The sequence below is a fragment of the Anolis sagrei genome, chromosome 8, assembly GCF_037176765.1.
Source record: "Anolis sagrei isolate rAnoSag1 chromosome 8, rAnoSag1.mat, whole genome shotgun sequence".
In the NCBI taxonomy this organism is placed as follows: Eukaryota; Metazoa; Chordata; class Lepidosauria; order Squamata; family Dactyloidae; genus Anolis; species Anolis sagrei.
Window position 1 is genome coordinate 23,670,342 of NC_090028.1, and position 72,089 is coordinate 23,742,430.

At 41.6% G+C, this 72,089-nt stretch overlaps 1 long non-coding RNA gene across 2 annotated transcripts; it reads right to left on the reverse strand.

The window, feature by feature from the left end:
* Nucleotides 1-6,134: 6,134 nt before the first annotated feature.
* On the reverse strand, nucleotides 6,135-50,531 carry LOC132783091 (uncharacterized). Of its 2 annotated transcripts, XR_010910270.1 has the most exons (5): nucleotides 50,207-50,531; nucleotides 27,792-27,881; nucleotides 23,453-23,507; nucleotides 23,196-23,320; nucleotides 6,135-7,063 (listed from the first exon to the last, which is right to left on the reverse strand). It is a non-coding gene; the product is annotated as an uncharacterized lncRNA (long non-coding RNA). The 2 variants fall into 2 exon arrangements; XR_009632126.2 differs by lacking the exon at nucleotides 23,453-23,507 and having other exon boundaries at nucleotides 50,207-50,520.
* Between the last annotated feature and the right edge of the window lie 21,558 nt (nucleotides 50,532-72,089).

Below are 72,089 nucleotides of genomic sequence, written 5' to 3' on the forward strand. Positions count from 1 at the left end.
TGCAATGAACTGCATCGGCTTCTTCCAATTGCCACCAAGATGTTTTATTATGTATTTGCTGCATTTCTCTCTCTCTTTTCTTTCAAGGGCTTCCAGGCAGCAAACATGCTTCTCTCTTGCCTCTTGGATCATAGGCTATCTTTCTGAGCAAAACCACCTCTGAGTATTCCTTGTTTACAAAACTCCCATGACATTCATGGGGTCATCATAAGAGGACTTGAAGGTAGACAGAATGAGTCATATATATTGGATAAGCTCCCCCCGCCTCCTTAGGCTTGTCCTTAGGATCCTACTCTCTACTTCTTCTGAGTCATCTTGTAAAACTTGATCTCGGAAGCAAAAGAGATGACACACACCAAGAAAGAAGAAAGTAAGAAAGAAAGACAGAGAGGGAGGGAGGGAGGGAGGGAGTTGTTTTTCCAGACCATTCTTCCCAGCCAGAAATGATCCAAAAACAGTGGTCACTGTCACACCATCAAAGGCCCTGCAGATGTGGCCGGGGAGGGGTCCCACACGCATCTCTCTCTCTCTCTCTATCGCTCTGACACCTCATTCCTGGACAAAGCCCATTGTGTGCTCTTGCCCTGCTTGCAAACGGCAAAGGACCACCTTCAATGCCTTGGCTGCGAGGAGAGACTTCCCGCCCAGGCCCATGCTCCAACACAGGGGGATATACATCTCCAAACTTGGCCCAGGCAACCGGTGCGCATGCTTTGTGGATTACATAAAGGGTGAACTTTGTCGGGGGATGGATTTTGACAGAAAGGCACCTATTGTTCTCGCCAGCCTGCTTAAGGAAGCTGATTGGCAGTAAAATGTCCTAAGCGACAGTCTTAACGCAAATATTGCCAGAGCCAAAGGCCCTCCGTCACTTTGATTATTTGCCATCAATCAATTTGTTCTTTGCCATCAAACAACGATAGATGCTGTTCTGTTCTCCTCACCCGGGAATAAAGCTGGGGCCTTAAATTGCCCCTAGAATCCTAATTGCTTAGGCAGAGGGATGAAAACTATGGGATGAATTATTATTATAATATTTATATATAAATATATCTCTCCCGCAAGAGACTCTATTATTATTTACTATTATATTTATACCCCACTTTATCTCTTCCACAAGATGCTCAAAGAGGATATTATTATTACTATTATATTTATACCCTGCTTTATCTTTCCAACAAGAAACTCAATTATTATTGGGTTGTTGTAGGTTTTTCCGGGCTATATGGCCATGTTCTAGAGGCATTTTTTTTCCTGATGTTTTGCCTGCATCTATAGCAAGCATCCTCAGACGTAGTGAGGTCTGTTGGAAGTAGGAAAATGGGTTTATATATCTGTGGAATGACCAGGGTGGGACAAAGGACTTTTGTCTGCTGGAGTGAGGTGTGAATGTTTCAACTGACCACCATTTCAACTGACCACAACTGATCAACATTCACACCTAGCTCCAGCAGACAAAAGTCCTTTATCCCACCCTGGTCTTCCGGGCTGTCTGGCCATATTCCAGAAGCATTCTCTCCTGACGTTTCAATCACATCTTGTATTGCAGGCATTCTCAGAGGTTGTGAGGTCTGAAACTTTTTTCATTGATTGCACAGTACTGAAACATTTTGCATTAATGGCACAGACCTAACAAATACCCCATCGAGTCTCAACCAATAATTTGTGTCAGCCACAGAAACAAACGTTTCTGGAGTAGAACAACTACTTTCAAAGTAAGGACTGCACAAATAAACAAGAAATAATACTTTCAAACCAGCAAAAGAAAAAAAAATCATTTTTTAACGTAGTGTAATGTTCAGAATATTGTACAACTTTGGCCCTCCCTCCAGGTGTTTTGGACTTCAACTCCCACAATTCCTAACAGCCTACCAGCTGTTAGGAATTGTGGGAATTGAAGTCCAAACACCTGGAGGGCCTATGTTTGCCCAGTGGAGATACTTAGCTCATCAATACTGCATGCAGAACAGACTTTGGGATGCTTTCCCAGAATGGTATATCAGATTATATTATTGAAGGGTGCATCTACACCAGGCATGGACCAACTTCAGCCCACCAAGTGTTTTGGACTTCTACGCCTACAATTCCTGGCCTCAAGCCCTTTTCTTTTCCCTGAGGCCAGGAATTGTGGGAGTTGAAGTCCAAAACACCTGGAGGGCCTATGTTTGCCCATGCCTGTCCTAGATTGACCAAGTTTTTGTCTCAATGCAAGTCTGTTCCCTTGTTGTTAGACTCCCATTTCTGTTCAAGATCTGAGGACTAACTCCTCTTTATGATGATGTCCACAACATTCATGGCATTCTTGGAGTGCAAAGGAAAAGTGAAGTTGGAGAAAGGGAGGGAGCATCAGAGTTTGGTCTTCCATGAAGTTGGGCACATTCCAGGACCACTGCTCCGCCAATGGCACGACATTGTTCCTTAAGCCGCTAACAAGTCCGTGGTTTGGTGTATTTGCTCATATGCAACGGATTTCACTTTTCCCAATTAACTGCGGCCGTACGCAGAGACTCCCTTCTCCTCTCTTTTGGTTAATTACGGCTATGATGGTAAAATCATTAGGGCCACCCACTGGAGCAACATTTGATATTCTTATTGGTTTGGCTCGAATCGGAACGAGAAATAACCAATAAGAGCAATCAAATAAGAACCTCCTAAAAATATCTCCTGCTTGGTGGTCTTGAAATAGCAGCAAAAATGTGGGGTTTTTGAAAGAAGTCATAAACCTTGGCAAAGATGGGCTTTGTTAGCCAACCCACACAACCAAAATGCCCATATTCAGGCCAGAATCAGAGCTTGGGAAAGTTACTTTTGGGGACTACAGCTCCCAAAATACCCACTGGATTTAAATATGTCCATCAGATTTTCAGAGGTTCCACAAAATAGCTGTATTTTTTAAAAATGGTAAAAATGTATGTCTGATCACTAAGGGTGCTTCCAAAAAGCATTCAATCATAGGTTTTAAACAAGGGCAAAAAATCCCGGGACTTCAGAAGAGGTCCACATACAAACCTGTTGGTCCGGGATTTCTTCCTCCGTTGTACAGACTTGATGCTTTGCTGAGAGATTTAGAGGCTCCCAAGATGGCTGCCATGGGACTTCATGCAGAGGTCCCGATATGTGGATCATTGCAAAAGTTGAATTCTTTGTCATGGCCAGAGAAACTGGGCCCTTCACATGTTTCATGAAGTTTCTGGCATACAAACAAAGTTTTTACCTTCTACTCGAGTGTCACCTTCTTTTTAGGAACCGACCAATCAGGAACAAACATCTAAAACCCTGGAACAAACGTAGATGAAAATTCTTGTGATTTCCGATTGCAGGGACATACAGACATTCAAAAATGTGGTTATTCACTTCAAAACCATAGAATCATAGAATCATAGAATCAAAGAGTTGGAAGAGATCTCATGGGCCATCCAGTCCAACCCCCTGTCAAGAAGCAGGAATATTGCATTCAAATCACCCCTGACAGATGGCCATCCAGCCTCTGTTTAAAAGCTTCCAACCACACTCCAGGGCAGAGAGTTCCACTGCTGAACGGCTCTCACAGTCAGGAAGTTCTTCCTCGTGTTCAGATGGAATCTCCTTTCTTGTAGTTTGAAGCCATTGTTTCATGTCCTAGTCTCCAGGGAAGCAGAAAACAAGCTTGCTCCCTCCTCCCTGTGGCTTCCTCTCACATATTTATACATGGTTTTCATGTCTCCCCTCCACTTTCTCTTCTGCAGTTAAACAAGCCCATTATTTAAGATGCTCCTCATAGGGATTATTCATTGATCCCAGACCTTTGATCCTTTGAGTCTTCTTCTTCCTCTGGACCCCTTTCAGCTTAGAGTCTTAAACTGTGATAACCAGAATTGGACACAGAGTGATGCCAGATGAAGAGCTCTGACCAAAGCAGAATAGAGGGGCATCAGGACTTCCCTCAATCTGAACACTTGACTCCTCTTGATGCAGCCCAGAATCCCATTGGCTTTTTGAGCTGCTGCCTCACACATTTGGCTCATGTTCAGCTTGTTCTCCACAAAGACTCCAAGATCTTTCTCAGATGGACAGTTGTGGAGCCAGGCATCACCTCTTGTGTATCTTTGCAGTTCATTTTTATGCCTAATTTATTTATTTATTTATTTATTTATTTACTGCATTTGTTGACTGCCGTTCTCAGCCCAAGGGCGACTCACGGCGGTGTACAACATATAAAAACAGTTTACAATAAGGGAATATCACAACAAAATATCAACATGACTATCAATAATACAATAATACAAATTACACTAAATCATCCGCGACGTCACAACGTAGAATCATAAACCAATCTCGTTATCCATATTCCGTTCCAATCATCATTGCCAATTGTTGTAGCACTTAGTCAAACGCCTTCTCAAATAACCATGTCTTTAGGCTCTTGTGGAATGACATAAGGGAGGGTACCTGTCTGATGTCTACAGGGAGGGTGTTCCACAGCCGGGGGGCCACCACCGAGAAGGCCCTATCTCTCGTCCCCGCCAAGCGTGCCTGTGAGGCAGGCGGGATCGAGAGAAGGGCCTCCCCAGACGATCTCAAGGTCCTCGTGGACTCATAGGCCGAGATGCGGTCAGAAAGGTAAGTGGGGTATCTTACATTTGTCCTTGTTGAACTTGATTTGTGTGTCTATAAATTAAGCTGCTGTCTTCAGGTGTGACAAAGGATGTGCTCATAAAAGCATCACCTGCCAATCCAATGCCATCCATTTCATTCTTTGCCTCCAACAACAAAATATCTTGAGCTGGTCTTAGAATCAATTCATCCATTCATTCATCCATTCATTCGTATTGTTGTTAGGTACTTCAAGTGGCTTCCAATTCAGGCTGACCCTATCATAAGGACTGAGAAAGTATGACTTGCCCAAGTTTATCAAGGCTGAAATAGAATTTGAACTCTAGTCTCCCGAATTGTAATCCAACACACAAGCTACTATGCTATAATGTGGGTGTATCAACAATATAGAATTAATGCATTTGACACCACTTTAGCTGCCATGGCTCAGGGTTATGTTATGGAATCCTGGGAATTGTGGTTTACAAGATGTATAGTCTTCTCTGCCAAAGGGTGCTAGTGCCTCACCAAACTACATCTTCCAGGACTCCATAGCATTGAGCTATGACAGTGGTCTGTACTACATCATAATAGATAGCATCAGGAATCAATAAGTGCTGGTACGAGATAAAGGTGCCAAATCTTGTCAAGACTTGGATGGGAGAGTGCCAATGAAGAGCAGACATGACAGGCTCTGTTTTAGAGGAAAGGATGTGCAAATCCTCATCTGAGTCTTATTTGCCTAAGAAAACCCTAGAAAATGCATGGGCTTACCATAAGACGACAGAGAACTCAAAGGCACACGCAGGCCAAGGAAAATGCCATTACCATTTTCAAGAGGGTAGGCAAACATATGAGGGGAACCTATTTCTGCCAAGACTGGCTTTGGGGGTATGTCCTCATGGCTAGGAAGTCCTTGGAGGGATGGGATGGGTCTCACAATAGTGACAATGACAACTTTTTTTTCCTCTTCTTCCCAGAAGTTTCACAACCTCACAAAACTGTAGCCACTTCACAAAGGGACAGTGACGTTTGTGAAGCATCCCGGCCTTAGAAGCAATGTAGCTTCTGGCTCACTCTTGAAGTTGCATTCCAAAAGTGATGTCACCAAACAGGAATGGAGCTTCTTTACTGCCACAATGAGTAACATTTTGTGGTTGTTTTCTTTAAGGAATTTATGGCATTCTTGGAAGCATTTGGGCAGGAATTTTCCAAGTTTTGAGCCATTATTTTGTTATTACATAAAAAATGTAATAGTAATGGAAATGCATCAAAGAGTGCAACAACTTGGTAATAGAAAGTAATGGAAATGCATCAAGAAGTACTACGAGTTGGTAATAGAAAGTAATGGTAATGTATCAAGGAGCACTACGAGTTGGTAATAGAAAGGAATGGAAATGCATCAAGGACTACTACGAGTTGGTAATAGAAAGGAATGGAAATGCATCAAGGAGTACTACAAGTTGGTAATAGAAAGTAATGGTAATGCATCAAGGAGTACTACAAGTTGGTAATAGAAAGGAATAGAAATGCATCAAGGACTACTACGAGTTGGTAATAGAAAGGAATGGAAATGCATCAAGGAGTACTACAAGTTGGTAATAGAAAGTAATGGTAATGCATCAAGGAGTACTATGAGTTGGTAATAGAAAGTAATGGTAATGCATCAAGGAGTACTACGAGTTGGTAATAGAAAGGAATGGAAATGTATCAAGGAGTACTACGAATTGGTAATAGAAAGTAATGGTAATGCATCAAGGAGTGCAATGACTTGGTAATAGAAAGTAATGGAAATGCATCAAGGGATAATACAATTTGATTTACAAACTTTGCAACATGATAATGGTTCACTTTGGCTGTAGTCCTGATGCACAATGTTATGCAGTGGATGCTCTATGTTGTGCAATGGACCATTGATTATCATTCCAACTCAACAGAATGCTTGTAAATAATGTCCATGAAGTATGTGTGTTATCATAAAACTGAACATTGTAACCTCTGTGGCAAAAGAATACCATGAAGACGTTTTGTGCCAAATCGGTCCCAAACTACAAAGACTTTCAATGAGACTAAAATGGCTCAATGTTCCTCTAGAACGGAATTGGTGAAGGACTGCATCCCAAGCAGGGAGGTCTAACGGATATAACTCAGGAGCAGCGGCATGAATTGAACACGAGAGTATCTTTTCAACTTCCTTTGCTGTTGCTTTCAGAGGTTTTCCATTCCACCTCTACTTGACCCACTTGAAGAGAAAAGGCAGGCAAGTGCGTAATACTACAGCTGGCTCGGAGGTGAAAGTTCAGAAGTCCAGGCACTCGCAGGCAGGCAAGCAGGCGCACACAATGAAGATATCAGACCTCCGCTTTGTTGAGATTTAAAAGGAATATGGTTTGGACTCATGTCTTTGGAATGCGAGGCTGACTTAATCGCTGTGGAGCGGGAGGGATGACAAAATGGAAGGTTTGCAAGAGGGCATCTCACGGCAGGCCATCTGAAAAACAAGACAAGGAGATGTCAGAAGAGAGAGAGGGAGGGAGGAACAGAGAGAACAGGAGGAAATTCTATCTTGGCAGCTCTGCAATGGGAGGAGTAGGCTCATGTAACATGCCAATATGGGTTCTGTTCCAGCTCCCACTGGTTTCAAGGGGAGATTTATGGGATTCAGCTGGAGTCTTGGCCATTATTGTCTCGCTCTTCTTCACAGCGCTTGCTCGCACACAATGATCTGTCGCTGGGAGGTTAAGGCCAGGACCCACCCAGCTGAATCAAAGATTGCAGCAGGTTATGGCTTCATGCAGAGATGGGCAGGCGAGGAGGACAGCCCACAGGGGTTGCCTTCTTCACCCCCAGCTTTACAGAGAAGCGCTGAAGGTGTCCAGGGGATATGGAAGATCAAACCAGGCATCCGAACTGACAAATATGCATCATGGCCCTGCAATAGGGTTAGCCTTAGGGTTGTTGTCATAAAAAAGAAATGAACTGAAGGCACTAGGGCTGGGCGGTTTCGTTCGTTAATTTCGTAATTCGTTATTAATTCGTTATTTTTTGATAACGAAGCGATATTGAACCATTCAGGAGCAACTAAAAATCGAAACGAATTTTTCAATTTGTTTCGTAATTGTTTCAAAATCGTTTCGAAATCGTTTTGAAATCGTTTCGTTATTATTTCCGCATGTCTGGTGCAAGTTTTATAGTTGTTGTTTGTTTTATCAGTGAAAAAAAATATATATAATTATCACACCAACAGTCAACAACAGAGGGAGAGGGAAGCTTCAGAAGTTCCCCCTGTCCCATTTGGAGGTTTTTTTAGCGTATTGCGCGGTCGCGTCCGCCATTAACGAATCGATTTGTAATTGTTTCGTAATTGTTTCGTAATTTCCGAAATTTCATAAATTTCAAACTTTTTTAAAGAAAAATTTCGGAATTCTTTAAAAAAATGAAATGCAAAAACCCCCTAAAAACGAATCGGGTTTAGAAACAAATTTTTCTGTGGTTGCCCAGCCCTAGAAGGCACACAAGAAGAAGTCATAACTGCCAATGAAAGTTGGGCATTGTATGTCCCACGGGCTTCATATGGCACTATGATTCCACTTTGGCTGCTTTGGCTGCATTCTATGGGATTTGGAAGTCATGGGCCCCATCAACTAGGATGTGCAAGCCATACAAACAAATGTTTTAAAACTGGGGCAAACTGGTGTTTTGTTTCTAAAGTCTTTCTAAAGCAGTGTTTCTCTACCTTCCTGAAGCCCTTAATACAGGTCCTCATGTTGTGGTGACCCCCAACCATAACATTATTTTCATGAATATTCCGGTCAATATGGATTTTTCCTTTGCAGCTCAAGAGTTCACTACAGCTACAATCAAAAGTAAGATGGGTCTTACTTTTGAATACACACATACATAGGTAAAGATTTTCCCTTGACATTAAGTGCAGTCATGTCCAACTCTGAGGGCTGTTGCTCAGCTCTATTCCAAGCTGAAGAGCCAGTGTTGTCCATTACTATTTCATAACAGTAATTTTGCTACTGTTCTGAATCGCAATGTAAATATTTGATATTTTCATTCACTGGACCAAATGTGGCACAAATACCTGATACCCTAATTTGAATACCAATGAGGTTGGGGGAGGATTGATTTTGTCATGTGGTAGTTGTAGTTGCTGGGATTTATCATCATCATCATCATCATCATCATCATCATCATCATCATCATCTTTAATTACTTATTAATCGCCCTCCATCCGAGATGCTCCAGGCGATTTACATAGCAGAAATTATACAGGATAAAACACATACATACAAATATTAAAATTAACATGGGTCAAATGCTCTAGTAAAAAGCCAGGTCTTAAGTGCTAAGAGAAAATGCCCTGAGTCATGCATGGCTCTCAAATAGGGAGGCAAGGAATTCCATAAGGCAGGGGCAGAAATAGAGAAGGCCCTGCGTCTGGTGCTTTCCAAGTGCACTTCCCTAGGACCCGGCATATAGAGCAAATCGCGTTGGGATGGTCATGGTGACCTCCGATGATGGGAGAAGGAGAGACGGTCTCTAAGATACAATGGACCCTGGCCATATAAAGTTTTAAAGGTCAGGACCAGCATCTTATACAAACCACAATACTCAATTGGGAGCCAGTGTAGATGCCGCAGCACTGGTGTTATATGGCACTGGTGTTATTTATGGTTCATTTACAAGGAAAGAGCATTCTGAACTCCACCAACGATGGAATTGAACCAAACTTGGCAAACAGAACTCCCATGACCAACAGAAAATACTGGAAGGGTCTAGTGAGCATTGACCTTAGGTTTGGGAATTGTAGTTCACTTTCATCCCGAGAGCACTGTGGACTCAAACAATGATGGATCTGGACCAAACTTGGTCGAGAAACCTTCAAGCCTTTCTTGTGGAGGAGAATGAGCACCACTATGCAACAACATCCAGAAAAGTGCATCCCATGTGATATGGGCGTTTTTCCCCTCAATGTGCCAGATAATAATGCCATATTTGTGTCCATTGCGCACAACAGCTTCTTGCTTTCCCAGAAACTTTCCAGACAACGGCAGCCAATGTCTTAGGGACAAGAACTGGTCCATGGGCCATTGCCTTTAGTAGCAATAACTTAGAGCCACAATTCCATACTTTAGCTTTCCAGTTGTTTGGGACTTTGTCTCCCAGAATCCCTAACTACTGGCTAGGCTGGCTTGAGTTTCTGGGTGGACCAAAGGATCACAACCACCATCTTTAGATGATATCATTGGGATGAAGAGGGAATAGATAGACCACTGGTGTGACTCAACATCATAAAGGCAACTTCATGTATTCATTGTGGTCACAGCTTTGGAAACAACCAAAATAAACAGATGCTAGCTCCCACCCGTGAAATGCCAGCTTGCTGGTTGCTAACCCTTTCAATCTCTTTGAAGGCCTGAAGTCCCAAGGAAGTTGTCAAACTGTGGTACAAACAGAGATATATGAATAGTCACAGGGGACAAGTGTTTAGATGTGGGCAATGCTGAAGAAGCTAATTCTTCTCCTTTTAGAAGACTCCCGGGCAATGTTCCCAGTCTTGAACAGTCCTTTTCCTTACACCATTTCGCGAGGTCTCTCCACACACCCGCCCTTTGTGGTTGCCCCATCTTGAAAGTTGTATCCCATTTGGGGAGGAAGCAACCCGTCCCCAAAGCCTGTTTGCCCTAGCTGGAGTCATGAGCCACAGGGGAACAATATCTCTTGGAATTAATAAAGTGTCTTGAGAGAAGGAACAGGCTCAAGAACAGAAGGCTTGGTTGTCCACCCTTGTCCACAGGAGACTATTAATCACAACTTTGGCAAGTATGAGTCTCACTGGCATCCTCGCTTCCCGATTGGGGCTGACCTAGAGGTGGGTGATTTCCGCAATTACTTTGGGCAACATCCCAATGTTTTTTATTAGGTTTTCATCCCAGCAATTGCATCAGCAATGAGGTCAACGTGGAAGGAGGTTCAGTTAGCAGGAGAGGAGGTGGGGGGCGGGTAGATCTCTTACTATAGGGGTGGTTGTCCTGTATAAGCACAGCAAGGATCAAGAAAGGTGCACCTATGGCCCAACCAGCAGAAGAGTAAAGCCATTCCAGGGTCAAACCCAAAGAGTCATGAAGAGCAGATACAAGGGTGAGACAACTTGGATTTAAAGCACAAGAGGCAAATGAGAGCAATTGGAGTCCGTGGCCAATTAGTGGGTAATTGAACAGAATATAGTAGGATGCCTTTATCCATGGACTCAAGATCATAGTTTCACCTCTCCAAGAACTATTCCCCCATAGCATTTGTGGATCTTTCAGTGGTATTCTTCCTGTCCAATAAGAGTCAAAGTATAGGATCCATTATTATCCATCCTTTCAGGAATCCTGGAGGTCTTCCGCAGGGCTTGTAAGACATATTTGTTTCGACAGGCTTTTGATCTTTGATATGTTGTATAATTTGTGTTAGATTTTAGTTTGTTCTTGTAAGCTGCTCCGAGCCCTAGGGGAGAGACGGCATATAAGTTTGAAATATAAATAAATAAATAAATAAATATCCCCCACTATTTCTCGTCTTGGACATGCCCCTCACCATTTCATGTCTTGGACATGTCCCTCACTATTTCACATCTTGGGACATATCCCCCACTGTTTCACATATCGGGACTGGTTCCTCACTACTACATAGCTTGGAACATATCCCCACTATTACATGCTTGGGACATGTCCCTCACTATTATACAAAAAAGCCAATGGGGTTTTGGCCTGAATCAATAGGAATCTAGTGTCCAGGTCCAGGGAAGCCATGCTATCCCTCTATTCTGCCTGGGTCAGACCATATCTGGAATACTGTGTCCAATTCTGGGCACCAGAATTGAAGGGAGATGTCGACAAGCTGGAATGTGTCCAGAGGAGGGTGACTAAAATGATCAAGGGTCTGGAGAACAAGCCCTATGAGGAGCAGTTTAAAGAGCTGGCATGTTTAGCCTGAAGAAGAGAAGGCTGGGAGGAGAAATGATTCCCATGTATCAAGATGTGAGGAGAAGTCATAGGGAGGAGGAAGCAAGCTTGTTTCCTGCTGCCCTGGAGACGAGAATCTAATGGAGTAATGGCTTCAAACTACAGCAAAGGAGATTCCACCTGAACATGAGTAAGAATGTTCAGTGAGAGCTGTTCCGCAGTGGAACTCTCTGCCTCAGAATGTAGTGGAGGCTCCTTCTTTGGAGACTTTTAAGCAGAGGCTGGATGGCCATCTATCAGGGATGCTTTGAATGCGATGTTCCTGCTTCTTGGCAGGGGGTTGGACTGGATGGCCCACGAGGTCTCTTCCAACTCAATGATTCTATGATATCCCCCACTATTTCACATATTGGGACATATCCCCCACTGTTTCACATCTTGAGACATATCCCCACTCTTCCGCATTTTGGGACATGTCCCCCACTCTTTCACATCATGGGATATATCCCCCACTATTTCACATTTTGGGACATGTCCCCCACTATTCCACATCTTGGGACATACCCCCTACTATTACACTACTTGGGACATATCCCACTATTACACATCTTGGGACATATCCCTCAGTATTATACGTCTTGAGACATATCCCCTGCTATTTCACATCTTGGAACTTATCCCCCACTATTTCACATCTTGGGACATGTCCCTCAGTATTATACGTCTTGAGACATATCCCCTGCTATTTCACATCTTGGGACTTATCCCCCACTATTACACATCTTGGGACATGTCCCTCAGTATTATACGTCTTGAGACATATCCCCTACTATTTCACATCTTGGGACTTATCCCCCACTATTACACATCTTGGGACATGTCCCTCAGTATTATACGTCTTGAGACATATCCCCTACTATTTCACACCTTAGGACTTATCCCCCACTATTTCACATCTTAGGACATGTCCCCCACTATTGGAGCTCTATTCAAGAAATGCCACCACAGGACCTAATCATATCCACCACAATATCAGAGGCACATTCACTTGTTCACCCCCCCCCCCACAATAAAAAATAAATGTGAATACTTTTTTAAGCTGAGAAAACATTTCTTTGGTAAGCTCTAGGTCTTTGAGTGTGACTTTGTGGTCAACTTCCTCTGTCCTTCCTTCTAGAACTGAACTATTATATATCCCATAATGATTAGCAACTGACCCGCTGGTCCTTTGAAATGTTGCCAGAAGTAACAACCCACCTAGACGGTAGGACAATTTTGGTGTATAATGCCCAGAAGTCCTAATGAAAGGCTTTGGGTCCATTTTGACACAGCCAACATTTTGGGAAAGAGTGTTGAGTTATTATTTGGAGCATCAATTGATTGATAGGGTTCTCTCTTGTTTTTGTTGTGTTTCCTTGTGGCAAAGTATATTTGCTGTAGTGTCATGTGGGTTAGGAACATTTTTTTGTAATGATGCCTGTTTAGTGTGTGAGACACAAGACGTATTTTTAATGTGGGGGGCAACATCTATAATTAAAAGAGAAGAGGGCCAATGTTAATTATAAATCCTATTTTGGTCTTTCCTCTTTTTGGTTGAAAGCTTCCTCTGTGTTGCCCAGTCTCCCCATACGGGTCTTTCCAAAAGTTTGCTTGCAAGTTTTTCATCATGGCAACGTCAGGGATTTGTGGTTGACCACATGGGGGAAGTGGTCAGCTGTATCCGGCTCTCTTTTGAATCGTGGTGCCTCAATTCCATTACCCCCAAACACTTGGAAAAGTAGACATGTAGAACCTGAGCCAGAGATGGACAAAATATAGCACCGATGTCACATACTCAGTACTTGTTTTCCAAAATGACAGTACAGTATGAATAATAGGAAAAGAGTAGCTAGACATCAAATTGGCAGGGATAGCCAATACTCCAGAGGACCGGAGAAGAATTCAAAACGATCTTGACAGATTAGAGAGATGATGGGCCAAAACTAACAAAATGAAGTTCAACAGTGACAAATGCAAGATACTCCACTTTGGCAGAAAAAACGAAATGCAAAGATACAGAATGGGGGACAATGCCTGGCTTGAGAGCAGTACGTGTGAAAAAAATCTTGGAGTCCTCGTGGACAACAAGTTAAACATGAGCCAACAATGTGATGTGGCGGCAAAAAAAGCCAATGGGATTTTGGCCTGCATCAATAGGAGCATAGTGTCTAGATCTAGGGAAGTCATGCTACCCCTCTATTCTGCTTTGGTTAGACCACACCTGGAATATTGTGTCCAATTCTGGGCACCACAATTCAAGAGAGATATTGACAAGCTGGAATTGTCTACTACAAGAGGCGGCAGAACATGTATTCTGGTTCTGTAATCTCCTGGCGAAATCTATGGATGACTTTCTCCTCCTCTACCTTCTCCTCTTCCTCATCCTTCTTCTCCTCTTCTCCTTCTGGAATATTGTGTCCAATTCTGGGCACCACAATTCAAGAGAGATATTGACAAGCTGGAATGTGTCCAGAGGAGGGCGACTAAAATGATCAAGGGTCTGGAGAACAAGCCCTATGAGGAGCAGCTTAAGGAGCTGGGCATGTTTAGCCTGAAGAAGAGAAGGCTGAGAGGAGATATGATAGCCATGTATAAATGTGTGAAAGGAAGCCACAGGGAGGAGGGAGCAAGCTTGTTTTCTGCTTCCCTGGAGACTAGGACACAGAGCAATGGCTTCAAACTACAAGAGAGGAGATTCCATCTGAACATGAGGAAGAACTTCCTGACTGGGAGCCATTCAGCAGTGGAACTCTCTGCCCTGGAGTGTGGTGGAGGCTCCTTCTTTGGAAGCTTTTAAACAGAGGCTGGATGGCCATCTGTCAGGGGTGATTTGAATGCAATATTCCTGCTTCTTGGCAGGGGTTGGACTGGATGGCCCATGAGGTCTCTTCCAAGTCTTTGATTCTATGATTCTACATGCTTTGCTATGCAATCATATCTCCACTTTTGTGAGTTTACCTTTTGAGGATGTGATTATTGACAGATCGGAATCTTCAGTGCACCTTTATGGTGAACATCTTCATAGCTTCAATGGAGATTCTTGGAGAGACTACTTCTTCAGGCATTACTAGGTCCTCCTGTGTAATTCTATGTTCAAAGTACAGTTGAAATTGATGAGTTGTTTTGGAGAACTGCGGTGGCGCAGTGGGTTAAAGCACTGAGCTGCTGAGCTTGTTGATCGAAAGGTTGCAGGTCGATTCCGGGGAGCGGCGTGAGCTTCAGCTGTCAGCCCTAGCTTTTGCCAACCTAGCAGTTCGAAAACATGCAAATGTGAGTAGATCAATAGGTACTGCTCCGGCGGGAAGGTAACGGCACTCCATGCAGTCATTCCGGCCACATGACCTTGGAGGTGTCTACGGACAACGCTGGCTCTTCGGCTTAGAAATGGAGATGAGCACCACACCCCAGAGTCAGACATGACTGGACTTAATGTCAGGGGACTACCTTTACCTTTTACCTAGGAATTCCTAAAGTGTTCTCTCAAAGGGAAATCACATTCTTTCACTTCTGGTTTTTCCAACCCCAGTGAATGTGGAAGGCCTACTGTGCTCTAGGGGATTCCATGAAAACCCTTCCAAGAATGACCTTTTGGGATCCTCTAAATACTTTACCAAAAGGACGAGAAAACTCCAGCCCAAAGTCCTCATGCAACCTACTGGAGCCCAGTAAGCTAAGAAATTGGGTGAATTCCTTTTCCTTTCAGGTTATGCAATTATAGCACAATGATTACTCTGTAACCACATCAATTAAATCTTATAGAATGTATAGTTTTGGAGGGAACAAGATCACCAAACGGCCAACTTATGTTTTTATAGGAAGTTGGTTTGGGTGAACTAGACAAATTGTAAACCAACCAAAGGCAGACCTAGTACACCGGCTCATGGGAGGGATTATTGGAGGGCCTAAGAACAGATCATAAGTCTAGATGCCTTCTGCTCAGCAACTATGAATTGTCTACTACAAGAGGCAGCAGAACATGTATTCTGGTTCAGCAATCTCCTGGCGAAATCTATGGATGACTTTCTCCTCCTCTACTTTCATCTCCTCCTCATCCTTCTTCTCCTCTTCTCCTTCTGGAATATTGTGTCCAATTCTGGGCACCACAATTCAAGAGAGATATTGACAAGCTTGAATGTGTCTAGAGGAGGGCGACTAAAATTATCAAGGGTCTGGAGAACAAGCCCTATGAGGAGTGGCTTAAGGCTGCTGTTCATGTTTAACCTGAAGAAGAGAAGGCTGAGAGGAGACATGATATCCATGTATAAATATGTGAGAGGAAGCCACAGGGAGGAGGGAGCAAGCTTGTTTTCTGCTTCCCTGGAGACTAGGACACAGAGCAATGGCTTCAAACTACAAGAGAGGAGATTCCATCTGAACATGAGGAAGAACTTCCTGACTGTGAGAGCTGTTCAGCAGTGGAACTCTCTGTCCCAGAGTGTGGTGGAGGCTCCTTCTTTGGAAGCTTTTAAACAGAGGCTGGATGGCCATCTGTCAGGGCTGATTTGAATGCAATATTCCTGCTTCTTGGCAGGGGGTTGGACTGGATGGCCCATGAGGTCTCTTCCAACTCCATGATTCTATGATTCTCCTTTTTCTCCTCCTCCTCCTCTTCTACCTTCTTCTCCTCTTCCTCCTCTTCCTCCTCTTACTCCTTCTCCTCTTCCTTATCCACTTTCTCCTCCTCCTCTTCTTCTTCTTCCTCCTCCTCTTCCTCTAAACTCTTCTCCTTTATTGGAAAGGCTATTGTACCCATTAAAGTGAGGTTTTGGAAAGTTTAGCATCTATATTTTGACATTCTGCCTGCTCTGTTCCACGATTTCGGTAAGTCTCCAGCCAACAATTATTTCTAACCTTTTGCAGGTCTCTTGCTTTTATTGTTGTTATCATTCTAGCAAGTAGGGTTTAAATGAACCCCCTGGGGATGTGTATTTCATTTCCAAGGGGGACTCTTGGCACCGGTGTGGCAAATTCACTTTACAAAGGGGAGGGGATGGGGCTCGCAATGCCCAAGGCAGATGTGGTCTATGCGGAGTCGGTTTAAATACCATTGAAAGCAATATTGAAACCAGTAAAACTGCCATGCCCTGTATCACTCGAGGACCACACAGTGATATGGTGCTGGTTTTAGAAAATAAGATCTTTTATATATTTTAAAAAATCTACAATTTTTGCCCAGACTGCATCCCATCTCGCTGGTATTCACTATGCATCCACAGAATATATTTCCCCCCATAAAACCATGTTTTGAAACATTTGTGTTGTCGGTCAGGCCTATTTCGGAATACTAAAGACATTGTTTTCACGCTTTCCAGTATTTTGAGCCATAAAAAAGAGGGGAAAGGACCCTGGTGCCTTTTATAATGAGGCCTCACGCTGAGCACAATTAAACCTACTGTTTCCAATCAGGTTTAATGTGAGGATAAAGTGAACGCTCCCTGAGATTTGAGAGGCGGATAATTTGTCAGTAATAATAAGTGTAGACAAACAGGATGTACTACAGTGCATGGAGACTGATTGGAACCAAATGTGTTCGTAGGGATCATCTGCAAACTCCATGCTGCAGGCGGGTAGAACAAGTCTAGGAATAGCTATTCTTCGTTTTTCTCTTGGTGTCTATTTTCCTGGTATGTACTGCAGCCAAGCCCATCTAGAATGTAGTTAATTATCAACCATAGCAATGTATTCCCATTAATTTGCTTCAATATTCAGCTTTTTAACCTTGCTATGTTCCTCTAACTCAGTGTTTCTCAACCTGGGGGTCGGGACCCCTGGGTGGGTCGCGAGTGGCTGTCATAGGGGTCTCCAACGAACATAAGAAAACTATGTATTTTCTGTTTGTTGTGGGGGTTCTGTGTGGGAAGTTTGGTCCAATTCTATCATTGGTGTCCAAATGCTCTTTGATTGTAGGTGAACTATAAATCCCAGCAACTACAACTCCAAATGTCAAGGTGTTCCACCAGTGTTCGCATTTGGGCATACTAAGTATTCGTGCCAAGTTTGGTCCAGATCCATCATGGTCATCCGCAAACCAGATCAACAATTGGGTCACACCGTTTACAGAAAACCCACACACACAGATAGATATCTACATAAAAACTCCAACCATCACCCAAGTCAAAAAAGAAGCACCATTAAAGCCTTGGCAGACCGTGCAAAAAGAATCTGCGAACCCCACCTCCTCCAAGATGAACTGAACCACCTCAACTGGGCTCTCCAGGCCAATGGATACTCCACCTCAGACATCAGAAGAGCTGCAAGACCCGGAACAAGCCACGAGAGTAAAGATGAAGATCCACCCAGAGGAAAAGTGTTCCTGCCATACATCAAGGGAACCACTGACCGCATAGGGAAGCTGATGAGGAAACACAACATACAAACAATCTACAAACCCACCAAGAAAATCCAACAAATGCTACGTTCAGCAAAGGACAAGAGGGATCCTCTCACCTCTGCAGGAGTCTACCGTATACCATGCAGCTGTGGACAAGTCTACATAGGGACCACTAAACGCAGCGCCCAGACACGCATCAAGGAACATGAAAGGCACTGCAGACTCCTTCAACCAGAGAAGTCAGCCATAGCAGAGCACCTGATGAACCAGCCTGGACACAGCATATTATTTGAGAACACAGAAATGCTGGACCACACCAACAACCACCATGTCAGACTACACAGAGAAGCCATTGAAATCCACAAGCATGTGGACAATTTCAACAGAAAGGAAGAGACCATGAAAATGAACAAAATCTGGCTACCAGTATTAAAAAACTCTAAAATTATAACAGCTTAACAACAGAGAGGAAAAAACCAGGCACAGATTAACACCTCCCAGCAACAGATTTTCCCAGGCGCAGGCAGGCCTTCAAATGCTAATGAAGGTGATCAGCTGAACATTCACACCTAACTGCAGCAGGGAAGAGCTCCTTGCCCCACCCCAGCCATTCCACAGATATATATAAACCCATTGTCCTAATTCCAACAGACCTCTACCTCTGAGGATGCTTGCCATAGATGCAGGCGAAACGTCAGGAGAAATGCCTCTAGAACATGGCTCTATAGCCCGAAAAAACCCACACGAACCTAGTGATTCCAGCCATGAAAGCCTTCGACCTTCCAATATTTTCAGTGGGTCATGGGAGTTCTGTGTCTCAAGTTTGGTTCAGTTCCATTGCTGGTGGAGTTCAGAATGTTCTTTGAGTGTAGGTCAACTACAACTCCCAAATGACAAAGTCAATCCCCTCCAACCCCACCAGTATTCAAATTTGGGCGTATTGGTTATTTGTACCAAATTTGGTCCAGTGAAGGAAAATACATCCTGCATATCAGATATTTCACATTACAATTCATAACAGTAGCAAAATTACTGTTATGAAGTAGTAACACAAATAATGTTGTGGTGGGGGTCAGTATAACATGAGGAACTGTATTAAGGGGTCACAGCATTAGGAAGGTTGAGAACCACTGCTCTAACTTGATTGCATTCTCCATCCAACATGGAAAAGCATCTCAGCGGCATGCATATATCTCAAGATACATCTACACTGAATAGTTAATGCAGTTTGACATCTCTTTAACTGCCCTGGCTCAATGCTATGCAATCCTGGGGAGTTGGATTCTGATGAGGCAACAGCTCTCTTTTTGGCATTCTATAGCATTAACTTCATCTATTCTACAGTTAACATAGATACACCCAAAGATGGCAGAGAGATGGTGAAATCAAGGCAATAATAGGATGCAAGGCAAACAAAAAACAGACTCAAAAGATTTCTTACAAACTTGATTTATATGGGAAAACTAGGGGAAGCCAAGAGTTTTATATATGTACAACCCAGGGCATTGGAATTTCACTGAATTTCTTTGTCTTTCTGCAGATTTCCAATTCCACCTTTTGCTCAAAATGTTGGGCATATGGGTATTTTAGTAAGAATAATGAACTTTAACTTTGATACTTGATGTCAATGCATCAAGGAAACAATAATGGAACCGAAAAGACCTCTCAAGTCTTTGGAAGAACGCTTCGCTATGTCCCATAAAGGCAATCTATTTTTAATGCCTGATTTCCTAGTTTTGCAAAGCAAGAGTAGTAGTAAGTAGTAGTCATTTTTATTGATTAGCCCTTAGGCCATATCACGATAAGAAACAGAACAACAAGGCCTGGCAAGACCTGATCACTCTCCATGTAGACACTTATAACAATACAGTAAATAATAATATGATAAGACATTATAAAACTGATAAAACTGGTAAACTGATCAAGCTGAGTATATACACCATATTTCCTTATCACCCCTACAATTCACCCCAATCAGCCCTACATATGTGGTTCTCAGATGTATTGTTTTGCTTAAGTACAGAGCTGTTTTATATGTTATTTTTGGGTCTTGGCCACACATAAAATATGTTGTTCTGATGTGCAATTCCCAATACATCGTCCGTTTGATATATGGACCAAGGTGGAAGTCTCTCACCTTTTGATACAATTTGCAATCAAATAATATGTGTGCTAGATCCTCAATTTCAGGTGCCCCGCAGATACAACTCCATTCATTATAAGGGATGCAGTTAAATCTCCCGTATCTAATAGGCTTGTTTGATCAAGAAAAAATTTGGTTCTAAACTCGCTTCGTTTCCAGGGGGCGCCAGCGTTTCGAATTTCTGAGGACTTCCGAAATTTAAGATTTCAAAATATCGAAATTTACGAAGTTTTGTTAATTACGAATCGATTCGTTAATGGTGGACGCGATTGCGCAATACGCTAAAAACACCTCCAAACGGGACAGGGGGAACTTCTGAAGCATCCCTTTCCCTCTGTTGCTGACTGTTGGTGATAAAACTTACAACTAACAGAAACCAAATTAAAATAAATTCAGGATTAAATTAAAATACATTAAGTTAGTAAAAATACAAATTAAAATCACTTAAAATTAATAAAATAATAAAATAATAACATAATAAAATAAATAATAAAATAATAAAATAAAATAGTAAAATAAGTAATAAGATAATAAAATATCTACAGGAGGAGGAGGAGGAGGAGGAGGATGGGGAGGAAAGGCAACGCTGGCACCTTTTCTCTCCTTCTTTCCCGTCTTAATAATTATGAAATAATTACGAAAATTTGGAAAAATTGTTTCAATTCTTAATTACTCTTCACACTATTCCTGCACGGCTCAATATTGGATCGTAAGCTAATTTAAATACGAATTAATAACGACTTTAGAAACTAACGAACACGATCAAACAAGCCTAGTATCTAACCATTGTCTCGAACTGATCAAATTTGGCTCGAGTGAATACCTCCCTAGGGCAAGAGCCCTATTTAGCTGAAAATACAGCATAAAGATGACCGATGTTATCAGTGTTTTACAACTATTATATAAAAGAGTCACACCTTAGTTGTTGCAAAAAGAATTAATTGCAATCTGTTCACGAACAGTAATAGGCATGTGCAATCCAGGTAAACCTTGACTCTTCTAGAGATATCTGTTTTCACTCCGGGGTGATGAAAGATCAGTTTTCTATCAGCCCATTATGGAGGGGGGGAGGTTGTTTCCCAGGCTCCCCTTCCCATCATTTTAGGCATTTGAGCTGTTTCTACTCTAGAGAAGAGGCACTCTGCTGCAGGCAGGCACCCTCGCTTTCTCTCCCACGCCTGCATGCCACACACACTTTTTCCAAGGCAAGGAGGCAAGTTCTGTTTCTTACTCTAGAGGAGGCACTTGGCTACAGGCAGGAACATATGCTTTCTCTCCCAGGCTGTGCCATACAAGCATAAATGCACTCTTTCCAAGGAAATTTAGCAGGCTTCCCACTTCCAGATAAGGAAGAGCAATGACCTCCTGAAAGAGGAAAGTCATTTTCAGGACATTTGGGTTTTCTTTTTGTTTTCTGGGGGATTAATAAAAAAGTGCCGAAAAGCAAAGGAGGAGCCGAGATTGGCTCCTGCTTGCTTTCGTGTCGGGTGGGTTTTTGTACCAGGAGGGCCTTACCGTTACAGGCTCCCGAAGTACTGAAGGTACCAAAATAAATGGAGTAAACGGAAAAAACAAATTCTATGCACAAGTCTAATCAGTAATGACTTAGGCCCACTTTGAATAAAATACAAGGTGAGGCAGCATAACTTCCTTTTTTAAAAATGTGCGCCATTCAGTCGGTTGAAGATGTAGCGAAGCACTAGTGGTCTTGTTCGAGAGGAGGGAGTATAAAGTTTTGCCCCGACACAGTTCAGCCGCCATCATGCGCTGGAACAGTGAGGAGCGTGCTTTTGCCATTGAGGCCTACTTTTCGAGCGGATTTGGAGTGGCCAGCCTGCTCTCCAGATTTGGCCCCTTGTGATTTTCTTCTATAGGTTTTTTTGAAATCCTGTGTTTATGTGAACCGTTCAAGGACCCTACAAGATCTGAAGACCAACCATCAAGATTATTAAGATCGTCTGGAGAGGCCCTGCTCTCGGTCCCACCGGCCTCGCAAGCGCGTCTGGTGGGGACGAGGGACAGGGCCTTCTCGGTGGTGGCCCCTCGACTCTGGAACTCTCTCCCACTGGAGATCAGAACCGCCCCTTCTATCCTGACATTTAGGAAACAGGTGAAGACTTGGTTATGGAGACAGGCATTCGACGAGTGGGCCAACACCCTGAGATATGGATGGAGGATGATGAGCAACGATTTTAGTGTGACGACTGACCATTATAGTTATTGATTGTAATTGCTGTTTTAATGTTTTACTGTAATATGTATTATGATGTTTTAATGTTTTACTGTAATATGTATTATGATGTTTTATTGATTGTATGTGATATTATGGTTGGAAACCGGTCTGAGTCCCTCAAGAGAGGTGAGAATGTAAGAAATGTGGCTTGAGACGGGTGGAGGGGAGCACTGAGGTGAAAAAAGGGGGGAAAAAAAAGAAAAAAGGGGAGGAAATGTCAAAGCAAAACAACAAAACAACATGTTAAAGAGGTTGATGTATAAAATGCAATAGTATGTAATAATTGTGATAAATCAATAAAAATATTTAAAACTCTCTCAAAAAAAAAAAGAGAGGTGAGAATGTCGGTATACAAAACTTTTAAATAAATAAATAAATAAATAAATAACATCCAGGAAGAAATTGCCAACATAACGCCTGCTATGCTGGCAAGAGTCATGACAAACGCCAGAAATCGGTTTACTCAGTGTATGGAGAATGGGGGACGTCACCTACCTAATTTGATCTTCAAAACTAGGTAAAACAAAACTTTAGGTATGTGCCTACATTATAAAAAAATAAAAAAATTCTGATTCATACAATGGGTTTTATTAAGTTTTGAAAAAAAGGAAGTTATGCTGCCTCACTCTGTATACAAAGAATTCTTATACCTTTGGCCATAGGCCTTTCATACATTGAACCTACCGCAACCGAATTCGCATTCTTCACTGTCACCTTTATGGGACCACAGAAAAACATAAAACTTCAGAATGGGGTAGTTATTTGATCCCCAAAATACTTTCAAATCCAATCTATCCTCCCTCACCTCAAAATTGTGATTCCTTCCATGCCAACATCTCTGCCCTCAAGAACTTTAAATAGAAGCTTTCCTTAGCAAAAGGCTTTCATATTATTATTATTCTGTATCATTTTACTCACCCTCCATCCCTCTAGGGTTGGTGTTTTTTTCTTGTTCTTTTGCTTTAAGGTATGTGACACTTATATGACTTTGGGAACATTTCCAAATTTCTCTTTAATGTGATGCTGGAGGAGTTCAAGTATGTCTACATGAAAAGGAAGGGAAGAAAATGCACGGGTAACTCGTTAAAGTTCTGTATTATCTTTAGAATTCTGAAGCATTTGAAACCTACAGACTTTAGGAACATTTCAATTGTCCTAATTAAGGTTTGACCCACCTGAGCTTTTTTTTTCATGGGTCTGGTTCTTATTTGCCCAAAATGATGTCCTTTCCTGCAAAGAAAGAAAGAAAGGTCTTCTTTTTGCCAGAATTCTCATGTCATTCCTCTCTTCTGGCACTCAGCATGATATTTTACCAGAATTTTCAACTTTTTTGCTGGTACGCTATAATTATCTACCATACTTGAAACCACTGGTGCGGTTCTTAAGAAAATAGACAAGCCAGGCAGCTTGAAGGAGAATTGGCCAATTTTTTCATCCATGCTGTTTTCTGCTCTGGTGAAATTTAAGCATCAATCTAGACTTTCCGAGGCACAGATATTTGGATTTCTGCTCTATTGAACTCTGATGATTTTGGGTGCTGGGTATAAATCAACACATTGGCTAGAATCATGCATATGTACTAGTAGGAAGCAAGAGTCCTGCTATATTATGCATCTGGAGTACTTCTGGATGCCGCATTTTAAGAAGGATATAGAGAAGTTGAAGTATGTTTGGAGAAGGCCATATGAATGACATGAGACATGGGAAACAAAGCATATGAAGAAAGGTTGAGGGATTTGGACATGTTCTGCCTGGCGATGAGAAGGCTGATGGGTTTCCTGGTTGCCCTCTTTAAATATCTAAAAGGTGGTCACAGAGAGGATAATCCAGATTTGTTATCTAATATCCCAGAATGCTTTTGAACTGTGGTGTTGGAGGAAAGTTCTGAGAGTGCCTTGGACTGCAAGAAGATCCAACCAGTCCATCCTCCAGGAAATAAAGCCTGACTGCTCATTGGAGGGAAGGATACTAGAGACAAAGTTGAAGTACTTTGGCCACATCATGAGGAGACAGCAAAGCCTAGAGAAGACAATTATGCTGGGGAAAGTGGAAGGCAAAAGGAAGAGGGGCCGACCAAGGGCAAGATGGATGGATGGCATCCTTGAAGTGACTGGACTGACCTTGAAGGAGCTGGGGGTGGTGACGGCCGACAGGGAGCTCTGGCGTGAGCTGGTCCATGACGTCACGAAGAGTCGGAGACGACTGAACGAATGAACAACAACATCCCAGAATGGGGTTAATGGGAGGATTGATTTCAAAGAATAATAAAGTAGGAAGAGACCACAAGCACCATCCAGTCCAACTCTCTGCTATATAGTCAACCCACATTTCAATTGAACCTAAAGATGGGAAGAGTGGATTGGAAATGAAGCCAACCACTTAGAAAGATAAGGAGGTCTCTTTCTCTGGACATCTTCAAAAAGAGTTTGGAGATGGGGATGTCCTAGCTGGAGAACCTGCATTCAGCTTGGGATTGGACTCAATGGTGAGGTCTCCTCTGGATGTCTCCAAAAAGAGTATGAGAACTACCTACTGGAGATGTGCTAGCTGGAGAATGTCCATGAAGTGGTTCTTGGACTCAATTATGTGGTTTATTTCTCTGGATATCTTCAAAAAAGAGCATGGAGAACTACTAGCTGGGGATACGTTATCTCAGACATGGGCAAATTCCCCCCCCCCCCAGGTGTTTTGAACTCCAACTCTCACATTGAAATTTGGCAGGTCAAAATTTGTGGGTCGAAATTTGCCCATGCCTACTCTAGCTGTATTAAGAATGGAATTTGATGCAATGACCTGGATTGCCCTTCCAACTCCCATTCTATGAATTTCCTATGGAAATGGTTGGGCATTTTTGTCCAATGCTAAATGCCCATATTCACTTCAAAGTGTCAGAAGCAAAGCTGCATCATTGCCGTGCAGATGCAACATTCACATGCTGCAAATGCCTATGTGCATTGAGGTGTGTGTTCGTTTGTTCACCTTTGCCACACATATAACTGCACATGTGGAGAGTGCCATTGTAAGATCTCAGCCTGGCCTTCAAACCAGCCTGTCAATTTCCAATGAGAGATTTTGCTGAACTCTTGCAGGTCACTGTTGTTAGTAGCAGGGGGTTCGGGGATTATTTTTTCGGTGATAATAAAGAATGTTTTCTTGTAATTTGGCTGCCTTCCACTCCCTCCCAGAGATGAGAGGGCTCTATAAACACTGGATAGGAGATTAACGCTGCTGTTCTAACCTCATAGAGCGATGCGAGCCTTGGAGAAGCCTTGCCCGCTGCCGATGGAGTGGCTTACAATGTCCTTTTTGTTTGGGCAATGGCACCGGATCAAAACCTAGAAGCACCAACCCTATTGAAAACATGGGTCCAATTTGACCCTGCCGGGTTCCCTCCCCATGCAACGGTGTTGGTCTGACAGAAGGAACGCTTGCCGGCTATTAATTTTCCCTCCCTTCTCACGGGGGAGTCTTCTCCAGTCAAAGCTGGGTGTCAGATCTATCTGGAAGAACCATTCCAAGCATCCAGCCGACTGTTTAATGGATGATGCCTTGAAATCTGGCACTTGGGCCAAGTAGGCCTAACAAATGAGAGGAGGGTAAGTGTCAAGGAAGGCTCTGTAGCAGATATTGTGTGAAAGTGCAAAGATGAGAAGGGAGATCGGAGACGATGCCCCACACGTTGCAAAGGACTTTTCTTGTAAAAGAAAAGGAGTAGCAACAGACTAGATGTAGGACAAAGCCATGCATTATTTTGATCTGGTTCTAAAGGAAGGCAGTGATTGATCTACTCCCATCTGCCAACCCAAATTACCTCTGCTCTTGAATCCTTCCCTCCTGATTTATCCATTTGTTTAGTCTTCACTCCTCCATTTATGCCAGCCTAAACTGCCCAGTGGTCTCAAATTAGCTTCTGAGCACAATCCAAAGTGCTGATGTTGACCTATAAATCCCTAAATGACTCCGGCCCAGTTTACCTGTCCGAATGGATTCTCCCCTATGAACCATCAAGGTTGCTAAGATCGTCTGGAGGGGCCTTGCTCTCAGTCCCACCACCCTTGCAATCGCGTCTGGTGGGGACGAGGGACAGGACCTTCTTGGTGGTGGCACTTGGGCTCTGGAACTCTCTCCCATTGGAGATTAGAACTGCCCCTTCCCTCCTGACCTTTAGAAAGTTGGTAAAAACCTGGCTCTGGAATTTGGCATTTGATGAGTGAGGCAATAACTCTTGACCACACGGACGGATGGGGATGAATAGTGATTGTATCTTAACGATTTGGCCTTATATAATTATATGATAGTACTTCAATGAGTTTATATTAGTGTATTATTGGATGTGATGTTTTTAAACTATTGTGTATGAATTCCTTTGTTGTAAACCGCCCTGAGTCCCTCGCTGGAGGTGAGAAGACCGGTATATAAAAGTTCTAAATAAATAAATAAATTCCTTCCAACCAGTCCACCTATTTTCCTTGCTGCCTCTTTTATTTGCATTATTGGTACTATTCCATTATCTATACAAAAGCCACTAGGCAGAATAGTCCATTTTACAGAGGGGAGTTGAAAGGGGGAAATAATTTCCCCCGTTTTTGCTGATTATTCCCCCTCCACCCTTTCCATATCATAAACAAGGGTAGTTTCCACGGTGGGGACGAGGGTGGGGGAATAACAGGAAAACAGGGAGAAATGGTTTACTCCTTCAACCCAACTTCTACCCCATAAAATGGACTATCCTTCTCTCTCTAGTTCCTCCTTGTGGCCTCCACCTGGATAACCGAAAAGAACTGCGTTTTGTAGAATGTTTTAAATATGTAGACCTCAGAAGCAAAGTTTAGCAAAGTTCCTTTCGGGGTTTACAACTTCCAACCAGCACAATGCAATAGTCCATAATCTAGTAATCCATAAACATCATATCCATCGATTACACAGAACTGGAGAGTTGCAGACCAAAAGTAATGTAATTTTGTATTGTCGAAGGCTTTCATAGCTGGAATCACTGGGTTGTTGTAGGTTTTTCCGGGCTATATGGCCATGTTCTAAAGGCATGGCCATATAGCAGGAGAAAATGCCTCTAGAACATGGCCATATAGCCCGGAAAAACCTACAACAAGTGTCAAGTTTGGTCCAGATCCATCGTTGTTTGAGTCCACAGTGCTCTCTGGATGTAGGTGAACTACAACCCCAAAAGATCCATCCTTGTTTAAGTCCACAGTGCTCTCTGGATGTAGGTGAACTACAATTCCAATGCCCACCCCTTCCAGTATTTTCTGTTGGTCATGGGAGACCTTTGTGCCAAGTTTGGTTCAATTCCATTGTTGGTGGGGTTCCGAATGCTCTTTGATTGTAGGTGAACTATAAATCCCAGCAACTACAAATCCCAAATGACAAAACCAATTGTAATTTTCTCAAGCTTTGGCCTTTTGTTGCCACCCTAATACCCTTCACCTCTGAGGAAAAAACTGTCTCTCCATCAAGGTGCAAACAAATAACTAACTTTCAACAACTATGAATATTTACCCAAGAAGAGGTAGGCTGAGAACTTTCCTTTAGCAGAAAGGCAAAGCTGACATCATGATTGCGGCTTAGTTGAGGTTGGCACAAGGTGAGCTCTTTCGAGAATAATAAAAACAGTCAATTAGAGGCATCAAATCAATTTAGATCACATGCTGCATTTAATTCCTTTAACCCTGTTTTTGGAGATGCTTTTGTTTATTCATAGTTTTCCTTTCATCACACTAATCAGCCTTTATGGTGTCCCTGAGCTCCTATAAACAGAAACACTACGAAACTCAAGTTGCATCTACATCAGGCACAGGCAAGCCTGAGCCCTTCAGGTGTTTTGGACTCCAACTCCCACAATTCCTAATAACCTACTGGAGGGACAAAGTTTGCCCATGCCTGATCTACATGGTAGAATTAATGCAGTTTGACATCACTTTAGCTCCCTTTGGTCACTGCTAGGGAATTGTGGGATTTGTAGTTTGGTGAAGCATCAACACAAGGCTAAAGGGCTTGTAAAACTATAATTCCCGGGATTCCCTGTCACTGAGCAGTACGTGGGAAAAAGATCTTGGAGTCCTCGTGGACAACAAGTTAAACATGTGCAAACAATGTGATGTGGCGGCAAAGAAAGCCAATGGGATTTTGGCCTGCATTAATAGGAGCATAGTGTCTAGATCTAGGGAAGTCATGCTACCCCTCTATTCCGCTTTGGTTAGACCACACCTGGAATATTGTGTCCAATTCTGGGCACCACAATTCAAGAGAGATATTGACAAGCTGGAATGTGTCTAGAGGAGGGCGACTAAAATGATCAAGGGTCTGGAGAACAAGCCCTATGAGGAGCGGCTTAAGGAGCTGGGCATGTTTAGCCTAAAGAAGAGAAGGCTGAGAGGAGATATGATAGCCATGTATAAATATGTGAGAGGAAGTCACAGGGAGGAGGGAGCAAGCTTGTTTTCTGCTTCCCTGGAGACTAGGACGTCTTCAAACTACAAGAGAGGAGATTCCATCTGAACATTAGGAAGAACTTCCTGACTGTGAGAGCCGTTCAGCAGTGGAACTCTCTTCCCCGGAGTGTGGTGGAGGCTCCTTCTTTGGAAGCTTTTAAACAGGGGCTGGATGGCCATCTGTCAGGGGTGATTTGAATGCAATATTCCTGCTTCTTGGCAGAATGGGGTTGGACTGGATGGCCCATGAGGTCTCTTCCAACTCTTTAATTCTATTATTCAATGAGCCAAGGTAATTATGTAGCCTGAAACTGGATTATTTCTACAGTATAGATGCATTCTATGTGGAGAAATGTTTAGCCATCCTGTGTTAAACATAGATACGATTTCTATGGAGTCAGATCCACTGAATATCCTGGTTCTTCCTTTTGCATAAATGAAGATCATACTTTGAAAATTGCCATTTTTCAAAGAAGTGAAACACGAAAGCATTCAATTTTGAAGCCTGGACTGCTTTTGACCACATCAAGCCAACATTATCATCTTTTTTTTTTTTTTAAAGAAAGGAAACAAATGGACAGATTTCTCTCTCTCTCTAGACACTGAGCTCTTTGTCACAGTCGCTTGGAGTGCCTTTTTCATGAGTAAATGCCAAAAAATAACAAATCTGAAGGAACGAGAAGAGATTTGCCTCCAGTTTAGCCTTCCCTGGAAAGGTTAAATCTGTGCCTTTACAAAACAGGATCAGTATCATAGAATTCGAGATTTATTTCAAAGGGAAAAGATATTCAGAATAGTTAGGGTTGTGCATTGAATTAGGATTTAAAATACTTATATATGCCTTTTACTTTTTGCAGAGATTCCTTTAACATTTTGAGGGTAAAAGGCTATGAAACACTGGTTTACGGAAGACCACATTTATATATAACTTATACTATAGAGAGAAAGAGAGATGACCCAATGGATCAAGATACAAAATGTAACGGAACAATGTTGACCAGTCCCTTTTAAAACCTTTCGTCCACTTTTTCAATGTCCAGATATGGCTCCAAAAAAGGTTAGATTATGGACGTCTTTGCAAATGTGGTCATTTTGGATTAAACAATGCGGATGTGAGTTTTGTCGATTGTGGTTTGGAAGTGGACGGAATAAAAACTAATCCTTATTTTGGGCAATTATTGGGTGATACTTGGTTTCCAGAAGCATAGGAAATTATTGTTTACATGAAGACAATTCTCTCTCTCTCTCTCTCTCTATATATATATATATATATATACACACACACACACACAAATTTAGAAGTGACCTCGGTAAACAATAATTCAGCCTCGAGGTCTGGAAGAGCAAGCAAATTCCAGATTGCTGTGTAAAAGCTTTCGGAGTATGGTTTGGTATGGATGGGTAGAAAATTCCTCTGGTCTGATGGGAAGTGGCATTTGGTTTGATTTTACTACTTTCTTCAGTCCAGGAAGAGTGAAAGAATGAAAGAATGAAAGAGAGTAAGAACGAAAGAAAGAAAGAATGAAAGAAAAAAAGAAAGCAAGAAAGAAAGGAAAGGAAAGGAAAGGAAAGGAAAGGAAAGGAAAGGAAAGGAAAGGAAGAAAGTCCGACTGAATTGCAATCCGTCCGTTTCATATTTTCTCTGCCATTCTCCTTTCCAAAACCAACCTCAGAAAAATGTGGATTTGTTGTGTTTTCCTTTCATTATTGTTTAGCCAGCAATTCTGCCAGCTTCTCGTTGGGATGTTTCAGAATATATATTCTGAAATACCCCAATAAGAATTTGGTAGAATTGCTGGCTAAACAACAATGAAAGGAAAACACAATACATACACACACACACACACGAGAGTGGGTCAAAAAGTTTTGCCTCCTGTGTCATAAAACCTTATGCATGAACCTGTAACACCTGGCTAAACAACAATGAAAGGAAAACACAATACACACACACACGAGAGTGGGTCAAAAAGTTTTGCCTCCTGTGTCATAAAAACCTTATGCATGAACCTGTAACGGCTGAAGTTGCTTCAGATCATTACCTAAACTGTCCTCTACATAAAACTACTGTTCAACACACATTTGCACCATCGTTGAATCCTGGCATCAGAACCATTTTGGAAAAATTCAGGATTTTGCTTCATGACCCATGGTTTTAAAGCTGTTTTAATATGTATTGTCGAAGGCTTTCATGACCGGAATCACTGGGTTGTTGTAGGTTTTTCCGGGCTATATGGCCCTCCAGAACATGGCTATATAGCCCGGAAAAACCTACAACAACCCACTGTTTTAATATGATTCAGTGTCAGACTACACAGAGAAGTCAGAGGTCCTCCGAAAGACCTAAGTGGTTTCAGATTCAATGACTTGAAAGAGGCAGAACTCACCCTCGTATGTATATATAGTGCCTGTGTATGTGTATATTCATACATAGACACACATACAATATTCTATATTATATATTATGCACTTTATTTCTAATTTGTTGTAGTTATTATTATTATTATTATTATTATTATTATTATTATTATCCTGCCTTTCTCCCCATAGGATTTCAAGGTGTCTAACAATGACATGACCCGACACATACATAATAACGTAAAAACAAGGCAAATACATATACATACAAATACAAAAGTGAATAAAACTATGTGTATTTGTGCCATGAATACCCAGGCTAAAACATAATTAAAATTACATTGAAAAACTAAACATTTTCCCTTCATCCCATATGTGTGTGTGTATATATATATATATATATATATATGTGTGTGTATGTATATATGTGTGTGTATCTACCTATCTGATAGATAAAACTCCAGAAAGAGAGATGGACGAAAAGTCAGTTCCCGAACCTGGATCTTGATCTGCTTTGGTTTGACAGCCGTCCTATCTTCCAAAGAAATGCCAACACTTTATTAATTTTACGTACTTTATTTTTACCCGGCCTTCCTTCCTTCCAATATAAGGGCTCTTTATTGGGGAACTTGTTGCAATTTCCCCACAGTAATGTTTTTGGAGACTTTCCAAAGATACACCAGCCATCTATCATGTTAATAAGAAATAATACAGGGCGAAATGAAGGCTTCCCTTTGAAGATTCATAGTCCCTTTTTTTTTGCCTTCGATGTCACTTTGAAGAATATTGTCGTCCCGTAACTTACGGCAAAGTTTCTTTACAAACCCAGTTAACTTCTCTTTGGCTTTATTTCAAAATGTATTTAATAAAATATGTGGGGTTTTTTAGTAATCGCTATCGATAGCCACCCACCCATCCATGTTTTTAAATTAACCTTTAAAACAATATTGTGTGTGTGTGTGTTAAACAGCCTGCAAAGACAATAAGTCCTCACCACAAAAAAGCAGCACAATACCCTTTCAGATGCAATGCTTTGCTTTCCATTTCTCTCTTTGAAAGAGCTGTTGCCTTTTTAAAACCTATATTTTGTCATTATATATATATATATATATATATATATATATATATATATATAATACTAGCTGTGCCCTGCCACGCGTTGCTGTGGCTTTTAGTAAGAGTTTTGAAGTCTGTGCCTGGCCTCTCTTCCTTCCTTCACTCGCCCTCTTTCCCTCTTTCTCTCTCTCACACTCCTTCCTTTCCCCTCTTTCTCTCTCTCTCTCTCTCTCCCTCTCTCTCTCTCTCTGGCATCCCTCCGTCCTCCCCCTTCTTTATGCTTGTGTGTAAACTTGAGTATCTTCTGTTGGTCATGGGGGTTCAGTGTGGCATGTTTGCCCCAATTCTGTCGTTGGTGGGGTTCAGGATGCTCTTTGAGTTTTGGTAAACTCTGAATCCCAGTGACTACAACTCCCAAATGTCAAGGTCTTTTTCCCTCAAACTCCATCTGTGTGGATATTAGGGCGTATTGAATGCTTTGGTCCGGATCCATCATTGTTGTCTTCCAAGTCGCCCCCTCCCTTCTCCCCACCCCTTCCCTCCCTGAGTCACTCCTTCCCTCCTCCCCCCCCTCCGGAAAGACACGCCCCCTCCCTTCGCCCCACCTCTTCTCTTCCTGATTGACTCCTGGAAGGAAAGGGGTGGGGCGAAGGGAGGGGGCGTGTCTTTCCGGAGGGGGTGGGAGGAGGGAAGGAGTGACTCAGGGAGGGAAGGGGTGGGGCGAAGGGAGGGGGCGAATTTGAAGACACGCCTCCTCCCTTCTCCCCACCCCTTCCCTCCCTGAGTCACTCCTTCCCTCCTCCCACCCCCTCCGGAAAGACACGCCTCCTCCCTTCGCCCCACCCCTTTCCTCCGTGACTCACTCCTTCCCTCCTCCCTCCCTCTCCGGTTAGACACGCCCCCTCCCTTCACCCCACCCCTTTGTGTGTGCCACGCGGGGGGGGGTGAGGGGCGGCGCGTGCACGCGTGGCGGGGAGTTTGCACCGCGCACGTGTGTGTGTGCCGCGCGGGGGGAGGGGGGGAGGGGCCGTGCGTGCGCGCGTGCCGGGGAGTTTGCGCCAGTGCGCATGTTCAGTTGTTTTGCGGTGTTTTTGTCGTTGTTGTGGTGTTTTTTTTTTAATTTGGAGTACATTAGTTTGTACCGAGTGGGTTGTCCTAGGGGCATGGCAATTCTGGTTCAGTTTCGTTGGGGGGTTGTGGAGTTATACGGCTCCGTACGACGCCCCTTACAGATTTATATTATAGATGACAACAGAGAGAGAGAGAGAGAGAATGGTGCATATAACATCTTTCCACTATATATATATATATATATATATATATAGGAAAGATATTATATGCACCATTCTCTCTCTCTCTCTCTCTGTTGTCTATCTATCTATCTATCTATCTATCTATCTATCTATTGATCTATCTATCTATCTATCTATCTATCTATATACTGTAAATACTCGAGTATAAGCCTAGTTTTTCAACCCCTTTTTTAGGCTGAAAAAGCCTCCCTCGACTTATACTCGAGTTAAGGTTATTTATTATTTTACTCTCTTATTAGTATTATTTATTATTTAATCTTTTACTCTATTTGTTATTATTATTACATTTACATTATTTTACTCTATTATTATCATTATTACATTTATTATTTTTCTCTATATATTATCATTTTATTACATTTTTATAGTACTCTATTATTATTACATGCATTATTTTACTCTATTATTATTATATTTACATTATATTACTCCATTATTATTTTATTATGTTTATTATTTTACTCTATTTATTATCATTTTATTACATTTTTATTGTACTCTATTATTATTACATGTATTATTTTACTCTATTATTATTTTATTACATTTATTATTTTACTCTATTATTATTATTGTTATTACATTTGTTATTTTACTCTATTATTACTGTTATTATTACATTTCCATTATTTTACTCTATTATTATTTTTATGACATTTATTATTTCACTCTCTTTATTACTATTGGAAGGATACACAAGCACATTTACACTGAAGAAGGTTAGAATAATGGTTTAATCAGAGTTCGACATAAATTACAGTTTTATGTAAAAATTCAAAAACATTTCACCTCCTGATGCCTCAATTAATTTAATTTCATTGGTATCTATTTTTTATTTTGAAATTGGCCCATAGCTACTGCATTTCCCATCCTTGGCTTATACTCGAGTTAATATGATTTCCCAGTTTTTTGTGGTAAAATTAGGCACCTCGGCTTATATATACTCGACTTATACTCGAGTATATACGGTATATATGAAAAATATGAAACAGACCACAAATTGCTCAAACAAATCAAATAAAGGAGACTTCCTTCTTTCCTTCTTCTTTCCTTATTCCTTCCTTTCCTTCATTCCTCCTTTCTTTCTTTCTTTCCTTCCTTCTTTCCTTCCTTCCTTCCTTCTCTTCCTTCCTTCCTTCTCTCCCTCCCTTCCTTCTCTTCCTTCCTTCCCTCCTTCCCTTTCCTCCTACTTTCCTTCCTTTGTTCTTTGCTTCCTTACTTTGTTCATTCCTACCTTCCTTCTTTCCATCCTTCTCTTCCTCTCTTCTCTCCCTCCCTTCCTTCTCTTCTTTCCTTCCCTCCTTCCCTTTCTTCCTTCTTTCCTTTCTTTGTTCTTTCCTTCCTTCCTTTGTTCATTCCTACCTTCCTTCTTTCCATCCTTCTCTTCCTTCCTTCTCTCCCTCCCTTCCTTCTCTTCTTTCCTTCCCTCCTTCCCTTTCTTCCTACTTTCCTTTCTTTGGTCTTTCCTTCCATCCTTTGTTCATTCCTACCTTCCTTCTTTCCATCCTTCTCTTCTTTCCTTCTCTCCCTCCCTTTCTTTTCTTCCTTCCTTCCCTCCTTCCCATTCTTCCTACTTTCCTTCCTTTGTTCATTCCTACCTTCCTTCTCTCCATCCTTCTCTTCCTTCCTTTCCTTCCTTTTCTTCCTTCCTTCCTCCCTCCCTCCCTCCCTCCCTCCCTTCTTTCTTTCTTTCTTTCTTTCTTTCTTTCTTTCTTCATTTTCTTCCTTCCTTCTTTCATTTTCCTTTCTTTCTTTCTTTCTTTCTTCATTTTCTTCCTTCCTTCTTTCCTTTTTCCTTCCTTTCTTCTTGGACCATATTAAATTAAACATGCATACATGCATATTCTAAAGATATTTGTTAATTCTTTGTATAATTTATTTTTATTATTAAACTAAATCCCATAAAATGGGATAAATAGGATAAAATTGAGCGCATTCGCTTTCAGACAAATTGTGAAAAGATTGAGATTGTTTTCTGGCATTGATTGGGAATGTGAACCTATAAGAAAAATAGAAAGCTGTAGCCTATGAAAATAGTTGGGGGGGGGGGGTTCTCTTCCACATAATAAACATAATCAAAAATTTAAAAAACAAATGCTTAGTAGCGATTGAAACATTATTATTCTCCAAAACCTTATGGAAAGATAATCTTGTGGGCAGATAATATAGTCTATCCGTGTGTGTTCAATGTAAATATGTCAAAGCCAAATTTGCTAGCATAATAAGATCTCAAATTCCGGGGAGGGTTCAGAGCCACATTTCAAGAAATTGCAGAATACTAATCTAGAATACTATTGGTCCTAAAATGCAAAATCCCATGGCAATAATTGATCATAATTAATATATAATCTAATGTAGTACTCAATTGTTCTTAAGTTATGCTTGAACTAAACTAGTGTAGTCCTACTGAAGCTGAAATAAAGCTTTCCTATTTTCACCAATAACTCTATATGTTATTTATTGAAATAAATAAGAATTATGAAAAGGATTATGTAGCATAAATTCAAAATATACTGAAAATTCACATTCACACATTCAAATCCAGTGGCTTCCTCTATTGATTTTAAACAACTGGATATATGAGGTGAGTCAAAAAGTTTTGCCTCCTGTGTCATAACAACGTTATTAATGAACCTATAACCACAGAAGTTGCTCCAGATCCTAGCCTGAATTGTCCTCTATACAAAACTACCATTCAACAGAGTCACCATCAATTTGGATACATTTGAGCCATTGTTTAACCCGGGCATGAGAACCATTCTGGAAAAATTCAGGTTTTTGCTTCGTGACCCATGATTTTAAAGCTGTTTGAACCTCATTCAAGTCATTGAATTTGAAACCACATCAGTTGTCTCTCAGAGGTCCAAACAGGTCAAAGTCAGAAGGGGCTAAATCATCAACATTCTTCAAGCGATGATGGATTTCCTGAGGTGCACATTAACCTTTTTTTTTGGCCAGAAATTCAATGATGACTCTTTCTTTTAACTTCAGATTCATGGTTCTAATCTAGTGTTTCTCAACCTGGGGGTCGGGACCCCGGGGGGGGGGGGTCATGAGGGGGTATCAGAGGGGTCACCAAAGACCAGTAGAAAACACAGTATTTTTTGTTGGTCATGGGGGTTCTGTGTGGGAAGTTTGGCCCAATTTTATCATTGGTGGGGTTCAGAATGCTCTTTGATTGGAGGTGAACTATACATCCCAGGAACTACAACTCCCAAATGTTGAGTCTCTTTTCCCCAAACTCCACTAGTGTTCACATTATTGAGCATTCATGCCAATTTTCATCCAGATCCATCACTGTTTGAGACCACAGTGCTCTCTGGATGTAGGTGAACTACAACTCCAAAATTCAAGGTCAATGGCCACCAAACCCTTCCAGTATTTTCTCTTGGTCATGGGAGCTCTGTATGCCAAGTTTGGTTCAACTCTATCGTTTGTGGAGTTCAGAATGCTCTTTGATTTTAGGTGAACTATAAATCCCAGCAACTACAACTCCCAAGTGACAAAATAACCCACCCACCTACCCCCAATATTCAAATTTGGGCGTATCGGGTATTTGTGCCAAATTTGGTCCTGGAAATGAAAATACATTCTGCATATCGGATATTAACACTACAATTCAGAACAGTAGCAAAATTACAGTTGTGACGTAGCAACAAAAATAATGTTATAGTTGGGGGTCACCACAACATGAGGAACTGTATTATGGGGTCGTCGCATTAGGAAGGTTGAGAAACACTGTTCTAATCAGTCAATCTGAACAAGCAAAGGCTCTCTCGGGAGAGGAAGGTTCCCTCTGTCCTCTCATGCACACATAGTTCAGTAGTTGGGAAAGAAAGAAAAGTTGGAGCAATGGAGGCATTACTTTTTGACCGGCCCTCATATATGCACATATGTGTATATACATTAATTAGTGTGGATCTAGAAACCATGTAAATTAAAGCAGACTGGAAAGAAACAGTTGCGATACCAATTTAAAGCAAAAATGCAAATAAATCAATTTGGAAAGATAGTATAAGTACTACATTTGGAAAAAAATACTAACAAATAAAAAGAGATTGCAGATGTTTATTAAACAATCCCAAAGGGAAATTGCTATAGGAAAAAAAGCCCAGGTGATTTGGATTTTCCAAACCACAAGCTATAGATTTCCATGGAAAATTCATTGTAGAATTTGCTTGGGCCGGTATATATGTCCATGATTTCCTCTTTTGAGCAAGCCGCTCCTTGAATGTTTGCTCGTGATATTATTTGCATATATTTATTTTTGCTCACTGTTTCATTGCAGTTTCTTTATTATTATTATTATTATTATTATTATTATTATTTATTTGACTTATTTACCGCTACTCCCAATTTGGCTCGGAGCGGTTTACAGCAGTAGATTAAAACAATACAATTAACTTTAAAATACAATAAAAAGTTAAGTTGCAGGTTTCGTTAATTCATGCTGCAAGATTTCTGATGGCATTTTAAATATAATATAATGTAGTATTTGATAAGCTTAAAAGAACCGTTTTAGTAGAATTGTGAAGGAAAACAGTAGAATCAAAATGATCTATTATATGAAAAGGGATATGTGTCACAATGTGTAAAATGTATATCGCTTTTCCTACGATAATAATAGTAATGAGGCAATTATACTCAATTAAAAATTGGAGGAAAAAAGAATAATAAAGGAAGGGTGAAAATAAATGTTCAGGGTGTTTATTTCTTGCTCTTACTTTGATTACAATATTCTGCAGCCTATATGAATGTGAACAAATATTCAGCAGAATATGGAAAACATCATCATCATCATCATAATCAGGCAATTATATTTAAAATGAGAGGACAAAATAATCATAAAAAGGATAAAAATAACATGTTCAGGGTGTTTATTCTGCGTCCTATATGAATATGGACAAATATTCAATTGAATACGGAAAACCTTATTATTGTTGCTGTTGTTGTTGTTGTTAGGCAATTATACTCTATTAAAATGGGGGGAAAGAATAATAAAGAAAGGGTAAAAATAACACGTTCAAGGTGTTTATTCCTTGCTGTTGCTTAGATTACAATATTCTGCGTCCTATGTGAATATGGACGAATATTCGGCCAAATATGGAAAACCTTATTATTAATAATAATATGAATATTCAGCAGAATATGGAAAATCTTGTTGTTGTTGTTGCTATGAAGCAATTATACTCAATTAAAATGGGAGGAAAAATAATCATAAAGAAAGGGTGAAAATAACACATTCAGGGTGTTTATTCCTTGCTGTTGCTTTGATTACAATATTCTGCATCATATGCGAATATGAACGAATATTCGGCCGAATATGGAAAACCTTATTATTATTATTATTATTATTATTATTATTATTATGCATATGAATGAATATTCAGCTGAATATTGAAAATCTTGTTGTTGTTGTTGCTGTTGTTGTTGTTGTTTTTATAAGGAAATTATACTCAATTAAAAATGGGAGGAAAAATAATAACAAAGGAAGGATAAAAATAACATTTTTGGGGTATTTATCTCTTGCTCTTGCTTAGCTAATGATATTCTGCATCCTATATGAATATGGACCAATATTCGGCCGAATATGGAAAACATTATTATTATTATTATTATTATTATTATGAATATTCAGCAGAATATTGAAAATCTTGTTGTTGTTGTTGTTTTTATAAGGAAATTATACTCAATTAAAAATGGGAGGAAAAATAATAATAAAGAAAGGGTAAAAATAACATTTTCGGGGTGTTTTTCTCTTGCTCTTGCTTAGATAACGATATTCTGCATCCTATATGAATATGGACCAATATTCAGCCGAATATGGAAAACCTTATTATTATTATTATTATTATTATTATTATTATTATTAATATGAATATTCAGCAGAATATTGAAAATCTTGTTGTTGTTGTTTTTATAAGGAAATTATACTCAATTAAAAATGGGAGGAAAAATAATAATAAAGAAAGGGTAAAAATAACATTTTTGGGGTATTTATCTCTTACTCTTGCTTAGATTACGATATTCTGCATCCTATGTGAATATGGACCAATATTCGGCCGAATATGGAAAACCTTATTATTATTATTATTATTATTATTATTATTATTATTATGCATATGAATGAATATTCAGCTGAATATGGGAAATCTTCTTCTTCTTCTTCTTCTTCTTCTTCTTGTTATTATTATTATTATTATTATTATTATTATTATTATTATTATGAGGCAATTATACTGAATTAAAAATGGGAGGAAAATAATCATAAAGAAATACCACTTTGGGGGTGTTTATCCCTTGCTCTTGCTTTGATTACAATATTCTGCTTCCTATGTGAATATGGACGAATATTCAGCCGAATATGGAAAACCACAGAATTTAACTAAAACGAGTTATTGCCAAAAAAAATTCCACTTTATTTCAAGTGCAAACATGCGACCGAATATTTCTGAAGCCTCGACCTCAGCATTTTGTTATTCTTCCAGATAAATGGTTGTTTTGTAAATCTGTTTTAATGCATCGAAAGTCTGCGAAGTCGAGATACAGATCAGGAAGAAGTTGGCCAAGAAGTTCCCTCTTTGCCCATTAGGGGGCATTGCGACTTCTGCAGAGCAAACCTGGGAATATCCTCTCTGTTTGCAAAAAAATGCAAGCATTTAGCATGGATTTGACCTTCTTATTGCCGATTAAATGCTTAAAACACCAACTTACTGTAAAATCCATCATTGAACAGTTTAAACAAATATTGTTAGCTGGTAAAAATTGTTATTTTGATCCATTGTAAAACAAAAGGAAAGGAAGATGGATCTTCTCAAACTAGTATTCACACATTTCAATATGGAATACTAAGATGTTTTTGCCCGTTCTATATTGAATATTCCATCCATTCCAAAAATTCATTTGAAAGTGTATTTATCCAATATGAAATTCCTTAGTACTCCAATTCTAGACAAAAAAAGTATAAGAAAACTTTCATGTAATAATAATAATAATGATAATAATTATTTAATTAATAACAATTAATAATTAATAATAATTTGTTGTTGTTGTTTAGATATTACCTGCCTCTCCTTATGGCAGAAAATAGTTAAAATACGTCATCATAACGAAATACACTAATCAAAAAGCATATATTAAAACATATTTGTATAAAATTCACATATGAAATGTATTGCTTCTCTGGATAGATGTAGACGCCGGACAACACCAGGTCAAAGATTCTAGGGAAGTAATGCTACCCATGCTCTATTCCGCTTTGGTTAGACCACACCTGGAATATTGTGTCCAACTCTGGGCACCATAATTCAAGAGAGATATTGACAAGCTGGAATGTGTCCAGAGGAGGGTGACTAAAATGATCAAGGGTCTGGAGAACTCACAACAACACAATCCTATGGAATTCAATGGGACGCAAGTCACCAAAGATATATATATGGAAAATTTTGAATTGTAAGTGCATATCAGCGGTAAGTATTTTTCTTCTCATATTTCTTTTTCTGAAGGAAAAAAGTGGCAAAAGTTATGCCAACTCAATCAACCTAAACATTCCTTCTTGAGAGCAAATTCTGGAGCAAGCGGTAATGCACATTGCCTATCAATCACAATAAAACAAAAGCAACCTATTTTGTGCCCAACATAATAGGCATAAAAGGCGTCTTTGCAACCTTTGGAGATCATTTCCAAACAAAGTGTTCGCTTTTTCTGATGCGAGCACATTTCTCACCCTTATGTGTCAAGAATTTCATTTCATTTCTGTTCTGTTATGGATAGATTATTATTATTATTATTATTATTATTATTATTATTATTATTATTATTATTGTCGTGTCAGGAGCAACCGCTCCTGTTGTGAGAGAATTGGCCGTCTGCAAGGACGTTGCTCAGGGGACGCCTGGATGATTTTTGATGTTTTATCATCCTTGTGGGAGGCTTCTCTCATGTCCCCGCATGAGGAGCTGGAGCTAATAGAGGGAGCTCATCCGCCTCTCCCTGGATTCGAACCTGCGACCTGTCGGTCTTCAGTCCTGCTGGCACAGGGCTTTAACCCACTGCGCCACCGGGGGCTCCTGATAGATTATTATAATCAGTGGTAATGGCTCTGGAGAATGGAGAGCTTTATATCAATCCGGTTCGAAGGGACGTATTAATCTGCAATTAGTAAATTGAACTAATGTGGTCTTTTAGCCCGGATTTCAGACAAAACACCTGGAGGGAGGGCCGAAGTTGGCCTGTGCCTGGTGTAGATGCATCTTAATGAATTTGTTCAAGTTTTCTTGTTTTTCTAAGCAGCCTTTTAGAGAAGGGAAACGCTGGTCCTGTAAATGCACTTTCTCAATCGCCTAGTGTTCTTTTTTATTCCTCCCTGGTGAAATCTCATTTCAGAGAAGTGTTTGGGCGAATTAATAAATAGCGCAGTTCGTTTCTGTTTAGTTTCAAGGCAGTGGCCAGTGACAAGTGACAACTGGCACTTGGCCCAATGTGTGCATGTGTGTGCTTCTCTCCACCCCGCTTTTATTTATGAAACTAAATGGGTAAACAAACAAATACAAAGGGAAACTTCAACACCGAGGTTCTCAAAGATACAAAGTGAAAACACTCCCTGACATCATGCCGCATTCATTGGTTTGGAAGGCATTACAAGGAATGGGTTAGGGCAGGCATGTAGCTGGGAGGGGGGGGGGGAGCTTGTGGGGCTTGAGCCCCCCCCCCCCAATTCTCATGGTGGTCTGCGACATGTCATATGCATGGGGGTATTGGGGTAAGTAGATGCAGACTGTAGCCAGGAAATCAGAAGACGCTTACTTCTTGGGAGGAGAGCAATGTCCATTCTCGATAAAATAGTAAAGAGTAGAGACATCAGACTGGCAACAAAGATCCGCCTAGTCAAAGCCATGGTATTCCCTGTAGTCACCTACGGATGTGAGAGCTGGACCTTAGGGAAGGCTGAGCGAAGGAAGATCGATGCTTTTGAGCTGTGGTGTTGGAGGAAAGTGCTGAGAGTGCCTTGGACTGCGAGAAGATCCAACCAGTCCATCCTCCAGGAAATAAAGCCCGGCTGCTCATTGGAGGGAAGGATACTAGAGACAAAGTTGAAGTACTTTGGCCACATCATGAGGAGACAGGAAAGCCTAGAGAAGACAATTATGCTGGGGAAAGTGGAAGGCAAAAGGAAGAGGGGCCGACCAAGGGCAAGATGGATGGATGGCATCCTTGAAGTGACTGGACTGACCTTGAAGGAGCTGGGGGTGGTGACAGCCGACAGGGAGCTCTGGCGTGGGCTGATCCATGAGGTCACGAAGAGTCGGAGGCGACTGAACGAATGAACAACAACAAGGGTAGACCCTCTTTCACTTAGACTCAGCCCCCCTGAACCAAACTCAGCCCCCCCCCCCATCAAAATCCTGGCTACGGGCCTGGGTTAGGGTGTTGTTGGGTGCATTTATGTTGTAGAATTAATGCTGTTTGACACCACTTGCATTGCACTGACTCAATGGGTTTGTGGGATTTGTAGTTTAGTGAGACACCAACACTTTTTTGCAGTGAAATACTGGTCAAATCACAATTCCGGCTCCATCTACACTGCCATATAAAACAGATTATCAAAGCAGGAGCCCCCGATAGCATAATGGGTTAAACCAGGGATCCTCAAACTAAGGCTGGGGGCCGGATACGGCCCTCCAAGGTCATTTACCTGGCCCTCGCTCAGGGTCAACCTAAGTCTGAAATGACTTGAAAGCACACAACAACAACAACAGCAGCAGCAGCAGAAGCAGCAATCCTATCTCATCAGCCAAAAGCAGGCCCACACTTCCCATTGCAATACTAAGTTTATATTTGTTAAAATTGTTCTTCATTTTTATTATTATTGTTTTTAAGTGTTTTTTTGTACTACAAATAAGATATGTGCGGTGTGCATAGGCATTCATTCATGTTTTGTTTTTTTTCAAATTATAATCCGGCCCTCCAACAGTTTGAGGGATTGTGACCTGGCCCTCTGTTTACAAAGTTTGAGGACCCCTGGGTTAAACCCTTGTGCTGGCAAGACTGCTGACAGGCAGGTCAGAGGTTCGAATCCAGGGAGAGCGCGGATGAGTCCCCTCTGCTAGCTCCAGCTCCCCATGCAGGGATATGAGAGAAACCTTCCTTAAGGTTTCTCTCATCAAAACATCTGGGCGTCCCCTGGGCAATATCCTTGCAGATGGCCAATTCTCTCACACCAGAGGTGGCTTGCAGTGTCTCAAGTCGCTTCTGACACACACAAAAATCAAAGCAAATAATCCACATGATCTGCTTTGAACTGGATAATATGACTCTGCTCTGCCATATAATCCAGTTCAAAGCAGATAAGTTAGATTTTCTATGACAGTGTAGAAGGGGCCTCATATAATCCAATTCCTTGCAGATACTGGATTATATGGCAGTGTACATCCATCCAGACTCCCATGAAGACCACCAAAGGATGCTGTGATTTTGTGATGTGATTTTATATGCTTTCCTGGCTTTCCCCTGTGTTGTTTTAATATTAATGTTGTTTAATACTCTTTTAATATGTGTATATTTTAAGTTGTATTGAAATGCTTGTAGTTGTGAGCTGCCTTGAGGCCCCTTACACACAGTTGTATAAAATTTTACCTGTCCGAATGGATTCTACCCTATGAACCGACAAGGTTGTTAAGATCTTCTGGAGAGGCCCTGCTCTTGGTCCCACCACCCTCGCAATCACATCTGGTGGGGGACGAGGGACAGGGCCTTCTCGGTGGTGGCCCCTCGGCTCTGGAACTCTCTCCCACTGGAGATTAGAACTGCCCCTTCTCTCCTGACTTTTAGAAAGCTGGTGAAAACTTGGCTCTGGAATTTAGCATTTGATGAGTGAGTCAATACCTCTTGACCACACGGACGGATGGTGATGAATTGCGATTTCATTCTGACGACTTGGCCTTATGTAATTATATGATTGTATTTTAATGTATTTTATGTATTAGTGTGATGTTGTAAACTATTGTTTTTGAATCTTTTGTTGTGAACCGGCCTGAGTCCCTCTTCGGAGGTTGAGAAGACCGGTATATAAAAGTTATAAATAAATAAATAAATAAATAAATAAATATAAAATCCACACTGAACTGGATTATATGGCAGTGCAGACTCAGATAACCCAGTTCAAAGCAGATATTGTGGATTGTCTGCCTTGATATTCTGGGTTGCGTGACTGAGTCTCCGTATGGAGAGAAAAAGTGGCTTATAAATAATAATAATAATAATAATAATAATAATAATTCCATAGCATTGAGTCATGAGAGTTAAAGTGGGATCAAATGGCATTCATTCTACGTGTTTTCTACAATGTTTCTACAATGCACTCTAATATGTCCAACCAATCTTTCCTGATACGGTCGGGAGAAAACAATTCTAAGGTTGGCCCTTGGAAAACACAAGTAAGTAGGGAATAGATGCCTCAGGCAGCAGATTTTGCTGTGCTGAATGGACAACAAACTTTGACTTAGAATTTCACCCTTCTTGCATTTTTGCAAGCGGTGCTTGTGGGATTTTCCAGCTCAGGAGCCAGAAGAACTTGGCCAGTCCATCCGTGGAGGTGGCACCGAGTCTTGGGCTGAACATTTCCCATCTAGCCACCTAATTAAGGTTGAGGCCAGCTAAGAAACTCTGGACCGGGGACTTCCTTGCCCAGAACAAGCTCCCCTTTCAGTGATTTTTTTTAATTGCCACAATTTCCTGTTCCGATGTTGAATTTAATAGCTGAGTCTTTTCTTATTGAATTTTAGTGATTTATGCTCATGGGTTGTACACACACACACACACATTAGAAAAAGCATCTACATTGCCCTATATCCCAGGATATAACCCGGAATATCAAGGCAGAAAATGCCACAATATCTGCTTTGAGGGAGCCCCTGGTGGTGCAGTGGGTTAAACTGCTGAGCTGCTGAACTTGCAGACCAAAAGGTTGCAAGTTCCAATCTGGGTAGCAGCATGAGCTCCCATCATAAGCTCCAGCTTCTGCCAACCTAGCAGTTCAAAAACATGCAAATCTGAGTAGATCAATAGGTACCGCTCTAGTGGGAAGGTAATGGCGCTCCATGCAGTCATGCTGGTCACATGACATTGGAGGTGTCTGTGGAAAATGCCGGCTCTTTGGCTTTTGAAATTGAGATGAGCACCAACTCCCAGAGCCAGACACGACTGGACTTAATGTCAGGGGGGAAAATCTTTATCTTACCTTTATCTGCTTTGAACTGGATTATGTGAGTGTACACCACCAGATAATCTGGGATGAGAAGACAGCCTGGGATCAGATCCTGGGATATAGAGCAGTGTAAATCCAGATTATCAAATCATATAATCCAGATTATCTGCTTTGAACTGAGTTATATGAGTCTACACAGCCAGATAATCTGTGATAAATAGACAATCTGGGATCAGATCCTGGGATTTAGGGCAGTGTAGATCCAGCCATAGTTAATTTTGCTAACTATGTAGGTTGGATCGACACTGCTATATAACTCAGAAACAGATAATCCAGATTATATGAGTATACACTGCCATATAATCCATTTCAAAGCAGTTAATCTGGATTTTATATGGCAGTATCGATGGGGCCCAATTCACTTGCTGACAATGGCTAAATCCAATGTTTTCTCTTAAGAAGGGTATAGCCATTGAATTCATTGAGTTGATAATTATTGAGCAATTGATTGAAGGATTGGATCCAACCATCAGGATGCCTGGTGATCAATTGATTGGTTCGGATTCTGTTAGGAGCATCCATTAATCTAAATTCCATTGGCTGTAACTAGAATAGACTCGATAGGGATTGCAAAAGTATTGACTTTCCAAGCTCCCATTAGTTGAAGGAGTCCATACTAGAAGTGTCTAATAACTCATCGAATCATAGAATCCTAGCGTTGGAAGAGGCCCTAAGGACCATCATGTATTCCTGCTGCCATGCAGGTATGCATGATCCAAGCCCTCCCAACAGATGACCACCCAACTTCTGTTTGAAAACCTGTGGAGAAGGAGACTCTGCTAGACTCCCAGACAACATATTCCACTGTTGAATAGTTCATACACTCAGGAAGTTTTCCTAATGTTTAAATGGAACCTCTTTTCCTGTAGGTTGAAGCCATTGCTCCAATGTGTCCCAGTTTCTGGCATCATCTTCATCTCCAATAGGATACCTTTTAAATATGTAAACATGGCTACCATCTCCCCTCTCAGCTTTCTCTTCTGCAAGATAAACACACCTAGTTGCACTTGGGCTGTTAGTTTCAATGGGATATGTTCATGGTGTGCCATGGGATGTCATTGGAGAAACTGGAGAAACCTCTTGAAGTTTGCAGACGACACCAAATTGGGAGGGATAGCCAATACTCCAGAGGAAAGGAGCAGAATTCAAAACGATCGAGAGCAGTACGTGTGAAAAAGATCTTGGAGTCCTCGTGGACAACAAGTTAAACATGAGCCAACAATGTGATGTGGCGGCAAAAAAAGCCAATGGGATTTTGGCCTGCATGAATAGGAGCATAGTGTCTAGATCTAGGGAAATCGTGCTGAAAGGAGAAGCCTGTCTATGTACATATGCTGGAATCTGCTCTGAGTCCCCTTGGGGAGATAGAGTGAAATAAAATAACTTATTATTATTATTATTATTATTATTATTATTATTATTATTATTGGAAATGGATGTCTAGGTCAGATTTTCTGCCCCATTCTAGCAAAATAAACAAATAAATAAATCCCAGATTGATGCAGCCCACCAGGGTGAGGATAGTGATAGAAATTGGTCTTGGTTAAGAAGTCAGTGGAACATAAAAGCAACATGTGTCGAGTGCATCACTGCTTTTGTCCTTTTCTGTAGTCTTAACACCACCCAAAAGAATGGTGCATGCATATTTTGTAGAATTTGGATGGCACCTGAAAATGGAACCTTTGGTGCAAGGACAAAAAAACATCCGAAGAATGCATCTCACTTGGCTGGAAACATGGAAAAATGGAAAAGGAATGCAGATGTTTTGAGAACTCTTGATGCGTCTTGATGTAAGGCCGGTATGGAAAAAAAAGCCCAACAGCAGACATTATGAACACATGTCGGATTTGTTGGAAGCATGGGAAACTTTGGCAGGGTGGCCAGATTTCCGGGAAGACGATCCAGAAATACTGGAACCACAATATTCGAATGGAATCCTGGCTTAAGCAAAGGAGGTTTGGCTGTTTCGTTGACAAAAGTGTAAAATTTGGGGGCCTTTCAGTTTGGGAAAAAGAGGGCATGGCGGAATATGATACGCTAAAATGCTATTAATGTGGATGAGTCACCAAATGAAACTGCTAGGCAATAGACACAAGGAAGACAGAATACAGATGCTCATGCCCCACAAGACGTGGCGGTGTTCAGTGGCTAACATGGCTTAGAGGGGAATTAAATAGATTAGGAATGTAGGAAGTCTTATATGGAGTCAAACCACCAATGCATCTAGTCCAGGATCAACTAGGATTGGCCTTAGTGCCACATTGGCACCGGGATTGTGGCGCAGCTGGCTGAGTGTCAGGTGCATTAAGATCACTCTGACCAAAAGGTCATGAATTCCAAGCCAGCCCGGTTTGGAGCGAGTTTCCAACCAATTGTGTAGCCTGTTGTCAACCTTTGCAACCTGAAAGACAGTTGCATCTGTCAAGTAGGAAAATTAGGTACCACCTTTTGTGGGGAGGCTAAATTAACTAATTTATGAGGCCATAAAAAAGACTCCAGCAAAGCACTCCAGCAAAAAGCATGCCGGGAATGCGGAAGTACTTCATCAGTGTCGCAGATGGACGATGAAAGTGACAGCTCCCCTGGCAGCCAGAAAAAGTTAAATAGCCTCTGTTTATGTCTGTATATGTTGTATGTCAAAATTGGCATTGAATGTTTGCCATGTATGTATACACTGTAATCCGCCCTGAGTTCCCTGTGGGGTGAGAAGGGCGGAATAGAAATACTGTAAATAAAATAAAAATAAATAATCGGGCTCTAGGTAAGAGACTTTCCTGGTGGTCTCCCATCCAAGAACTAACTAGGCCTGGCCTTTGACATAAGATCATGAGCCAAGCCCTCCCGACAAATGGCCATATACAGAGTGATAAGCAAATGAATTAATTAAAAAAAACTTTGCTTTGGCCCCATCTACATTGCCATATAAAATCCTGATTGCCTGCTTTGAACTGGATTATACGATAGTGTAGACTCATATAAATCAATTCAAATCAGATAATCTAGATTATCCGATTTGATAATCTGGATTATATCACAGTGTAGACTCATATAAATTAATTCAAATCAGATAATCTATATTGTCTCATTTGATAATCTGGATTATATCACAGTGTGGACTCATAAATCAATTCAAATCGGATAATCTAGATTATCCGATTTGATAATCTGCATTATAGTGCAGTGTAGACTCATATGTATCAATTCAAATCAGATAATCTAGATTATCCAATTTGATAATCTGGATTATATTACAGTGTGAACTCATAAATCAATTCAAATCGGATAATCTAGATTATCCGATTTGATAATCTGCATTATAGTGCAGTGTAGACTCATATAAATCAATTCAAATCAGATAATCTAGATTATCCAATTTGATAATCTGGATTATATCACAGTGTGAACTCATAAATCAATTCAAATCGGATAATCTAGATTATCAGATTTGATAATCTGCATTATAGTGCAGTGTAGACTCATATAAATCAATTCAAATCAGATAATCTAGATTATCCGATTTGATAATCTGGATTATATCACAGTGTGCACTCATAAATCAATTCAAATAGGATAATCTAGATTATCGGATTTGATAATCTGCATTATATTGCAGTGTGGACAGGGGCGGCTCAACCATTACGCAAAGTAAGCATTTTGCCCAGGGACGCTCTTGAGGCGCTCTTGGGGGAAAATAGACCTTGACATAGGCGACTTGTAGTTACTGGGATGTATAGTTCACCTACAATCAAAGAGCAACTACAACTCCCAAATGACGAAATCAATTTTTTTGAGTGAAGGACAGACATTGGGTTGTTAGGTGTCCTGTGTCCAAATTTGGTGTCAATTCATCCAGTGGTTTTTGAGTTCTGTTACTCCCACAAACGAACATTACATTTTTATTTATATAGATATTTGTATATATATAAATTAGTTCTTTCTCTCTCTCAGCCTCTCTTTCCTTGATAGGTTTGTCTTAGGGTCGCCATAAGTTGGGAGTGACTTGAAGGCACACAAAAACTTCCATGTTCAGAGACCATATACTCTTAATATCAGTAGATGGAATAAGCAGCCAGAAAGTGGTCTTCCATCCCCTACTTATGAGTTGCTTGAAAAGATTTGGTTGATGACTGTCAGGATACTTGGGTAGGTGGAAACTTGTAAACTGAGGAATAACCTTAAAGGTATATAGAAATTCCATATTGATAGGCATTGTACACTGAACATCAGTTGCCAGCGTAGGCAAATAACAGATCTGTGACATCTACACTTACGAGTTGCCTGCAAACATTTAACCGACGGTTGTCCAAAACCGGATTAGGTTGATCCAACTTGATCTGATCCAGCAAAGCTCTTTTTAACTCTGAACATTTCCACCCTAGGACTCAGGACTCATTGGATGCCTTTAGCATTTACATGTCTTTCATTGTCACTGCTGGTTTTTTAAAAAAGCCTTTCTCCTTTCAGAACAGAACAGAATAAATTCACAAGACTTACCCACAATGTGGAGGGTTGGATTTTCCCTTTTCTTCTCTCAGGAATTCTTCACTCAGTCGCTCTGTTCTGTTCCTTCTCCAGAAACTCAAAGTGGAAAGCAAAGCCTTTCCACCCTTTCCGTCCCCGTCCAACCCTCTTTTTTATTAAAAACAACAACAATCTTGCCTACCCGGAGACATTATTTATATACCTTATAAAAGCGTGTGCATATTTTTCAAGGGCCTTGAATATTCCTGATCTGTTAATCCCTTTCCCCAGAATTATGAAGTGAAGCATTTCGTTCCGTAGTGCGTTTGTCTCTGTGTGTCGTCGAAAGACATTCATTCGCTTCAGGCTTTGCCAAAACAACCAGAAAGGCTCACCAAAAGAGGAAGGAATGCCAAATAAAATGGCTCAGTGTCATTTTTAAAAAATCCATAGACCAATTGAAAGGGGTTTTCCTGCTAATCTTGCCTTGGGTTTGTGGGTAATTGAATCCGAATGACTAACCTTGTCAACTAGAGTTGGCAATAACTTTCTCTGTGACCACATTGATGCATTGTCATGAGTTGTTCAATATGGAAAAAGACCGATATCTATCTATCTATCTATCTATCTATCTATCTATCTATCTATCTATCATCTATCTATCTATCTATCTATCATCTATCTATCATCTATCTATCTATCTATCTATCTATCTATCTATCTATCATCTATCTTATCAACAATATCATACGAAAGCTGACTGGCACAACCTGGGGATCACAACCAGACACAGTGAAGACATCTGCCCTTGCGCTATGCTGCTCTGCTGCTGAGTATGCATGCCCAGTGTGGAACACATCTCACCACACTAAAACAGTACATGGATGGAGCAAGCACGATCCCCTGAGGCAGGCCGTTCTTCTGTTTCCGCCATCTGCTTCTCTGGCCCTGGAACTCAACAAAAAAGCTCCTGTTATGTAGCAGGTTTCCTATGAGGCGGTGAGGTGGTAGTCCTTTGTGATATTATACATTTTTTTCTCAGGAGGAGGCGGTGGTTTACAGTATCATAAGCTGCTGACAGGTCTATGACACAGTGAAGACATCTGCCCTTGCACTATGCTACTCTGCTGCTGAGTATGCTTGCCCAGTGTGGAACACACCTCACCACGCTAAAACAGTGCATGTGGCTCTTAATTACACATGCCGCATTATCACGGGGTGTCTGCGCCCTACACCACTGGAGAAACTACACTGTCTAGCCAGTATTGCACCACCTGACATCTGCCAGGAAGTAGCAGCCAATACTGAAAGGACCAAGGCAGTGACATCTCCTGTTTGAGTATCAGCCAGAACATCAATGACTTAAATCAAGAAATAGTTTTCTAAGATCTACAGAGACACTTGCTGGAAACCTCAGCAAGCGAGAGTCCAAAAGTGGCAGGCTCAAACCTAGAACCTCACTCAATGGCTGATACCAAATAGAGACTCCCCCCTGGGCACACAGAAAACTGGGCGACTTGGAAGGCGCTGAACAGACTGTGCTCTGGCACCACGAGATGCAGAGCCAATCTTAAGAAAGGATAGCTCTGTAAGTAAGCTTTTAATGCGAGGGCGTTAATTTAATGGCGTTTGGTTGTGTCCACAGTGGTCTGGCCTGGAATGAACATTCATATTGTCTACCTACCCTGAGAACCTATGATAAAGGGAAACATAAAAGGTTTTTAATACATCTATATAAATAAAAATTGTAATGTTCGTTTGTGGGATTTTTTTTTTTTGTCCTGTCAGGAGCATCCTGTTGTGAGAGAATTGGCCGTCTGCAAGGACGTTGCCCAGGGGACGGCCGGATGATTTTGATGTTTTATCATCCTTGTGGGAGGCTTCTCTCATGTCCCTGCATGAAGAGCTAGAGCTGATAGAGGGAGCTCATCTGCCTCTCCCCGGATTCGAACCTGTGACCTGTCGGTCTTCAGTCCTGCCGGCACAGGGGTTTAACCCTCTGCGCCCAAAAACAACTGGACAATTTGACACCAAATTTGGACACAAGAGACCTATCACGCCAATGAGTGAACATCACTCATAAAAACAAGAAAAAAATTACAACACATGCGCTAAACCACATATATACACAAACACACATATACAAACATATATGCATATATACATACACATATACATAGACAGGGCCACAGCAACGCGTGGCAGGGGATGGCTAGTGAATGAATAAACAAGAACAGCACCAACAAATATCCTGTTAAGTGTTGGTATAGAACCTTCATATTCCCAGGCAGTCAGTGCTGATCACTTGAATGCCCCTTTGAATAGTCTGACTGCTTCATGTGCAGAATTAGATTTTACTTTTACCAGTTGCTTGCATTGTAGCTCAGTATTTACATCTCCCCAGATCCCATCTGATTTTGGAAGCTAAGTAGAGTCATACCTACTTAACACTTGGGTGGGAGACCCAATGAATCCTGGGCGCTTTAGGTTCTATTTCAAAGGAAAGAACTGGCAAAACTACTCCTGAGTTTGCCTAGACTTAGGGCCCCTCCATACAGAATCATAGAATCATAGAATCAAAGAGTTGGAAGAGACCTCATGGGCCATCCAGTCCAACCCCTTTCTGCCAAGAAGCAGGAATATTGCATTCAAATCACCCCTGACAGATGGCCATCCAGCCTCTGTTTAAAAGCTTCCAAAGAAGGAGCCTCCACCACACTCCGGGGCAGAGAGTTCCACTTCTGAACGGCTCTCACAGTCAGGAAGTTCTTCCTCATGTTCAGATGGAATCTCCTTTCTTGTAGTTTGAAGCCATTGTTCCACGTCCTAGTCTCCAGGGAAGCAGAAAACAAGCTTGCTCCCTCCTCCCTGTGGTTTCCTCTCACATATTTATACATGGCTATCATATCTCCTCTCAGCCTTCTCTTCTTCAGGCTAAACATGCCCAGCTCTTTAAGCCGCTCCTCATAGGGCTTGTTCTCCAGACCCTTGATCATTTTTGTCGCCTTCCTCTGGACACATTCCAGCTTGTCCATATCTCTCTTCAGTTGTGGTGCCCAGAATTGGACACAATATTCCAGGTGTGGTCTAACCAAGGCAGAATAGAGCGGTAGCATTACTTCCCTAGATCTGGACACTATGCTCTTATTGATGCAGGCCAAAATCCCATTGGCTTTTTTTGCCGCCACATCACATTGTTGGCTATGTTTAACTTGTTGTCCACGAGGACTCCAAGATCTTTTTCACACGTACCGCTCTCGAGCGTGGCATTGTCCCCCATTTTGTATCTTTGCATTTTGTTTTTCCTGCCAAAGTGGAGTATCTTGCATTTGTCACTGTTGAACTTCATTTTGTTAGTTTTGGCCCATCTCTCTAATCCAGTGGTTCTCAACCTGGGGTCCCCAGATGTTTTTGGCCTTCAACTCCGAGAAATCCTAACATCTGGTAAACTGGCTGGGAATTCTGGGAGTTGTAGGCCAAAAACATCTGGGGACCCCAGGTTGAGAACCACTGCTCTAATCTGTCAAGATTGTTTTGAATCCTGCTCCTCTCCTCTGGAGTATTGGCTCTCCCTCCCAATTTGGTGTCATATGCAAACTTGATGACCATGCCTTCTAACCCTTCATCTACGTCATTAATAAAGATGTTGAACAGGATCGGGCCCAGGACAGCTATATAACCCAGAAAATCAAGGCAGAAAACCCCACAATATCTGCTTTGCACTTGGTTATCTGAGTCCACGCTGCCTTATATTCCAGTTCAAAACAGACAATGTGGAATTTTATTCAACTGTGTGGGAGGGGCCTTAGAAAATTGGCAATTTATGGGGTTTATTTATTTATTTACTTTACTTGTATACCACAGTTTCTCAGCCTAACAGGCGACTCAACGCGGTTTACAACAAGGATAAGATCAATCAACGATATACAATTTAAAACCATTAGAGCACAATATACAATATTGACACAACAATTGCCATAAGTCAACAGACTACTTGAAAGCACAGACACCCAGAGTTACATTATTTAAAGCTCAGGAAAGTAACAACTACAACAAATCCCTTAGGAGGTCAAGCAATTGTGCAAACCGTGACCATATTTGGTGAGCCCAGAACTAAAGCCACATTGGAATCAGAGTCTTCTTCCAGACGTCCATCAACCCCTCCATCAGCCAGCCTTCAGGGACCTTTGCAAAGTTGAAAAACTGACCTTTCCCCCACAAATGCAAACAAGTTGCCCATTCTCTGATTCCTGCAGGCAAAGCCTGATGTGTCCAGACCAGCCGTGACTCCCCTCCCTGTCCAAGACCCTGGAATTCCCCCAAAGGCGCCCAAGGGGTTAACCCGGAGGGGTCTTGCCATGGGAGGCCTCCAGCGGCCGGTCTCACGCTGACATGATGGCCAGGCTCATGTTTCACACTTAATTACTCCTTCAGCCATCACGCCTCCGAGAGATCGATGCGTTGCTCTGTTTAGGCCTCGCAGCTGTGAACTGTTTATTTACTTATCCTTCGGCAGGGAATGGATGTAATTTCAAGGTTCAGGACTCGACTACCCCTGCACCGTCTCCTCCAAAAAATGTGCCAGGTCTTTCCTTTAAACACTTCCATATTGCTTTGATGGAATCTGGATTCCAAAGCTGCTTCTTCTTTCGGAGGGTGTGGGAAAGGGTAATTGCTCTGAAGGACAAGTTATGATCAGAGGTGGACCAATGTTGATGTGCTCTCCTCTTTCTTTCTTTCTTTCTTTCTTTCTTTCTTTCTTTCTTTCTTTCTTTCTTTCTTTCTCAGAGGTGTGGGATGATGTTTTGCACACAAACATCACACCTTGGCAGGGGTCTCCAAAGGCCCAACACTCTCAAAGGGCACCAAATGGTCTCATTAAGATGTCCACCATCACTCGGGTACCAAATGGGATTTCACTTTCATGCCAGCTTTGTCAAGCAGTCCTGAAGGTGTGACTTCTCAAATTATGGGCCACCTGTGGGGGCCCAAAAACACATTGGCTTGGGTCTTTAATTCGCCTTCCGTAGGTGGAACAGAGCCGGCATTCACCGGACCGACAGGGCTTTTTCACCTCCTCCGTCCCACTGTTATCCCCTTGGCACCCCGAACCGACTTCTGAAAGTTGGAAGACCATTAGGAAATGGTGCAAGAAATTGCAGCTGCTTAAGGGAATTGGAGGAAAATGCTCTCTCCATCTTATGAATGGATCCATTATTCGGGCTTGTGGATAGATACTCAAATCTCTCCATTTGTATATGGGGAAGGAGAACTATTCCATTTTTTATTTTTTATTTTTTGCTTTTTCCCATGTTTTACTTTTGTGCATTGTGGCCCATTATTATGATCTAAAACCAACTTGAATGAAATCTTTACCAGATTCATGACTCTATATAGCCTTTTAATCCAGCCCCATCATTAGGATAATTTGAGGAGTGGTATCCTTAAGGTGCGTCCGCACAAAGGAATTACAATACTTCCATCCCACTTTAACTGGCCAATGCCTCCATCTATATAATCCTGAGATTTAAGGCATTATGTGATAAAAGTCGCTTTGAGTCCCCTTTGGGGAGATAAAGAGGAGTATCAAAATAATAATAATAATAATAATAATAATAATAATAATAATAATAATTTTATTTATATAGAATCATAGAATCAAAGAAGAGATCTCATGGACCATCCAGTCCAACCCCCTGCCAAGAAGATGATTGTTGTTGTTGTCACTCCTAATACAAAACCCCAAAATCATGGAGTTCATTTGGAGAAAACTCTGCAAGGTTTCCTTTTTTCTAAAAGGGATGAAGAAGAAGGACTTCTAAATGGAAAAGAATACTTCTGGGAAATTTTGGCACCATTCTACGAGCGGTATTTTTAAAGTAAGGTCCGTTTTGTTGTAGACACTAATAGTTCGCGTGCATACCGCAACGAGCGCGTGCGTCGTGTACCGGCATGCCTCGGGAACAACTGTGCTCAGTTTCCGCTCTGTAGCTAACCTGTACGGTTCTGTTCTGTGCTTTAAAAATGTGTAAGACTATCAACTCACACGCCGCATGTGAGGTTCGCTTAGTGAAACGGTTTTTGTCAGCAAGGAACCGGCCTGCTGCAGAAATTCATTGACAGATTTGTGAAGTGTACGGTGATACTGTTATGAGTGAAAGCAAAGTGCGTAAGTGGGTACGAGAATTCAAAGATGGCCGTGACAACGTCCATGATGAGGACTGCTCCGGTCGCCCTTCTTTGATTACAGATGATTTGGTGGCTCCAGTTGAAGCGAGTTTTTATGAAGAGGGTATTTTAAAATTGGTTCAGAGGTATGATAAGTGTTTGAACAAACTTGGCAACTATGTCGAAAAATAGAGTGAAGTATGTACTTTCGGAAAATAAATTTACTTTTTTGAAATAAACTTTCGTTGTGTACTTATGTTCCAACGGACCTTATTTAAAAAATACCCCTTGTATTTAAAAATAATGTGCTCACATTCAAACAATCTCAGACAATCAATGTATGCACACCCGCCAATCATTTCTCCATCAGTCCATTAACTGCTCTCCTCCCCAAGAATCAACAAGCTCCTCTTGTTTTGCAGCACAGCAGAGTTTAAGGGATTTAAAAAATAATACCTAACATGTAAGTGCATAAACGAACATGTGTATTACAGGGCAATTACAGCTTTACTCTGTAAGATAACAAAGAGATGCCAATTCACCCCTGGCAGATTAGCTAAAATACACACTTGTTTCTCATTGTAACAAGGAGATCAAACCCTCAGAAGCCACAAACAAAGGGGAGTATCCACATTGCACAACTAGAGCAGTTTGATGGCCCTTTAATTAACCATGGCTCCAATCCAGGGAATCCTCAGTTCTATAGTTTCATGTTGGGGAGGTTGAGGAGACATTTACACTGAAGAATCTTTAACTATTATACTATGGAATACTTAGAGTTGTAGTTTGGGGAGGCACCAGCATTCTTAGATGGAGGAGCCAAAAGACTTTGTAAAACAATAATAGGATTGGAGAAGTTTGGAGGATGCAATATGGTGGCCCGGCTGCCAATACAATTGCTATTGTGCTTATTTTCATTGGTAAAGGGTAAAATAATAATAATAATAATAATAATAATAATAATAATGGAAAAGAGTTTGTGCTATGAGTTTGTGCCAGGGGCATGCCTAGCCGTGCCCCTGGGAGATGTGGAAACATCTGCACCAAATGTAAACAGATGACTCACATGGAACAGAGGACCCAACAACTTGAGGACCGTATTAAGACCCTTAAGGACATTCGGGAACTCAAGCTGTTCTTGGACACCACACAGCACACAGTTCTAGACACGCAACAAACATCACACCAACATTATGGAGCAGCTTATGAGGAGATCACTTTAGATGGACAACCCTCAGGCCTGGAGGAATGTCACCCTTAGAAAGAGACATAGGACCAGGAAGCCTCTTCAGAATACTGCTGCTCCGCTGCAGTTACACAATAGACTCCAAATTCTTACAGAACTAACACCTGACCAGGAAACACAACATCTTGGGGAAGACCACAATGACTTAGATACTGCTCAGTGGATCGTCCTTGATCAGTGTGCGGGGGATAGCCCTGACTGGGACAACACTTTACAACATTCACACTTACACAATCATGGAGAATATTATGTTTAGTGATATTGCTATACAACCAGACCTATCTCCTCCATATCATCTCTAGGGCACTGTGGGCACAGGTTGTGGTCCTCAGATACTGGGATTATCCTCATGTAGCAATCCTACTATGGCATTGGAAGTGATGATGACACAAGTTTGGCAAATGATGGGTTGGGTTAACACAGAGATAGTAATGATCTAGGATCTCAGCCACATCATGGTCTTCATCAACTAATGCATAAAGTTCTGGAACTGCAATTAGTCTTGTGTAAAATCTTAGAGCCTACCCTTTTTCACCCTTTTGCTGGGAAGCTTCTAATATTTGGTTTCATTTGGTTATTTTTCCATGCTTTCCTTTCCCGGATTCTCCAGCAAACACTTGAAAGCATATTCATCATGTGTGAGACTTGGAGTAAACAAAAGACTATAGGGTGTGAGCATGGAAATGAATTTTCCACAGGAATCCGCTTTTCTTCTTTTGGTATTATAAGAGGCTTGATGCATTCATTGTGTTGCTGCTTGTTTCCTTTTCACAAGTATTTTCATGTTGTTTCCCTTCTAACCATGTAGCTGTGAAGTCAAGAATGGAAACCAGAGCGTTGGGAGATTAAAGACCAGCCCAGCAATCCAAAAGTTGTGTGCTCCTTCACAGCGCCAAGTAGTAAATCCTTTAATGCTTCTGGATTTTACACTACAGTTTGGAATTCCCCAATGGTATTGAGTAATACGCCGATTGTATTGGTTTTAATTCCAGGGTCATTGGAGTTTTCGCAGAAAAACACTAACACACAGTAGCTGACATTGGTTGAAAAGAAAAATGTACAGAGTTTGCAAGACGGGTTTTTTTCAACCTGATTCAAAGTTACATGTGATCCAGATGGCTTCAAGTTCGGGTGTCCCTGGTTTTCTCTCTGTTGTATTCAGCCCTTTGCAGTCCTGAGTTGAATATATAGCCCTCCCTGGATCATACCTTCTTCGACCAGACCTGAAGGCCCCCTCATTCAACAGGCAGAATACAAGCAAAAAAAGATAAGTCCTTGTCGTTGCCATTGTTAGCTTTCTAGTACCAGTACAGAACCTGAATCCTGTTGTTATTCCCAGTTAGGGTGGATCAGTTGAATCAAAGAGTTTATGCTTCTTGAGAGTGTCATGGAGTCTCCTTCTCTGGAGGCTTTTCCAACAAAGCCTGGATGGCCATCTGTCATCTGCATGGCAGAAGGAACTGGATGGGCAGTGAACTCCACAATTCCATGATTCCATGACTCCAGAATTCCATGATTCCAGGGCTCCAGTATTCCATGACTCCATGATTCCAGGACTCCATGATTCCAGGATTCCATGACTCCAGAATTCCATGATTCTATGATTCCAGGGCTCCAGTATTCCATGATTCCATGATTCCAGGACTCCATGATTCCAGGATTCCATGACTCCAGAATTCCATGATTCTATGATTCCAGGGCTCCAGTATTCCATGATTCTGTGACTCCATGATTCCAGGACTCCATGATTCCAGGATTCCATGATTCCAGGATTCTGTGAATCCAGGACTCCACAATTGTATGATTACATGATCCCAGGTTCTTGGTGGTATGGGCATACCAAATCACCTTATCTCTCTCCTGAGGAATCGGTACAAGGACCAAGTAGCAATGGTAAGAACTGACCATGGAACAACAGACTGGTTCAAGACTGGCAAAGGCATATGGCAGAGTTGTATACTCTCACCCAACCTATTCAACTTGTATGCAGAACACATCATGCGATGTGCGGGGCTTGAGGAATTTAAGGCTGGGGAGAAAATTGCTGGAAGAAACAATAACAACCTTAGATATGTAGATGACACCACTTCGATGGCCGAAAGCAAGGAGGAGCTGAGGAGCCTTTTTTTTTTGTCGTGTCAGGAGTGACTTGAGAGACTGCAAGTCGCTTCTGGTGTGAGAGAATTGGCGGTCTGCAAGGATGTTGCACAGGGGACGCCCAGATGATTTGATGTTTTTATCATCCTTCTGGGAGGCTTCTCTCATGTCCCCTCATGAGGAACTGGAGCTGATAGAGGGAGCTCATCCACCTCTCCCCGGAGTTGAACCTGCAACCTGTCGGTCTTCAGTCCTGCCGGCACAGGGCTTTAACCCACTGCACCACCGGGGGCTCCTAGGAGCCTTCTAATCAAAGTGAAAGAAGAAAGTGCAAAAGCTGGGTTGCAGCTAAACATAAAAAACCCAAAGTTATGGCAACAAGAATGATTGACAACTGGGAAATAGAGGGAGAAAACGTGGAGGCAGTGACACACTTTATATTTCTAGGTGCAAAGATTACTACGGAAGCAGACTGCAGCCAGGAAATCAGGAGACACTTACTTCTTGGGAGGAGAGCAATGACCAATCTTGATAAAATAGTGAAGAGTAGAGACATCACACTGGCAAAGAAGATCCGCATAGTTAAAGCAATGGTATTCCTCATAGTCACCTATGGATGTGAGAGCTGGACCATAGGGAAGGCTGAGTGAAAGAAGATAGATGCTTTTGAACTGTGGTGTTGGAGGAAAGTTCTGAGAGTGCCTTGGACAGCGAGAAGATCCAACCAGTCCATACTTCAAGAAATAAAGCCTGACTGCTCATTGGAGGGAAGAATAGTAGAGGCCAAGATGAAGTACTTTGGCCACATCATGAGAAGACAAGAAAGCTTAGAGAAGAGTATGATGCTGGGGGAAACGGAAGGGAAAAGGGAGAGGCGCCGACCAAGGGCAAGGTGGATGGATGGTATCCTTGAAGTGACTTGTGACGACCGACATGGAGCTCTGGCGTGGACTGGTCCATAAAGTCACGAAGAGTCGGAAACGACTGAACGAATGAACAACAACAACAAATGATCCCAGGATTCCATAATTCCATGACTCCAGGGCTCCAGTATTTTATGATTCCATGACTCCATGATTCCAGGACTACAGGACTCCATGATTCCAGGATTCCAGGACTCCATGATTCCAGGATTCCATGACTTCAGGACTCCATGATTCCATGATTCTATGACTACATGATCCCAGGATTCCATGATTCCATGACTCCAGGGCTCCAGTATTTTATGATTCCATGACTCCATGATTCCAGGACTACAGGACTCCATGATTCCAGGATTCCAGGACTCCATGATTCCAGGATTCCATGACTTCAGGACTCCATGATTCCATGATTCTATGACTACATGATCCCAGGATTCCATAATTCCATGACTCCAGGGCTCCAGTATTTTATGATTCCATGACTCCATGATTCCAGGACTACAGGACTCCATGATTCCAGGATTCCAGGACTCCATGATTCTAGGATTCCATGACTTCAGGACTCCATGATTCTATGACTACATGATCCCAGGATTCCATGATTCCATGATCCCATGACTCCACAGTTCCACAATTTTATGATTCTACAATTCCATTCTTCTATGATTCTGTGATTCCTGTATGCTACAATTCTATTATTCTTTGACAAGGAAAAGATGACTCCCCCTCCTCCCTTTAAAACATCATTACAACAAGACTACGTCTCTCTCCACAAATAACAATGACGTGTTCTCCATATGGGCTGCTCTGTTTACATCATAGAGCTAATGTGGTTCTTCAAAAATAGCCGAGGTAGGGAAGGCCGTAAAGCTGTCAACACAACAATTGCTACTCTGTTAGGCTTCCATTGGTCTATGGAATGGACTACCAAATGTGGATGGATTTCATGAGGTCTCCTTGAACAAACAGATCACCCTCATTGCCTCTTGGGCAGGTTATAGAGTGTTATATTTTCGCCTGGGATGTTTCCAGGTCAGCTCCTTCTAGGATAGTAAAACAGTTTCTGAATAGCATATTTTTATGAGGCAGATAGTGAATGACTGACAATCACACTTGTAAAATGGATTGCTACTTCCGACCATGGAGTCACCCCTTTGCAAAGTGCAGTCAAGAAGTACAGATGAAATATGAAGCAATACATGACAAAGTATCACAAGACTTATACAATCTGTCCTCCCATATCCGTGGGGAATATTCCTGGACTTACCATGGAAACTCAAAAATATGGATAATTGGGTCTCCTATTGCAATGGTATTCTTCCAGTAGAAGGATACCATAAAATCACAATGGAAGACCCAGAAAATATCAAAAGAGAAGAACTTTTGGGGCATTTTGAGGTCTTCCAACACAACCCTGTAGCCAACTTCTGGAAGAATTGCACTGTACATATTGTGTTAATTGCACTATACATATTGTGTCAGTTGAAAGCTCCTCCCCTATCGCCAACTGCTGGTCTGGGTCTGGAGTGAAGAAGGGGAGCCAGGAAGACTGTTCCACCATGTCTCCTGGGTCTTCACACTCCCTCCCCACAGCAACAATATAGAATCATCATCATCACCATCATCATCAGCATCAGCATCATCATCATCTATATAAATAAAAATGTAATGTTTGTTTGTGGTATTCAGAGAACTCAAAAACCACTGGACGATTTGACACCAAATTTGGACACAAGACACCTAACAACCCAATGTATGTTCTTCACTCATAAAATTTGCTTTTGCCATTTGGGAGTTGTAGTTGCTGGGATTTATAGTTCACCTACAATCAAAGAGCATTCTGAACCCCACTAACAATGGAATTGAACCAACCTTAGCACACAGTTCTCCCATGACCGACAGAAAATACTGGAAGGGTTTAGTGGGCAGTGTCCTTTGGTTTTGGAGTTGTAGTTCACCTATATCCAGAGATCATTGTGGACTCAAACAATGATGGACCAAACTCTACACAAATACTCAATATGCCCAAATGTGAACACTGATGGAGTTTGGGGAAAATAGAATCTTGACATTTGGGAGTTGTAGTTGCCGAGATTTATAGTTCACCTACAATCAAAGAACATTCTGAACCCCACCAGCGATGGAATTGAACCAAACTTGGCACACAGTTCTCCCATGACCACAGAAAGCACTGGAAGGGTTTGGTAGGCATTGACCTTGAGTTCTGGAGTTGTAGTTCACCTACATCCAAAGATGACTGTGGACTCAAACAATGATGGATCTGGACCAAACTCTACCAGAATACTCAATATGCCCAAATGTGGAGTTTCGGGGAAATAGAATCTTGACATTTGGGGGTTGTAGTTGCTGGGATTTATAGTTCACCTACAATCAAAGAGCATTCTGAACCCCATCAATGATAGAATTGGGCCAAACCTCCCATGTGGGCCACAGCAACATGTGGCAGGGGACAGCTAGTAATAATAATAATAATAATAATAATAATAATAATGGATTGTCAATGTTGTAATCCCAGGCGACAGCAGGATTGAAGAGAAACAACTCGAAAAGATGATACAATATGAGGATTTAAAGATCGAACTGCAAAGACACTGGCACAAGCCAGTAAAGGTGGTCCCAGTGGTGATCGGCACACCGGGTGCAGTGTCTAAAGATCTTGTTCTGCACTTAAAAACAATCGGCACTGACAAGATTACCATCTGCCAGCTGCAAAAGGCCACCTTACTGGGATCTGCATGCATTATTCACCAATACATCACACAGTCCTAGACACCTGGGAAGTGTCCGACGTGTGATCCAATACAACAGCCAGCAGAGTGTCATCTTGTGGTGTTTCAAATAATAATAATAATAATAATAATAATAATAATTTATTTATTTATTTATTTATTTACTGTATTTGTATACCGCCTTTCTCAGCCTATCGACGACTCAAGGTGATATAATAATAATAATAATGTAATATATAATACTAATATTGTACTGTGCTAATAATATAATATATTGTATATACATATAATTTTGATAATAATATTCTAATGTAATACACTATAATACTAATAATAATACAATGTAATAATTATATATTTTATATTGAATGTAATATTTCTAATAATATTGCATTATAGTGGTATAATGGTGGTAATATATGGTAATATATAATATGGTAATATATAATATGGTAATATATAATAGTAATATTGTGCTATGCTAATCTATATAAATAAAAATGTAATGTTTGTTTGTGGGATTCACAGAACTCAAAAACCACTGGACGAATTGATACCAAATTTGGACACAAGACACCTAACAACCCAATGTATGTCCTTCACTCAAAAAAATTGATTTGGGGGAAAATCGACCTTGACATATGCGAGTTGTAGTTACTGGGATGTATAGTTAACCTAAAATCAAAGAGCATTCTGAACCCCACCAAAGATGGAATTGAACCAAACTCGGCACACAGTTCTCCCATGACCAACAGAAAATACTGGAAGGGTTTGGTGGGCAGTGTCCTTTGGTTTTGGAGTTGTAGTTCACCTATATCCAGAGATCACTGTGGACTCAAACAATGATGGATCTGGACCAAACTCTACACGGATACTCAATCTTCCCAAATGTGAGTTTGGGGAAAATAGAATCTTGAAATTTGGGAGTTGTAGTTGCTGGGATTTATAGTTCACCTACAATCACAGAGCATTCTGAATCCCACCAATGATAGAATTGGGCCAAACCTCCCACACTGTGGGCCACAGCAACACGTGGCAGGGGACGGCTAGTAATATAATATATTATATGTACATATAACTTGTAAACCACTCTGAGTCCCCTTCGGGGTGAGTAGGGCAGGATAAAAATGTTGTAAATAGATAAATAAATAAATATTATTTCTTGTTTTTCTGAACTCTATAGAACTGATCCAGCGAACATCTTAAGGAACACATCTTCTATCCTATCATGGATGCTTACTCTTGTCCACAGGTGTTCCTCACCATCATGAAGAGAGGCTTGAGTCAAACATTTTCTCTGCAAAATGCTCCTGCCAACTCCTGGAACGCTCTGCATCGTTTACAGCCAGAAGCAGAAGTAGCAATCATACCAGGCCATCAATTTCTGTGACATTTCACATTTTCAAATGAAGAACATAAAACTCTCCAAGGAGAGACTGAGCTCTGTGAAAAGCACTATTTTTTTGGTTTCCCCCAAATTAGACCGAGTCACGTGTCCAAACCTTCTGGGCTCTGCCTGTCACCCAGACTCCTGATTGCCATGTTCATGTTACAGCTAATGCTCTGTTGGGGTGAAGCAAAAGTCTACAGCAATCAAAGCATTTAACAAGGCAATTCCACGGGTTTTATTTCCATTTATGGATGACGGTGGGTCGATTTGATGAAAGCCAGAAATCAGGAAAATTAAAAAGTCAGATGCCTCCCACCCCTTAATTTCCTAGCTATGTTTGGAATCTTTCAAATGAAGAGTGCAGGTTTGGAGAGTTTCAACCAAGGTCTTCTGTTTTGGGTACATTTCAACACATTGAGGATCCTTGCCAAAAAAAGAAAGAAGGGTGGATGTTATTCTATGGTTGGCATTTACCACAAAATGACCCCTCCCCAGCCTGAAGCCTTGGACATTTGTTTGATTACAAGTTCAATTATGCCCCAGCCTGCATGGCCCATTCTACCTTGGCATAATGGGAGCACACCAGGGGCGGCTCATCCATTACGCGAAGTAAGCGGTTGCAGAACACTTTTTTTGCCAGGGGTGCAGAGAGGCCTCTATAAATGCCCCTTGACCGCCACTTGAGGAGCCCCCCCTCAGCTCACAACAGCCCTAGCAGTCCGGGGGGAGCCTTGGCTTTTTTGCCTCGCTGCCGGGCAATCCTCTTCCCAAAGGGTCCGGGCCCTTGAGTCTCGCCTAGCCCCTCTCGTTCCTGCTCCACCCAGCCACTGGGTGCGCGAGCAGAGCTAGCACTCAATCGTTCTCCGCGTTCGATCCCTTCCCCATGACCGGCTCTGTTTCCTGATCCCCCGGCGCTCCACCCGCCTCCTCTCCTCTCCCCAATCCGCGGGTGGGCCAAGGGGCGGAGCCACTGTGCCTGGCCTGCTTCAGGTCCGGAGGCGTGTCTGAAGACCCCAGCGTGCGCACCAAAAGTCGCCTCTTCTCCTGACTTTCTCTTCAGCCATTGGGACCAAGAGAGAGAGAGAGAGAGAGAGAGAGAGTCCCTCCGGCTGGAGGTATCTTCCACCTCCACCTACCTTCAGGAAAGATGGGCATCTCCTCCTCTGTTTCTCTCTCTCTCTCTCTCTCTCTCTTGGTCCCAATGGCTGAGGAGAAAGTCAGGAGAAGAGGTGACTTTTGGTGCACACGCCGGGGTCTTCAGGTACGCCTCCGGACCCAAAGCGGGTCAGGCAAGGGAGCAAGTGCAGCAAGTGTTGTTACTGGGATGTATAGTTCACCTACAATCAAAGAGCATTCTGAACTCCACCAATGATGGAATTAAACCAAATATGGCACACAGAACTCCCACGATGAACAGAAAATATATATCAATGATTGGTTGGGGGGGCGCCAAAATACTGTTTGCTTACCATTGAAAATTACCTAGGGCCGCCTCTGGAGCACACCCCCCCCCCCCACACACACACCCCTTGTACGAAGGTCTGATTATTTCCCTGTCTATGATTTCTCCCTTACAAATAATTCTGCTCCTTTATCTCACCTTGAGTTTTTAAATCATTTTATATACAGTCAGCAGTAGGCAATGCAAAAGCAGAGAGAAAGAAGGTGCTATACAGTGATTTTGGGGCACATGCACCCTGTGAAGCAGAAAGAGAAACTGAGGCAGAAGACTCGCCCTTTCCTATGCTTTCCAAGTCATAGAAACCATGGGTGAATAGAGAAGGGGCACAGCTGGAGGAGGGAATCCACCTCCCGTCTCTGGCTTTGGAAGGGTGACCACTTCAGAAAAGGGAAGCAGAAAACACACATACATTTTCTTTCCAAACGTAGCCTCGCTGCCAGAGAAGCTGTAAGGGGATCATTGTATAATAGAGAGGCTTTGTTAATAGCAATGCCACGGGAATTTGCCGAGCCCGAGCTCTGAAGAATAATAAAAAATACCATGGTTTTTTCAAGGCAGCAGAAAAACCCCACAAATATTTCACCACCAAACCACCCGCCCCCCGCCCCCGAATATCCATCTTGTTCTGTCAAATCATGGCTTTCTCCGCTCTCACTACAATTTGCCTCAACTTTTAACGGTATAGGACTCCCCATTTCCCTCTTTTTAAAAAAACCAAAAAAACAACTCTTATCTGATGTTTGGAGAACTGATCTGACAGAAAGACTGCAATCGACCACATCACAACCAGGCAAGCTGGACTGGATTTTCAGCGAATATATGTGGCAAACATTTTGTTGTTCTGTGCCATCAGTTTGGTTTTGACTTCTGGCAACTCTATGAATGAGAGACCTCCTAGAGCTCTGATCAACAACAGCCCTCCCTGCTCAGGTCTCGCAAAGCCAAGCTTCCTTGAGTGATTGACCATGGAAAAAGAGAGAAATCACCAAAGAAGAATTCAAACAAATAGCCAACACCTGTAGGGAAAAGGTCTGCAAGGCTAAAGCATAAAACGAGCTCAGGCTTGCCAGGGACATTAAAAACAATAAAAAGGGCTTCTTTTCTTATGTCAGTAGAAAAAGGAAAAACAAGGAGGCGATAGGGCCTCTTCGAGGAGAAGATGGGGCAATGCTGACAGGGGATAGGGAAAAGGCAGAATTACTTAATACCTTCTTTGCCTCGGTCTTCTCACAGAAAGAAAGTCATCTTCAACCTCAGCAAGATGGAGTGGACGAGGGATTTCAGGACATCCAACCCCAAATTGGGAAACAAGTTGTCCAGGAATACCTGGCTGTTCTAAATGGGTTCAAGTTCCCAGGGCCAGATAACTACACCCAAGAGTACTGAAGGAACTAGCGGAAGTCATTTCGGAACCATTGGCAATCATCTTTGAGAGTTCTTGGAGAACGGGAGAAGTTCCAGCAGACTGGAGAAGAGCTTGTTTTCTGCTTCCCTGGAGACTAGAACGCGAAACAATGGCTTCAAACTACAAGAAAGGAGATTCCATCTGAACATGAAGAAGAACTTCCTGACCATGAGAGCCGTTCAGCAGTGGAACTCTCTGCCTGGAGTGTGGTGGAGCCTCCTTCTTTGGAAGCTTTTAAACAAAGGCTGGATGGCCATCTGTCAGGGGTGATTTGAATGCAATATTCCTGCTTCTTGGCAAGGGGTTGGACTGGATGGCCCATGAGGTCTCTTCCAACTCTTTGATTCTATGATTCTATCATTTGGAATGACTGGACAATGCGATTGGGTAATGATTTTAGTAATGAGACATTGTGGATTTATACTTTGATCGGTTTTATTTTATCAAATGTTATTTATACTAAATGTTTTAATTGTTTTTTCTTATTGTAGACATCTAATTGTGCCGTTTGTAAATCGCCCTGAGTCACCTTCAGGCTGAGAAAGGCGTTATATAAATATGGTTAATACATGAATAAATAAGTCCAGAAACAGTTGAAGGGCTCTGTCTTCTTCCCAACTGCCACTGCCCTGTCTGCAGAGGGAGACAGGAAGCAAGCATATAACATTTATATCAACAGATCCAGCCTGGTCTCATGAAAAGGAATCCCACAATCTGGGAGCAGCCCTGTCTTGTAGCTTCATTCATTGTGAGGCCATAAGGAAAGTCCTTCCTCTGAAGATCTGAAGAGTCATGGAAGGAGATGCAGCCTTTCAGATAGACTGGACTTTATAACAGCTCTGCTGTAGATAGTATTCTTATCTCCTTGAAAGTCTATCCAGATCCAGAAGAAGTGAAAAAGAATTATCTTGAATTTGTCTTCCCCTGGAAAGCACTGAACCTGATTATGGTTTTTCCAACTATGGTTAGAAATAAAGGATTTCTCACCATGCCATAGCAACTATTTCTGAATTTGTACCATGCAGTCCCCATATTCTTGGGGGATATAGCAAACTATATTGAAATTAATGACTCCTGGCCCAAGAATACTATAGAGTTGGGCTGGATCATAGAATCATAGAGTTGGAAGAGTCCTCATGGGCCATCCAGTCTAACCCCCTGCCAAGAAGTAGGAATATTGCATTCAAAGCACCCCTGACAGATGGCCATCTAGCCTCTGTTTAAAAGCTTCCAAAGAAGGAGCCTCCACCACACTCCGGGGCAGGGAGTTCCACTGCTGAATGGCTCTCACAGTCAGGAAGTTCTTCCTCATGTTCAGATGGAATCTCCTTTCTTGTAGTTTGAAACCATTGTTCCGTGTCCTAATCTCCAGGGAAGCTTGCTCCCTCTTCCCTGTGACTTCCTCTCACATATTTATTTATCCATGGCTATCATATCTCCTCTCAGCCTTCTCTTCTTCAGGCTAAACATGCCCAGCTCCTTCAGCCGCTTCTCATAGGGCTTGTTCTCCAGACCCTTGATCATTTTAGTCACCCTCCTGGAGGGCCCTCTTTTAATTGCCCTTCTGGAGAAACTAGAAATGATGACAACTGGGTATTTTGGAAGAACAGACTTGTTCTTTCCTGATGTCATAAAGATAACTGATCAAAAAGCCCCAAGATTAGTGGCTATAGGTCAGAGTCAACTAGAAGACAGATAACAACAAACTCAGTATGGACAAGATGAAATCTGTATAATACAGTGGTGTTCATGACACGGTTTATTTAAACACACACACACACATATCTATTAGGGCTGGGCGGTTTCGTTTCGTTAATTCGTAATTCGTTAATAATTCGTTAATTTTTTCAATTACAAAACGATAACGAACCATTCTGGAGCAATTATTAAAAAAAACGAATTTTCAAAAACGTTTTGTAAACGCTTCGTATTTCGATATTGTATTCGTTTCGTTATTGTTTTGAGGTCGTTTCGTTACTATTTCCGCATGTCTGGGCCAGTTTTATGGTTTAATTAGTGAAAAAAATTATAATATCACACCAACAGTCAACAACAGAGGGAGAGGGAAGCTTCAGAAGGTTTTGGAGGTTTTTTAGCATATTTCGCGGTCGCGTCCGCCATTAACGAATCGATTTGTTATTGTTTCGGAAATCGATTCGTTAATTTTTTACCATTTACGAAATTTCGTAAATATCGAACTTTTTAAAAGGAAAATTTTGTAATTATTTTAAATATCGAAACAAAAAACCCCCCAAATACAAATTGATTTTAGAAACAATTTTTTCCGTTGTTACCCAGGCCTAATATCTATCACAAGACACTGTTACATCTTCCACAAGAGACTGTTGTTATGACCTTGACAGCTGGGACGTTGCACCTTCCATTTTCAGACCTGGTTTCAAAAGGAGGATGTCTGGCCAAGCCTTGAGAAGTCAGGCCTGGGTTTCTAATGCAATTCTTTCTGAAAGGATGGGGATGTTTCTTTTGCTTCGAGTAGGATTACGGTTTTGGCCAATTGGCTCCGGCTGATCTGCAAAAAGCTGGAAAGTCACTTGGGCTGAAGATCCAGCCAGGTATGCCAGAGAATCGATGGAGCGCCTTGGCAGACGTTTTTGCCACTTAAATGGGGCCAACATCTGTCTAACCACACAAGATGTATACGGAGACACAATAATCATCCCGTTGGGGATGTCGGCAGGATGGCCTCCAAACACCTGTGCCTTCAACGTGCACTGCCTTCTCCTTGTCCCATTTTTAATCGACTCGGAAGGCCCCGTCACCCTCTTCTCAGGACACATACAACCCCGGGCAATATATTTCTTTTTCAACTTGATTACTCCTGAAGCAAGAATCCTAGCGGTTGTTATTTTTCCCTCCTCCCCTTCTCCTCTCCCTCTGGTGAGGAGGAATGAAAAGGGAGTATTGTGAATTGAAACAGAGCTCTATAGGTTTCTCAGCCGGTTGCTGAGGATTTCTGAAAGTTTACAGCTGTACTGGAAAACTCCCTGGAGCTTAACAATCCATTTTCTGCCACTCATAAAGGAGGAGGAGGACAATGACAGCGCTCGGTTTCGGTCGGCAGGACCAAGGAGATCCAAAAACCAGGCTGGAGGATTATGTGTCTCCGAAATGGGATGCTGTTTCAACTGGGAAAAGGTCTTGGATGTCCTGCTTTCATGATTGGAGCAATTATACCACGGTGCCAAATGACACAGTCTCCGAAACACTGTGTGCCGCACACCTTTTGCTTAAGCTTTCTTGTGCAGCCAAAAATGGTTTGGAGAAAATATTGCCCAGAATGGAGACATTTGCAGATTCATTTTGAACTGTAAATTGAGGAGAGGGTGCCATTTCTGTGTTCCTTCTTCAGTGAAGCAATGAGAAATTTCTTGGTGTCACATTATTTTTCTTGCTTTCTGAATTTCGTCAAAAAAAAAAACCCACTCAATTTTCAAAGCTTATTCTAATTTGGAATTGTTTAAGTGCAAAATTCACAAGTGGTCCTTTTGCACAGAAAAGAGCATTTTTGCTGCATAAAACAATATTTCTGTTGCATCCCAGATCAGGAAACGAGACCATAAGATTAAATCCACCACACTGGACTGTGAGAAAAACAATCCTTTTTTATTGATGAAAAATGGTTACAAAAGAAAGGTAAATGCCAAGTCAAAAAGCCACAGTAGAAACTCAGCAGTCAGGAAAAATCTTTGAACTTGAGCAAAATTCCAAAAACAACAATACATAAACCAGGGACCTGTTAGCATCACTAACCGTACTTGAAAACTAGAAGCCTCTGGGAATGCAGGCCATGGAACACAGGAAAACTGCCAAGGTGCTGCCTCAGTCTAAAACGTTGCTTGATCTAACGAGACAACCTGGGGGGGGGGGGCTTAAACCAAAGAAACTATTTCTTGAAACGCCTCCAGACTTTGAAGCCTCCCTCTCCCATAATCTATTTGACTTTCGTAGAAACTGTGATTCACTCGTGTTTTTCCAAATCTGTTCCCTTCGGTCCTCATTAAAAAACCCAGGTGTGATTCCCTCTGGAGAGCTATCACTGCTTGGTTCCAAAACATTCTCATCAGGCTGTTCAGTTTCACTTTCCCCACCACTGATCTCAGCATCAACAGTTTCAACACTATCAGGGAAAGATACATGTTCAGTGGCTTACTCAGTTGCATCAAGAAATACACTCAGAGAATCAGGTTCACACAGAGATTGAGGCTCAGGATCACACGGAGGAGGCCAAACCTCAACAATTTCTATGCAGCAATACCACTTTATGCACCAAAAAGTGGCTTCCTGCACAGCAAATATTGCTTTCTAGCCAAGTCAACAACATTCAAATTCTGTACAGAATAAATCTCCAATTAAAGCAAGGGTCCTCAAACTTTTTAAACAAAGAGCCAGGTCATTGGCCCTCAAACTGTTGGAGGGCCAGATTATAATTGGAAAAAACATAGATGAATTCCTAT